The sequence below is a fragment of the Chlorocebus sabaeus genome, chromosome 22 (assembly GCF_047675955.1).
Source record: "Chlorocebus sabaeus isolate Y175 chromosome 22, mChlSab1.0.hap1, whole genome shotgun sequence".
Taxonomy (NCBI): domain Eukaryota; kingdom Metazoa; phylum Chordata; class Mammalia; order Primates; family Cercopithecidae; genus Chlorocebus; species Chlorocebus sabaeus.
The window spans coordinates 99,302,605-99,373,992 of NC_132925.1; the positions used below are offsets into that span (position 1 = coordinate 99,302,605).

The 71,388-nt window shown below is 42.8% G+C and overlaps 3 protein-coding genes and 1 non-coding gene across 22 annotated transcripts in view; 1 reads left to right on the forward strand and 3 right to left on the reverse strand.

Annotated features, from left to right (window-relative positions):
- Positions 1-12,878: 12,878 nt before the first annotated feature.
- Positions 12,879-30,974, reverse strand: ZNF621 (zinc finger protein 621). 10 transcript variants are annotated; one of them, XM_007983755.3, is made up of 5 exons: positions 30,814-30,974; positions 29,988-30,073; positions 22,927-23,053; positions 22,059-22,166; positions 12,879-20,357 (listed from the first exon to the last, which is right to left on the reverse strand). In XM_007983755.3, the coding sequence occupies exons 2-5, from the start codon at positions 30,009-30,011 to the stop codon at positions 19,297-19,299; spliced, it is 1,320 nt and encodes a 439-aa protein (XP_007981946.1). In that variant the 5' UTR covers positions 30,012-30,073; positions 30,814-30,974; the 3' UTR covers positions 12,879-19,296. The 10 variants fall into 10 exon arrangements, with proteins under 10 accessions (XP_007981946.1, XP_037858487.1, XP_007981945.1 ...); XM_038002559.2 differs by having other exon boundaries at positions 22,927-23,080; XM_007983754.3 differs by having other exon boundaries at positions 30,680-30,974.
- A 3,064-nt stretch (positions 30,975-34,038) lies between these two features.
- On the reverse strand, positions 34,039-50,358 carry ZNF620 (zinc finger protein 620). Of its 6 annotated transcripts, none has more exons than XM_038002564.2 (5): positions 50,198-50,358; positions 49,884-49,956; positions 44,296-44,422; positions 43,370-43,483; positions 34,039-40,004 (listed from the first exon to the last, which is right to left on the reverse strand). In XM_038002564.2, exons 2-5 carry the CDS (start codon positions 49,905-49,907, stop codon positions 39,001-39,003), a joined length of 1,269 nt encoding a protein of 422 aa, XP_037858492.2. In that variant the 5' UTR covers positions 49,908-49,956; positions 50,198-50,358; the 3' UTR covers positions 34,039-39,000. The 6 variants fall into 6 exon arrangements, with proteins under 6 accessions (XP_037858492.2, XP_037858496.2, XP_007981948.2 ...); XM_038002568.2 differs by lacking the exon at positions 50,198-50,358 and adding an exon at positions 50,129-50,193; XM_007983757.3 differs by lacking the exon at positions 50,198-50,358 and adding an exon at positions 50,064-50,191.
- A 3,510-nt stretch (positions 50,359-53,868) lies between these two features.
- On the forward strand, positions 53,869-53,980 carry LOC119625958 (U5 spliceosomal RNA). Its single transcript, XR_005242171.1, has one exon. It is a non-coding gene; the product is annotated as a U5 spliceosomal RNA (small nuclear RNA).
- Positions 53,981-66,791: 12,811 nt separating this feature from the next.
- Positions 66,792-71,388, reverse strand: part of ZNF619 (zinc finger protein 619) — a 16,450-nt gene continuing 11,853 nt past the window's right edge. For all 5 annotated transcript variants that reach the window (XM_007983749.3, XM_038002570.2, XM_007983746.3 and 2 more), the window contains one exon: positions 66,792-71,388. This exon is cut by the window's right edge and continues 1,974 nt beyond it. The gene's annotated coding sequence lies outside the window, so the exon portion shown is untranslated.

Below are 71,388 nucleotides of genomic sequence, written 5' to 3' on the forward strand. Positions count from 1 at the left end.
CCACCCAGGCTGGAGTGCAGTGGCATGATCTCGGCTCACTGCAAGCTCCACCTCCTGGGTTCACACCATTCTCCTGCCTCAGCCTCCCAAGTAGTTGGGACTACAGGTGCCCGCCACCACACCAGGCTAATTTTTGTATTTTTAGTAGAGACAGGGTTTCACCGTGTTAGTCAGGATGGTCTCCATCTCCTGACCTCGTGATCTGCCCACCTTAGCCTCCCAAAGTGCTGGGATTACAGGCATGAGCCACTGGCCAAATGTTAACATCTTATATAACCATATTACAATTATAGAAACAAGGAAATTACCATTAATATATACTATCTAACCTACAAACTTTATTCAGATTTTTACCAATTGTTATTTTTGTCATCTAGAATCTAAGTTTAGTATGTTCTTATGTCCTTTTTGTCATCTAGAATCCAAATTTAGGAATTTTGTTGTCATGTCTCCTCAATTTCCTTTAATCTGGAACAATTCCTTTGCTTTTCATGATGATGAAAGAATGTTGCTTTCTGACAGGCCCAGGAGCTCCAAGTTATTTTGGGATCTCAAGAAGAGAAGAACTCACTCAATTTGTACAGGTATCTGTAGGCACAGATAAATAGTTGGCTGGGCTCAAGAGGCTTTTTAAAAGATTTAATCTGAGCTTCCTTATGAAATGAATTCCAGGAAAGCCTTTTATTAAAAACAAAATAGCCTATATAGCAAATACTTACTCTTGCTGCTCAATATACAAATAATTGAACCAAGTATTATAACACTAAAACTTACTTTGCAAATAAATTGGTCCTAATATGATTTGTCTCAGGTAGAAATGGAAAATTGGAGAGAGAAAAATTATGTTTCAAAAAAACTATAGTTTGCCTGTTATTAGATTCCAACTTTGTCCATTGTTTTTTGAGTCACTGCTAATGATCCAATATCTGATTGGTTCTCAGGGTCATTCACCTGGATCTCTCAAGGCTTCAGGTCAGTTCTACAGGGATTCCCGAAGCTATGACCGTTCCTTAAGTTGGGCTCATTATTTATCTTACAGTCTGCTATTCACTTAAGTGCTGTGCTAAAGGTGTGGATAAGAGTACTAATGTTTTTGTTATGAAGACCTTGGTATCCCAACCAGGGACCTGTGACTACATGCAAACTGTCAGATGGTTTCAATCCTCCTACCCTATGGGCAACCCTACTCCAACTATGCCCTTGTCAACAGAAAGAAGTTAGAGCAGTCATTGCCCTTTTCCCATTCCCATCTCCATAGCTCACACCTCAGGACTGATATGTGCTAAAACCCAAGGGGGAGATTGAAACAACCTTTGCAAAATTATGACAGTAAGATAAATCTGACATAGTCAATTCCATCTTGTTTCTAACCTCCAAGCTATACTTGGTCACTCCTGTATGTAGACCAGCTTACTTTGGGAGAACTTTAGTTCATAGTTTAACCTTAAAGCAAGGATGAATAGCCTTTCCCAAAACTAAACTGCCTTTGTATAATTAGTGAAAATCCACAAGTTTAGGATTATGAGAGGTACCTGAATTCTGTTAAGATGTAGGCTTAGTTAAATGATAACCAGCCATTGTTCAAGAGGTCACAAGATTTGTGACTTCTCCAACTGCTTATAGATAACATCACTATTATAGAACCTAAGATTGGTTTTAGATATAACATCACTATTGTAGAACCTAACATTGGTTTTTTGAAATGTTGTTCAGACTGACCCCACCTGGACTCATGACCCATGACTCGAATGGTCCTGTGGCCCCACCCAGAGACAGACTCAGCACCTCAGCAAGGACCATTTCCCACACGCCTATGATTTCATCCCCAACCAATCAGCATTCCCCACTCCCTAGTCCCCAGTCTACTCAACTATCCTTGAAAACCCCTAATCTATGAACCTTCAGGGAGATTTATTTGAATAATAACTTTCTCTCCCACATGGCATGGCCCACCTCATGTCAATTAAACTTTTACTTTATTGCAATGCCATGGTCTCAGTGAATTGGTTTTGTCTGTGCAGCAGGCAGGAAGAACCTCCCTGGTGATTACAAATATGCCAAGTACTCTGCTAGTTCTTTGGAAATCAGATAGCTGTATAAATTAGACATGTCAGCCAATCATAAATTATTTACTTGTTTCTTTCTTTTTTTTTTTGAGATGGAATCTCACTCCCATTGCCCAGGTTGGAGTGCAGTGGTGCAAACTTGGCTCACTGCAACCTCCACCTCCTGGGTTCAAGTGATTCTTCTGCCTCAGCCTCCCCAGTAGCTGGGATTACAGGCTCCCACCACCATGCCTGGCTAATTTATTGTAGTTTTAGTAGAGACAGGGTTTCACTGTGTTGGCTAGACTGGTCAGGAACTCCTGACCTCAGGTGATTCAGCTGCCTCAGCCTCCCGAAGTGCTGGAATTACAGGTGTGAGCCACCGCGCCCAGCCTACTTATTTCTTATAATAAAAATCTCACAATGACTAAGGTTCAAATGAGAACCAGCAGTTGATATCTCTTGGTCATCATCCTTCGGCACCAAGATCATACCAATCTATCTTGTTACTCACTTTGGGTTTCCACATGAAACCCAACGGCAAAGTTGCAGATGTAAATCCTACCATATCAGTAATTACACTACATTTAAATGAAGTAGGCCTTATAAGGCATAGACTAGCAGAATAGATTTTTTAAATAAACTATATGCTGCCTTAAAAGACACAATTTAGAATCAAAGGCACAATTAAACTAAAACAAAAATCCTGACAAAAAGATATGTTATGCACTCAGTAGCCATCAGAGAGTTGAAGTAGCTGTACTATATCGAAAAAAGAGACTTCAAGACAAAAAAGTTACTTGAGACAGAAAGATGTAACAGTAAAAAGAAAAAAAAGGTCAATTTGACATGGAGAAATAACAATTATAAGCATAGATGTACCTAATAATAGAGCCCCAAAATACATGAAACTAAAATTAAGAGAATTGAATTGAAAAAGAGACATCTCAATAATAATAGTTGGAGACGTCAATACTCCATTCTCAGTAATTGATAGAGGCCAGGTGCAGTGGCTCAAACCTGTAATTCCAGTGCTTTGGAGGCCAAGGTAGGAGGATCAGTTGAGGCTAGAAGTTCAAGACCAGTTTGGGCAACAGAGTGAGACCCCATCCCTACAAAAAGAATTTTTTAAAAAACAATCTCTATTTAACAAGTAAACAAGTTGCACTAGTAAAATGATGCTATCTTGTACTTTTTATTTTCTCCATCCTTCACTCATTACTCCAGCCACAGCAGATTTCCTTCAGCATTTCAAATGAGCCCTGTACCTGACTACAGGACACATGCGTTTTTCCCTTAGCGCCTCCTCTTTACTCACAACACCCCATATGTTTCCTTCAAGTGCGTACCAAATTTATCATAACTTGCTCAATTATCTGTTGTACTGTCTCCCTCAAAAGATTATAAAGTACAAGAGGGGATGACTTGTTTATCACGATATCTTAGTCCTAGTGCAATGCCTAGCACATAGTGGGCACCCAATAAGTATTTTTAAGAGAATGAATTAATTTGTTCAGTGGGTTCACCAATGTATCATCAACTATCACATATCTCATTATTGTTAGAAAAACACACTTATTTTAGAATAAATTTGTCTCCAAAGAACAGTTATCATTTTTTCTGTTTTTTGTTTGTTTGTTTGTTTGTGACAGAGTCTCGCTCTGTCGCTCAGGCTGGAGTGCAGAGGCATGATCTCGGCTCAGTGCAACCTCTGCCTCCCAGGTTCAAGCAGTTCTCCTGCCTCAGCCTCCCGAGTAGCTGAGATTACAGGTGTGCACCACCATGTATCTAATTTTTGTATTTTTTAGTAGAGACCAGGTTTCACCATATTGGCCAGGCTGGTCAGAACTCCTGACCTCAAGTGATCCATCCGCCTCGGCCTCCCCAAGTGCTGAGATTACAGGCATGAGCCACCATGCCGGCCAACTATTATCATTTTTTTTTTTTTGTTTTGGTTTTTTGTTTGTTTGTGAGACAGAGTCTCGCCACGACACCCAGGCTAGAGTGCAATGGCGAGATCTTGGCTCACTGCAACCTCCGCTTCCTTTGTTCAAGTGATTCTCCTGCCTCAGCCTCCCGGGTAGATGGAATTACAGGTGCCCACCACTACGTCCGGCTAATTTTTGTAGTTTTAGTAGAGACGGGGTTTCACCATGTTGGTAAGGCTATTCTCAAACTCTTGACCTCAAGTGATCCGCCCACCTCGGCCTCCCAAAGTGCTGGGATTGCAGGCGTGAGCCATTGCGCCCCGCCCACAATCATTTTAGATTCAAGTCTGCTGATGTTCCCTGAAGGTTTCTGCCAGCCTGTTTCTCAGTATCTTCGTAATTAAGGTTTGCGGAGAGGTAGAAAATCAGACAGAATGAGCATGCACTCATTTGTGGGGGAAATATATTGTAAGGAGCAGAAAGAGTAAATCAGGCAGAAAGCATCTTGAAAAGGCTCATCTGATAGGTCTTACTGCAGCATCTAGCATACCGTGGATGTGGCAGGGCAATTAAGAAAGTGACTTATGGTTCGTTTGCTTGATTTTGCTGCTGCCAACCATCAAGGACTGAGTTATTTTTTTTTTCCTCTCCCAGGAGATACAGTAGCCAGTATCTCGGGTACTAAAAATCTGGATTTTTCTCTTTTAATGGGAGCAGTTAAAAAGTGTTTATGTTGGGCCGGGCACGGTGGCTCACGCCTGTAATCCCAGCACTTTGGGAGGCCGAGGAGGGCAGATCACAAGGTCAGAAGATTGAGACCATCCTGGCTAACATGGTAAAACCCCGTCTCTACTAAAAATACAAAAAAAAAAAAAAAAAAAAAAAAAAAAAAAAAATTCCACCGGGCATGGTGGCGGGCACCTGTAGTCCCATCTACTCGGGAGGCTGAGGCAGGAGAATGGCGTGAACCCGGGAGGCGGAGCTTGCAGTAAGCAGAGATCAGCCACTGCACTCCAACCTGGGTGACAGAACAAGACTCTGTCTCAAAAAAAAAAAGGTGTTTATGTTTCAAAAAAGGATGAGTTCATGTCCTTTGGGAAGCTGGAAACCTCATTCTGAGCAAAATATCGCAAGGACAGAAAATCAAACAGGGCATTTTCTCACCTGTAAGTGGGAATTGAACAATGAGAACACTTGGACATGGGATGGGGAACACCACACACTGGGGTCTGTCGGGGGGTGGCGGGAAGGGGGAGGGATAGCATTAGGAGATACACCTAATGTAAATGACGAGTTAATGGGTGCAGCACACCAACATGGCATGAGTATACATATGTAACAACAAACCTGCACGTTGTGCACATGTACCCTAGAACTTAAAGTATAATAATAAAAAAAAGTGTTTATGTTTCTTTAAAGAAAGAAGAAAGAAAAGAAAGAAAGAAAGAAAGAAAGAAAGAAAGAAAGAAAGAAAGAAAGAAAGAAAGAAAGAAAGAAAGAAAGAAAGAAAGAAAGAAGAGAAGAAAGAGAAAGAGAGAAAGAGAGAGAGGGAGGGAGGGAGGAAGGAAGGAAGGAAAGAAGGAAGGGGGGGGAGGGAGGGAAGAAACTGCACATTGGAATCTACTGACATGAAAATAATCCCTAAAAACAGGCATTTTTTGTTAAAAGCCTAAGTTTATTGAGGGAATTAACTCGCCTGGGGAGAGCATGCAGTGCAGGCCTTGTGTTTTTCTGTTTGAGAAGGGGAATCTAGAATGGGATTATTCCCTCAAGACTCCAGAGAGCAGTGGGAGGAGTGGAGACATGAGTCATGAATGTTCAGGTCTGAGACGACCAGGCCTCCAGATGAGTCTGCTCACTAATCCTTGGAAGGACTGAGCATGCCCTGCAGTGTGGCATTTCTGTGAACAGGATCTAGTAATCTGTGTTTAAGAAACCCTCCAGAGAATTCTTAAGCATTTGCAAGTTTGAGAATCATTGGCCTATAGTATGATCCCCACTGGGCTTTTTAAAACTTGTATGTGTTCATGCATGTAAGAACATATATACATATATTAAAAAATCACATATGCATATGGAAAATGACCTAAATAATGTACACCCTGTTCACAATAACATCTGGATGAAGGATTTCGATGGCAAAAAGTACTAGTTTTTTTTTTTTTTAACTTTATGTTGATTTTATCTTTTTAAAGATGTTTCCAAAAGAAAACAGAAGGAGTAGTGTGATCAGGGCTCCACTTCTCAGAGATTATCTGGGCTCCGTCTGCCCTCCGTCATTTTGGGGGGCTCACCTCAGGCTCACAAGATGAATGCCACAGCTCTGAATACCACAACCGACATGACAATACCGAAAGGCCACTTCCTCAGTGTCTCTTTTGTAAGAGTAAAAAATTTACTCCTTGAAGCTCCTAAGAAGCCCTCCCTTGTGTGTTATTGGCTAGAATTGCAGCACACTGCTATGCCCTAGCTGGTCAGGAAGGGGTACAGAAACAGCATAATTGACTTGGAGCAAGCAATGTTTACCCTCTGGAGATGCACCTTGCTGTGCATGGCTAATGGAGGGAGGGAATGATGAACAAAACCCAGACAGAAGGAAGAAAGAGACTGGATGTTTTGTAGACAACCAACTGTAGCTACCACATGTGTTTACACTGCTCTTCATGGAGGGAGTTTTCCTTTTTAGCTAGAATTACTTAAGTTCCTGTTGCAATTATTGAGGATTTAGCTCTTTTACACCTCACTATACTCTATCACTCTCCCAATATTATTATATCATAAATTTTGGTTATAACAAAAGGCAGCATGTACATTATCATGACTGCATAAATATCATTATTTTCCAAACTAAGTAGTGCTTTCTAATTACATTTTTTCTCACTCAACTTGTTGTTTTTCCTGTAGTTCACAGTTGCCTGAATTCTTTTTGTAACGTGCTTTGTTTTTTATGACCCTTTTCTCCTACAGACCTGTCAAACAGTATTTTCCCCAACACTCAAGGACCTCAAGCAATCTATCAATTCCCCCCACCTTTTTTTTTCCTCCAGAAGATCTCCCTCTCACAACCTCTTATTGTTCTATTACAATCATGATTGGTTGCTGCCTAACCCCAGTATACAATTGTACAAGAGAAGGAGAATCATTCTATCCTTCTTCTGTGCTGGATTCCCAATTTCCTGGATCCCCTACATTTTTTTATTATTTCCTCATTTTTCTGAAACACACATATTCTTATAACATGATGGCTAAATTATTTAGTCCCTGAATGCTTAAAATATCTTTATAATTTTTTTTGTTTTGGAAAAATTTCAAATTTATAGAAGAGCTGTAAGAATAAGAATATACATGAAATACTTGTTACCCTTTACCCAGACTCACTTATTAATATTTTACTCAATTTTCTTTAGCATTTTCTTTTTCTTCCTTTCTTTCTCTCTTGTGGATGGGTGAATGGATAGATGATAGAATAGATAGACAAATAATCATTTTTTTCTAAAATAATTAAGGATAAGGTACATAGGCCAGGCATGGTGGCTTATGCTTGTAGTCCCAGCACTTAGGTAGGCTGAGGCAGGCAAACAACCTGAGGTCAGGAGTTCAAGAGCAGCCTGACCAACATGGTGAAACCCCATCTCTGCTAAAAATACAAAATTAGCCAGGCGTGATGGCACGTGCCTGTAATCTCAGTTACTTGGGAGGCTGAGGCAGGAGAATCACTTGAACCCGGGAGGCGGAGGTTGCAGTGAGCCAAGATCACACCATTGCACTCCAGCCTGGGCAAAAAGAGCGAATCTACATCTAAAAATAAATAAATAAATAAATAAATAAGTTACATAATCATGGCCCTTTATCTATAAATACTTCAGTGTGTATGTAATATTTCCAAGGAATAAATATTCTCCAAATAACCATAACACAGTTATCAAGTTTAATAAATTTAACATTGATCCAATGTTTTTATAGACTGTCTAGATTCTAATGTTGTAAATTGGCCCAACAATGTCTGTTATAGCAGTTTATTTCTTCTCTACTAGAAGATTCAGTCAGATCAAGCATTGCATTTAGTTGACATGTCTCTTTAGTCACTCATAATCTGGAATCTTTTCTCAATCTTTGTCTTTTACACCAATTAACACTTTTTTAAGAATACAGAAAATTCTTTTGTAATATTACATACTCTATTTTGGGCTTATCTGGTGCATCCTTGTGGCTAGATCCAGATATTCGTCTCTGGTTAGAAAATTCATTCAAGTGATGTGCCTTTCTCAGATCATCACATATGGAGGTCACAATTTCTACATACTCCTCATTGGTGGTGTTAAGTTTTTGTGTCCAGTCAAGATGTTGTACAATCTCTAGACACTTACTGTGCTTTCTCTTGCAACTAATAAGCTGTCCATGGGTAAATATTTAAGACTATACAGATATTCTCCTCCTCATTAAATTCCCCCCCTAGATTCAGCAACCATTAATGATTCTTACCTGAACCAATCTTTACTATAGTGCTTGCAATATGATTTTTTTTTCTAACTCCAGCATTTTCAGTACATTTATCAGTCAGTCTGCTCACATTAATTTACTTTTGATGGATATTTGACTATGGGTGTAATTCTAGGTTGAAAATAATTTTCTTCAGGATTTTGAAGGCAATCCTTCACTGTCCTTCAGCATCCCATGTTGCTATTGAGAAGCCTGGTGCCATTCTGAATCCAGTTTCCTGATGTGTACTCTTTTCTTTATCCTTGGTGTTCTGACATCGTACTATAATGTATTGGGATTTTTAAAATTTTTGCCCTTTTTTCCTAGAGTCCTTCTTCCCAGTTTTTCATCCTCCTCCTCTTCCTCCAATTTGAACTGGTTGTTGCCTAAGACAGGCGCACAATTGTCTTCCTGTTCCTTCACTTTTCTATGAATATTTGATGCTCCGTTTCCTAAACACAAAGTTTTTTTCTTTCTTGGTTTATTCCCTAATTTTGCTAAACCACATGTTCTATAGTACTATATCTCAAGCAATTTGTTAATGGAAAAAAATTGCTAAATGATACACTGAAACTAATATAGAATCACTGTACATAGTTGTACATGGCATAACTATCTCCAGTGCCCCCGGAATAACAGCATCTATGTTACTTTTTAAAATGTACAAATTAGCAGAATATTGTGCACATGTCCCGATTAACAAGTAAGCTATAATATGTTTAATGGATGCAGGAGATGTGAGTCTCCTGGCTCACATCTGCAATCCCAGTGCTTTGGTAAGCCGAGGCTGGAGGATCACTTGAGGCCAGGAGTTCGAGACCAGGCTGGGCAACACAGTAAGAACTCATCTCACCAGCCGCGGTGGCTCCCACCTGTAATCCTAGCACTTTGGGAGGCTGAGGCAGGCGGATCATTTGAGGTCAGGAGTTTGAAACCAGTCTGGCCAACAGGGTGAAACCCTGTCTCTACTAAAAATACAAAAAAATTAGCTGGGCGTGATGGCAGGTGCTGTATTCCCAGCTATTTGGGAGTCTGAAGCAGGAGAATCGCTTGAACCCAGGAGGCGGAGGTTGCAGTGAGCTGAGATCACACCACTGCACTCCAGCCTGGGTGACAGAGGGAGACTCCGTCTCAAAAAAAAAGAAAAAGAAAAAGAAAAAAGAATCCATCTCTACAAAAATTAAAGATTAAAAAATTAGCCAGGTGTGGTAACAGACACCTGTAGTCCCAGCTACTAGGCAGGCTGAGGTAGGAGGATTGCTTGAGACCAAGGAAGCAGTAAGCCATGACTGGGCCACTGCACTCCAGCCTGGGTGACGGAGCAAGACCCTGTCTCAAAAATAAAGTAATATTATATATTACTTATGAACTCTGGAAAAATAACAGAGGGAAACAGGGAGAACAACAAAAGGGATCTCCACTTTAATTCAAGTATTTTCTTTCCTTCCTTCACTTTAATTTAAATATTTCTCTTCCTTCCTTCCTCCCTCCCTCCGTCCTTCTTTCTTCTTTTTTTTTTTTGAGACAGGGTCTCACTCTGTCACCCAGGCTGGAGTGCAGTGCTGCAATCACAAGTCACTGCAATCATTGCCTTCTGGGCTCAGGTGATAGTCCTGCCTCAGCCTCCCAAGTAGCTGGGATTACGGGCATGTGCCACCACAACTGGATAATTTTTTCATTTTTTGTAGATACGGGTTGTCACCATGTTTCCCAGGCTGGTCTCCAACTCCTGGGCTCAAGTGATCTACCTGCCTCAGCCTCTCAAAGTGCTGTGTTTACAGGCATGAGCCGCCAGACCTGGCCCTATTTCTTTCATTTAAAAAAAAAAAAAATTCTTGGAAATAAACTTTTAAAAATCATGACTGTATCATCATGTGTGTACAAGTTGTTTCTCAAAGTATTTAAAAGAGATTCAAAGGCTGGGCACAGTGTCTCATGCTTGGAATCCCAGCACTTTGGGAGGCCAAGGAAGGAGGAGCACTTGAGCCCAGGAGTTTGAGACCAGCCTGGGCAACATAGCAAGATCTCGTCTCCACTAAAAATAGTAAACTTAGCCAAGCATGGTGGCAGGCACCTGTAGTCCCAGCTACTCGGGAAGCTGAGGCAGAAGTGCTTTGAGTCTGGGAGGTCAAGGCTACAGTGTGCTATGATCACACCATGGCACTCCAGCCTGGGCAACAGAGCAAGATCCTGTCTCTAAATAAATAAATGAGATTCAAAATGGAAATATCCTAAACGTTCAATAATGAGACTGCTTACGTAAAGAGTTTAAGTCCAGGGAATGTAATATTATACATCCATGAAACATATTATAGCTTACTTGTTAATTGGGACATGTGCATGATATTCGGCTAACTGAAAAACAGAAATTTACAATAGGATATGCATAATATAATTTGTGTATGTGTACAGATGTGTGTTCACTAAATATTAAAAGTCATGGAATTCAGGCCTAGGTACTTTTCTAGGTAAGTTTTTTGCTCTAAGCACATATTTCTTTTATAGTCAGAAAATATTTATTTATTCATTGCGGTTAATTTAGAAAGTTTATTTTGCGAAGATTGAGGATGTGCCCATGACATAGCCTCAGGAAATCCAGATATGTGCCCAAGGTGGTCACGGCACAGCTTGGTTTTATACATTTAGGAAGAGACATGAGACATCAATGAATATATGTAAGAAGTACATTGGTTTGGTCTGGAGAGGCGGGACAACTTGAAGAAAAGGCAGGAAGACTCCAAGCAGGGAGGGAGCTTCCAGGTCAGCTAGGTGATACCCAAAGGCTTACATTCTTTAGAGTTTCCAATTAGACTTTCCAAAGGAGGCAGATCAGATATTCATCTATCTCAGTGAGCAGAGGAGTGACTTTGAATAGAAGGCAGGTTTGCCCTAAGCAGTTCCCTGCTTGAGTAGAAAACAATTCTTTAAATTTAAAAGGTACTTACATAGCCCGGGCGCGGTGGCTCACGCCTATAATCCCAGCACATCCCAGCACTTTGGGAGACCCAGGTGGGTGGATCACCCGAGGCTGGGAGTTCCAGACCAGCCTGACCAATATGGAGAAACCCCGTCTCTACTAAAAATACAAAATTAGCCAGGCATGGTGGCACATGCCTGTAATCCTAGCTACTCAGGAGGCTAAGGCAGGAGACTCGCTTGAACCCAGGAGGCACAGGTTGAGGTAAGCCAAGATTGTGCCATTGCACTCCAGCCTGGGCAACAAGGGCAAAAACTCCGTCTCAAAAAAAAAAAAAAGGCTGCTTATATAATCAAAAGATTAAAAATGGACAATCTGTACAAGTGATATAGACATCCCTTCTAGGTTGTTTATAAAACAATTAAGCACTTTGTTTATGGAAAATGAGAGATCTGAAAAGTACAAGAAAATTACTGTCCCCAGCTCACAGCGACTGTAAAGAGAACCTCCCTTCTCAGTAACAAGCATAATTTGTCTTCAGATTTCTGCTGCCTATACATTTGACACTCATTATTTACACCTCTACAATCTAATGGACATCACTCCTTCCATAATTAACCAATTTGATAGTCACTGAAGAACAAATTACAATTGAACTGCTAAGACTACCTGCAAAAACAGAAATAAAAACAAACAAAAAAGCCCTATTTCATGTAAGTACTTGATACACTGAAAACTGCTGCTATAACTTGAGACTGTTATTGTTAGAAAATTAGCATCAGGGCTGAGTATGTGCATCAATATACTTCAGCTTTGTCCCCAACCACTGCAACTGTTAGCAAGGTCATTTACTCTCTCTGGAGCCTCATTTCTTTTTATACAAACCTGAAATGTAAAAATCTAACCTTTCAATGCCCTGTGCTTAAATGTCAAATGGGGAGTAGTACCAGGAAAGTATATCTTTTTATCATTATTAAAATCCAAGGTGTCCTTGTGGACGCAGCAAAATGGAGTAGATTGAAACTTGTGGGTCAACTGCAATTTCCTATAACACCACAAATCCATTGAAACAAGAAAGTAGATCAGTAGAAATGAAATTGTAACAATGGTTGCTGACTCATTTAAGAGAAAGATATGAGCTAGCCTTACAATTGGGTTTCATGTAATACAATTGTCAAATGCCCTGTAGTCCCAGCTACCTGGGAGGCTCAGGGAGAAGGATCGCTGGACCCTAGGAGTTCAAATCGTTTGGGCAACACAGAAAACTGTGTCTCTTAAAAACAAATTGTCAAAAGTTTTCTTTATGAAATATATTAAATCATCAGGCTTTTAAAATGATTTTTAGATTAAGACAAGTTATGTACTTCTGGACAGCCACGAAATAAGATATTATTACTGATATACTTCATAGCAATGTTGAAAGGCTACATTTTGAAAAATACAGGCATACCTTGGAGACATTGCAGGTTTGCTTCCAGACAACTGTAATAAAATGTTTAACACAATAAAGGGAGTCACACAATTACTTTTATTTCCCAGTACCTATAAAAGTTATGTTTGATCTATAGTATAGTCTATTAAGTTTGCAATAGCATTATATCTGACAATGTACATACTTTAAAATATTTTATTGCTAAAAGATGCTAACGATAATCTAAGTCTTCAGTGAGTCTTTGTTGTTGGAAGAGAGTCTTGCCTCACTGTTGATGGCTGCTGAATGATCGGTGTGGTGGTTGCTGAAGGTTAGTGTGGCTCTAGCGATTTCTTTAAATGAGACAATAATGAAGGTTGCAGCATCAACTGACTCTTCCTTTCCCAAAGATGTATCTGTAGCATGTGATGCTGTTGGATAGCCTTTTACCCACAGTAGAACTTTCTTCCAAACTGGAGTTAATCCTCTCAAACTCTGCTGCTGTTTTATCAACTAAGTTTATGTAATATTCTAAGTCCTTTGTTGTCATTTCAACAATGGTCACAGGATCTTCAAAAGGAGTAGGTCCTATCTCAAGAAACCACTTTCGTGGCTCTTCCGTTAGAAGCAACTCATCTTTTTATCACATTTTATCATGAGATTGCAGCAATTCAGTCACATATTCAGGTTCTATTTCTAATTCTAGTTATCTTGCTATTTCCACCTGCAGTTACTTTGTCCACTGAAGTCTTGAACCCCTCAAAGTCATCCATCAGGGCTGAAGTCAGTCTTCCAAACTCCTGTTGATATTCTGACCTTCTCCCACGAATTGCAAATGTCCTTAATGGCATCTAGAATGATGAATCCTTTCCAGTTTTTCAAATTACTTTGTACAGAAGAATCAGTATGGCAGCCACAGCCTTACAAAATGTATTCCTTAAATAATACTTGAAAGTCAAAATTACTCCTTGAACCATGGAGTAATGGATCCTGCAGAATGGGTGTTGTTTAGCAGACATGAAAACATTAATCTCTTCTGCATCTCCATCAGAACTCTTGGGTGACAGATGCATTATCAATGTGCAGTAAAATTTTGAATGAAATTTTTTTTTTAGACAGTCTCACTCTGTCACCCAGGCTGAAGCGCAGTGGTACAACCTCAGGTCACCGCAACCTCTGCCTCGCGGGTTCAAGCAATTCTCCTGTCAGCCTCCCAAGTAGCTGGGATTACAGGCACGCACCACCACATCCAGCTAATTTTTGTATTTTTAGTAGAGACAGGGTTTCACCATGTTGGTCAGGCTGGTCTCGAACTCCTGACCTCAAGTGACCTGCCTGCCTTGTTCTCCCACAGCGCTGGGATTACAGGCGTGAGTCACTGCACCTGACAGAAATTTTTTTTCCTAATATTTAATAGGTCTCAACAGTTGGCTTAAAATATTCAGTAAACCATGCTGTAAACAGATGTGCTGTCATCCAGGCTTTGTTCTTCCATTTCTAGAGCACACGCAGAGTGGATTTAGCGTAATTCTCATGGGCCCCAGGATTTTCTGAATGGTAAATGAGCGTTGGCTTCAACTTAAAGTTACCAGCTGCACGAACCCCTAACAAGAGAGTCAAGCAGTCCTTCGACACTTTTAAGCCAGGAATTAACTTCTCCTCTCCATGAAAGTCCTAGATGGTTTCTTCTTCCAAAAGAAGGCTGTTTGATCTATACTGAAAATCTCGTTTGATGTAGCAACTTCATCAATTAACTTAGCTAGATCTGGATAAATTGCTACAGCTTCTACACCAGCACTTGCTGCTTTGCCTTGCACTTTTATGATGACTTCTTAAACCTCATGAACCAACCTCTGCTAGCTTCAAACTTTTCTTCTGCAGCTTCCTCACTTCTCTCAGCCTTCATACAATGGAAGTTACAGCCTTGCTCTGGATTAGGCTTTGGCTTAGGGGAATTTGTGGTTGGTTTGATCTACTATGCAGACCACTAAAACTTTCTCCATATCAGTAATAATGCTGTTTCACTTTTTTCGGTTTCATTCTGTCACACAGGCTAGAGTGTGGTGGCACAATCATAGCTCACTGCAGCCTCGAACTCCTTGGCTAAAGGGATCCTCTCACTTCAGCCTCCCAAGTACATCAGACTACAGGCATGCACGATGACACCCAGCTAAATTTTTAATTTTTTGTAGAGACAGGGGTCTCACTATGTGGCCCAAGCTGGTCTCAGACTCCTGGCTTCAGGGGATCCTCCCACTTTGGCTCTCCAAAGTGCTGGGATTCTAGGTGTCAGCCACTGCCTGCACCCGGCCACTTTATTATCGTTCATGTGTTCCCTGGAGTAGTACTTTTCATTTCCTTCAAGAACTTTTCCTTTGCATTCACAACTTGACTGTTTGGCAGAAGCAGTCTAGCTTTTGGCCTATCTCAGCATTTGACATTAGCCTTCCTCACTAAGCTGACTTTTTCACTTAAACACTTAGAGGCATTTCTAGGGTTATCAATTGGTCTAATTTCAATACTGTTGTGTCTGAGAGAATAGTGAGGTCTGAGGAGAGGGAGAGACATGGGGAACCATCAGTTAGTGGAGTAATCAGAACACACACACACACACACATCAACTAAGCTGACTGTCTTACATGGATACAGTTTGTGGCACCCCAAAACAATTACAATAGAAACATAAAAGATCACTAATCATCAAGACGCATATAATGAAAAGTTTGAAATACTGTAAGTTACCAAAACATGACACAGAAAAATGAAGTGAGCACACGCTGTCGAAAAAAAAATTGCCCTGATAGTCTTGCTCAACACAGGCTTGCCACAAAACTTCAGTTTGTAAAAAATGCAATATCCACAAAACACAATAAAGTGCAATAAAATGAGGTATGCCTGTACTTTGATAATCACTAATTCATTATATTTTAGAAACAAACATCTGTTTTACACAAGAAATAGGTGGCAAAGGTGGAGGGTGTTGGACAATTGGCAGGTAGCACTTGGGACTGGATTCCTGAGATGAGACAGAATGAGAGCAGTAGCAGAATAAAGGAGACAGGATAGAGACGGAACTACCTTTTATATTTTCTCAGCTGTGCCACTAATGCTTACCTCTCTGTGCTTTCTTTATAATTTTGTATAAAATATGTATATTTCTAAACAGTACCTTTATTTTAGATTTTTTAAAATTTCAGCAAATCATGTTACAGGCCAGGCGCAGTGGCTCATGCCTGTAATCCCAACACTTTGGGAGGCCAAGGCGGGTGGATCACTTGAGGCCAGGAGCTCAAGACCAGCCTGGCCAACATGGTGAAACCCCGTCTCTACTAAAAATTTAAAAATAAGCTGGGCGTGGTGGCACACACCTGTAATCTGAGCTAATTGGGAGGCTGAGGCAAGAGAGTCACTTGAACCCGAGAGGTGGAGGTTGCAGTGAGCCAAGATTGCACCACTGCACTCCATGCTGGGCAACAGAGCAAGATTCCATCTTAAAAAATAATAATAATACTATTATAGTGTAGGGTGTTTTTGTTTTTTTTTTTTCAACTTGGGTTTGGGGAGTTTGTTTTTGGCTTTGCTCTGTTTGATGATCATTGTATATAATATCTGGTAGTATAAAACCCCCTTGTTCTTCAAAATTGGGTTAGCTACTCTGTGTCCTTTGCCTCTCTATACACAGGCCCCTCTGGAATTTTGATATTGTTTTTATGAATTCATTTGATAAAAATTGAAATCTTGATGAAACTAATATTTCCTACCCATGAATATAGTGCATCCTTCTGTCATTTAGGTCACCTTCAATGCCTATAATGGGTATCTGATATTTTACAGCTACCCAACGTATTTTGAAAACCCCTTCCCCATTTTCAGACTTCTCCATATTATGACTGTCTTCCCAGGCAGAATCCAAAAACTGTATTTCCCAGAAGCCCCTGCAACTTAGACATACATATATAACCAACTCCCACTGAGCAGGTACACCCTAGCTGAAGACAGAAGACCCTACCAAAATGATTGTAGGGATATTTTTACTACAGAATGTGAAACAACCTTCCTGGTAGTCCAGTCTCTGTCTTCAGTGGGGGTGGCAGTCCAGTAGCAGGCACCAGCAGTTGCTGAGTTTCCACTGGAATCACTTGGTTCTGTGGTTGGTCATTTTTCCTGGCTTCTGCCTATGTGGCATCCCAGCTTAGTTCCTCTTAGACATTTTGTAAGCTAATTAATAGTGTGCAGCAAATCTAAGGTGGATTCTTCAGTCTACTACTGATCACTGACACAGCATGAGGAACCAGAAGTGGGTTACTGAGTGTGACAGAACCTTAAAACAGTAGCACTATTTAGTGGAAGTGACTGAGAATACAGTGGTGAAGAATCAGATACTGCAAGCCGAAAAGTAGATGGGCAAAACGAGGTAGCCACAGCTCTTCCGGACTCAAGTTGGCTCCATATGTTCTCATTCTGGCACGGGGCTGAAGGCACAGCCACTTTCTGGAGCTTGCGGTTCTCTCGCAGAAGGCAGAAACAACCATCAGCTGAGCATGAGAACTGAGAGGGATGTTTTGGAAGTTAAAGAAGAGAGGGAGTATAAAGTAGTGGCCTAGGAAAGCAGGGGAGTTAAGTGGACTCCAAAAAGTGTAGTATGACCGTCAGGAAACATTAAGGGCCTCCATGAATTAAGGGTCATGAATTTAAAGTGACAATTCAGCATGGTAGTAGGCTTTCTCTTGATCACTTCTTGTGCAGGAACAGAGAAGGCAAAGAACTGTATTTAGTCAGAGATGAGGTTTTGCCAAGTGAGCATGACAAAGCAAGAGAAGGGCAAGAGTGTTAAGGGAGACTGTAAAGGAATTATTTTAAGAATTGACCATAGAGTTTAAGCTGGGTAAAGGAGGAGGGGTGAGCGTTTTCTGTTTGAAGCATATCTCTCAAAGTATGGTCCATGCTAAAGATCTGGCCACCACCACAGATATCCAAAATCAGAATTTCTGCAAGACAGAAAACTCTTCTTTTTACAAGCACATCACACAATTCAGGCACATGGTAAAGTTTAAAAACCAAGAATGTAAAGGTTTTGCTATTAACTGTTATAGAGAAACATCTAGATAGCAACAGCAGCACAAAAGAAAAAAATATATGGACCCTTCCATCAATGCTTAGGACTTATGTTTACATTAATGCCAATAAATGCAGAATTCAAGTTCTTTTCCCAGTAACAACTTCACACAGTCCTCTGAATGGTTGTAAAGGATCCTCATCAAAGCCACTTCCAAGAGCAATCCCAAATTCCACTTCACTAACCTACCACATAAGCCTAGCCACTGACCCACTAAACAGCTCCCTTTATTTCTAAAAAACAATTTTGGAGGCTTATTCAGATTCCCCTCGAGTTGGCTTTACACCATTACTTTTATTTCTTTAGTAATTCATCAAATTCGTATTTACAGTTCATAAATATGAAATAAAATATAGAAGCCAGTGCTCACAAAGAAAAAAAAAAACAATGCTCATCAAGAAAAATCTACAAAACACATGCAACAAAGATGAATGACTTTGTGTACATTTACTTAGGAAATAAAAGTTAAACATCTAGCTATCAAGAGCAAAACTAAAGGAAAAAAACTTCATGTTTGAAGACATGATTGCTCTCACTGCCATCAACACATACTTTTTTTTTTACTGTTTATTTCACACTATCTTTTGCATAGATGTACGAGATTCTCAAAGATGTGTGCCAAGGGCAATATAACTTCAACTGTATTAATACCCCACCTAGCCATAGGCCCACTAAACAATCTCCATTAATCTCTACGGTCCATTGTTGGAAGCTTATCCCAATTCTCTACCAGTAGCCATGAGTCTTGTACATTTCTCCCAGGCTGCTTATCTCTAATCATAATAGCCTAACACAGGGATATCCTCTTTTCCAAACTTTCCTAACACCAAAGTGTTCTACCACCAGCAACCCCACGAAGCAGATACAGCCACTGTTGTTCAAGACTGAAAGGGACTAAAGCAAAGGTTCAGTATTTCCATTTTCTACCCAGAAGAGATTATATAAACATAGTCTTTAAATGTATATAGATGATAATGGAATTTATGTTGAAACAGCTGTAACACATTTAAGGTGAGGAAAAAAATATGAATGAAACTCAAATTAGGTTGGAGGCCGGGCACAGTGGCTCACTTCTGTAATCCCAGCACTTTGGGGGACCAAGGCAGGCAGATCACTTGAGGTCAGGTGTTTGAGACCAGCCTGGCCAACATGGCGAAACCCTGTCTCTTCTAAAAATACAAAAATTGGCTGGGGGTGGTGATGTGTGCCTGTAAACCCAGCTATTCAGGAGTCTGAAGGAAGAGAATCACTTGAACCCAGGAGGTGGAGGTTGCAGTGAGCCAAGATCACACTGCTGCACTCCAGCCTGGGTGACAGAGCAAGACCCTGTCTCAAAAAAAAAAAAAAATTAGGTTGGAGATTTACTGGGCATAAGAACCATAAGACTGCCAAGATAAAGCTCATGAGGAGTGAGAAGAAGGGGTGAGAATAACTGGGGAAGGTTTCACAGTGGGAGTAAGATCCTGGAAGACACGCACTATTTGGGCAGATGAAGAAGGTATTCCAGATGTAGGCAGCAGCATGAACAAATTCCCAGAGGTAGGAATGAGCACAGCATGTGGAAAGGTCAGTGAAGGCACAGCCACAGCTGGAGCAGAACAGGATCCCTGGAGAAGAACAGGAGGTAAGGCTGGAGAGGGGCACTGGGGACTGACTAGGGATGGCCCAAGAACCTTGACCGGCTTCTTCTCCACAGGGTGCAATTTCTGATGCTGAACAAAACTTCCATACCATTTGAAGGCTTTCCCACACACCTTACATTCATAAGGCTTCTCCCCAGTGTGAACTCTCTGATGCTGAATGGAGGCTATTTTCTGAGTGAAGGCTTTGCCACACTCCTTACACTGGTAAGGTTTCTCCCCAGTATGAATTCTCTGATGGACAATAAAAAGTGACCTACAACCGAAAGCTTTCCAACATTCCTTACATTTATAGAGTTTCTCTCCCGTGTGTAATCTCTGATGCTGCAGGTAGGCCGCACTCCTACGGAAAGCCTTCCCACACTCTTTACATTCATAGGGTTTCTCTCCAGTGTGGATCCTCTGATGCTGAGTCAAGGCTGTGTTGGAACTCAAACCTTTGCCACACTCCTTACATTCATAGGGCCCTTCTCCAATGTGGTTTTTCTCATGTACAATACAGTCATAGCTGGACTTGAAAGCTTTGCCACACTCCTTACACTTAAAGGGCTTTTCCCCAGTGTGACTCATCTGATGCCGAATGAGCTTTGAGTTATATCGGAAGATTTTCCCACATTCTTTACATTCATAGAACTTCATTCCACCTCGAAGTATCAGGTTTGGATTTAGATTGAAAGTCTGCTGCATTGCCTTGCTTTTAAAATCAAAGTGCTGAGAAACGTTCCTGAGAAGTCCTCCTACCGGAATTCTGTGCAACTCTGTTTCTTCAGAGGCTTCCTGCTTTATAACTGGCCCTTCATTTTTGATCCAGGACTCACCACCTGACCAAAGAAACCACAAGGGTTCCTAGTTACAAAACTGGGAGAAAAGTAGGATCCAGTGTTCCTAATTTTCTCTTGCAGAATGTAATTTTTAAAAACATACCTGTGAAATGGTTATATACAAGCATCTATAAAGGAGGATGAGAGAGACAAAGAAAAATAATGACAGGCCAGGTGTGGTGGCTCATGCCTGTAATATCGGCACTTTGGGAGGCTGAGGCAGGCGGATGGCTTGAGCTCAGGAATTCGAGACCAGCCTGGGCAACTTGGCGAAACCCAGTCTCCACAAAAAAATACAAAAATTAGCCGGGTGTAGTGGTGCACATCTGTGGTCCTAGCTACTAGGGAGGCTGAGGTGGGAGGATCACTTGAGCCCAGGAGGTAGAGGTTGCAGTGAATGGAGATTGTGCTACTGCACTTCAGCCTGGGTAGCAGAGCTAGACCCTGTCTCAAAAAAAAAATAGAAAAATAATGACATAGAATTGGAGAAGTAAAGACACAGAAACGGAACAGGAAAGACAGCCAAGTGCTCCCCATGAGGAAGGCTGGAAAACTGAACTAAGGTAGGTGAAATGGGAAGAAGGAGAATCAAGAATGAGAAGGAAAGAAGGCAGGAGGGACAAGAAAGAAAAAAGAAGGAGAGAATAAGAAAGAACAGCAAGAAATGGGAAAATTTTTTAAAGAGAGACAGAAACCCAGAAGAGGAGAAAGGAATGAGAGACTGGGAAGAATAGAGAAGCAGCTCCAACACTACAAGAGGTCCTGCAGACTGAGAAACACAAACCAGGAAAAAAATGGATCCCAATGTCCTACCTGTAACCCAGGCAATCACCCCAAATTCTAAACAATGTCCTAGTTATCCTATATTTAAATATTCCACACAATATTCTGGGATAGAAGATGATTAGTTTCAGAAAGTCAGCTGGAACAGAAGTTGGATCAGAGAGCTGTAAGCCACTGTGGTACCACTGCTAAAGGAACCACTATATACAAAAGCATGTATGCGTGAGAAGGCTTGAAATTTTCTTCCAAAAAAACGGAAACGCAAGTAACCAAAACCTTCCAGGACTGGTAAGTCATCTCAGGGAAATTTTAGGTGGTGTGTGTGTGCATATGTGCATGTGTGCATGTGTGTCTGTGTGTAGGGGGCTATGATGGGAGAATATTCCTAGCCCTTTCGTCTATAGTCCCATCTATGGTAAATATAATGTAGATCTAAAGATTATGGCAAATGAAACTCTTAAGTGATTTAGATACTAAAAAGGCCAATTAAAGCCATTCTTTTCAGGGCTGAAGGCCTAAAGCAAAATGTATAGCTATAGCACAAATAAGTCAGTTTGGCCCAAAAAAATCATATTTTCCTTAAATTTGGCTGAAACCCCACTTCTTTGCAATGAAAAATGGCATACAATTAAAACTTCTCCACCGGTAAGTAAGAAAAAAGTGGTTTAGGAGCTACTGGGTTACAGCTTTTCTGCCTCGGAGGACAGCCACATGAATGTGCAGACAGCGCGAGGCCATGTACTCCTAGAGGCGGTCTTTCGAAGCTCAGGGTCAGAACTCAGTGTGAGTTCTGAGAATGCAGTGAGTATGACTTATAAATAACTGGGAGCTTTGTTCCCTGAAGCATAAGAAACACTTCTTACCTAGTAAACCAGGAAGGCAAAACAAGAAACTTAACCACTGGATTCTCATACTCACCTTGACTGATGCCTCTCGGAATCTCGGTGTCCCAGGGATCTGGGCCCCATGGTGCTTCCCCTCTCTCCAGGTGGGAGATCAGAGCAGGTTTGGGGAATGGAAATGCTACTTTATGAAGAAAAGAGAAAGACAAATCGTGGGGAGATGTCCAGAGCTATTCCTGAGATCTTTCTCAGCCCACCCTCCATCAGGCTACCTGGGAGAGAAATGGAACATCAGCAGACCAAGTAAGAGTTCCGACAAGGAGGTCCAAACTGTGCTCCACGATAAAGCCAAGGAGGTATGGTTCTCCTCAGAAAGAAGCTGCAATCTGGCCCTGACTCAGAAGAAGGGAAACTCCCTCAGGAAAAATGTACCTACTGCTCCCCTGGGAGACCCTTCCACAAAGGGAGGGCCAACATCCCCAGAAAACTGGATAGACAAAGGAACAAAGGGCTCACCTAGGGTGCCAGAAAGAATGCTTTCCCTCAGGGCCCGGGACCACACTGTTCCTGGAGTATAAGGAAGTCTAATTTCAAAACCAAAGGGAAGCCAGGCACAGTGGCACACATCTATAGTCCCAGCTACTTGGGAGGCTGAAGCAGGAGAACTGCTTGAGCCCAGGAGTTTGAGGCTGCAGTGAGCCATGGCCATGCCACTGCCCTCCAGCCTAGATGACAGAGCAAGACCCTGTCTCAAAACAAACAAAAAAGCAAAAAACAAACAAAAACAAAGAAACCCAGGGATTTCCCTACCCAGTATTTCTGGAGGCTGATGATTGCAAAACTCTCCTCTGAAGTCATCAAACCCAAGGGCTACTAGAATCCCCAAAACATCTGAGGAAGATAGCAAACTGTTACAAAGGGCCACAGAGGGAGGGAGGCCTTACCCAGGGAAGCCACATTTGCATAATTCTCCAGCATCACCTCCCCATATAGGGCCCTCTGCGCAGGGTCGAGGCTGGCCCATTGATTCTGGGTGAAGTAAACAGCCACATCCTCAAAGGTCACTGACTCCTGAAACAACAGGTTCCTGCTCAATCTCTGAGTGAGGAGTAGAAGGAAGAAGGGAGCAGCTTGAGCTTCAGGGAAGGGATAAACCTGCCTGCACCCACAACTCTGAGCCCCACGGAAGATCTGCTCAAACAAGAGCATCCACCACCACAGCTGGGGCGAGCCCTCAGCCAGTAGTTCCACTTTCAAATGGGGAGCCCCAACACTCTCCCATCTACTCAGCTCTGGAGCCCCTAGCTGCTACTGATTCTTATAGCCTGGCATCCAGCTGCTTTCTCCCTGGTAACAGCATCAACTCCTAGGTTCCTAGCTTCACAGATCTGTCCCCCTGGCACCTCCTACCCTCAGGTACTCCATAATCCTCTCTCCTTATTTTCTATACACCAACCACTACAGACAGCGGCTACTCACCCTGTGATATGGTATGGCTGTGTCCCCACCCAAATCTCACTTTGAATTACCACATGTTGTGGGAGGGACCTGGTGAGAGATAATTGAATCATGGGGGCAAGTCTTTCCCATGCTGTTCTCGTGACAGTAAGTCTCACGAGATCTGATAGTTTTAAAAAGAGGAGTTCCCCTGCCCAAACTCTCTCATTTTTCTCTTGCCGCCACAATGTAAGAAGGGTCTATCACCTCCCACCATGACTCTGAGGCCTCCCCTGCCATGTGGAACTGTAAGTCCAATTAAACCTGTTTTTCTTCCCAGTCTCAGGTATGTCTTTATCAGCAGCGTGAAAATGAACTAATACACCCTGTATCCACCCATCCAAGGGGCACATGCACAGCCCCATCTGCTCCCTGTACCTAGCTTCTCTTTGGTTCTCCCCAACACTGTCTACCATGTACAGAGGAGCATGTTAGAAATATCACCAGTATTTTGCAAATTTCTCTTTTCCACCTTTCTGCCTTATCAGAAAGCTGGCTCTCTTGAAAGAAACCTTTAGCCTGCCCGTTCTGATCCTCTTCTCTGAACCACCAGTCTTGAAAGACAAGCTGGCAGTGCCAGGTCCCTGGGCACAGATCTGTCCCCCAGTTTTCTGAGCTCCATCACATCCACCAAGGCTGTCGCTTTACTAGGTGTTCCCCTCTCTGACTCCCTCCCCTGGGGCTATCTCCATCTTCCCAAGAATGAAGACAACTATACTTGTTGATTAGCCCTGTGCACTAGGCCCCTAGATTGGTTATTTTATTTATTTATTTATTTATTTATTTATTTATTTATTTAAATTATTTTTTTGAGACGGAGTCTTGCTCTGTCACCTAGGCAGGCTGGAGTGCAGTGGTGCGATCTCGGCCCACTGGAATCTCTGCCTCCCAAATTCAAGTGATTCTCTAGCCTCAGTCTCCCAAGTAGCTGGGATTATAGGCACACACCACCATGCCAGGCTAATTTTTGTATTTTTAGTAGAGACGGGATTTCAACATGTTGGCCAGGCTAGTCTCAAACTCCTGACCTCTGGTGATTCGTCCGCCTCAGCTCCCCAAAGTGCTGGGATTACAGGCATGAGCTACCAAGCCCGGCCTTTTTTTTTTTTTTTTTTTTTTTTTTTTAGAGACAGGGTTTTTCACCATATTGCGCAGGCTGATCTCAAACTCCTAGGTTCAAGCAATCCACTTGCCTCGGTCTCTCAAAGTGCTAGGATTACAGGTGTGAGCCACCACGCCCAGCTAAGGTTGGTAATTTTACATCTTGTTTTTCATTTAATCATTACAAAACATATGTGAAATAAGAATTACTATTCCCATTTTTCAAATGATGAAGCTTAGATTCAAAAGTTCAATTACTTTGCTGAAGATCACATAGCCAGGAAGCGGTAGAACGGGAACTTCAATACAGATCTGCCAGACAACAAACGTGGGCACTGCTAACACACCAAGCTGTCTCCCACACTGGACTCACAAACTTCTCCAAAAACATGGCTACCCCCTGAACCTGGTGCTGCCCTATCTTTGGAGAATAGCTTCTCAAACTCCTCAACTCCAAAAATCACCATTCAAACCATCTTTAGGGTACTCCCTCCAGGCCATATGGGCCCCCTCCTCCAATTTAAATTGGGGGTCATCTATTTCAAAACTACACACACCACCCTGGAAGCCCGAGCCTCTGACCCTTCCATGAGGCCCCAGAGCAGTTCCAGATGGTGCCCACTGGCTACTTTCTCTGGTTCTTTTTTTTTTTTTTTTTTTAGCAGAATCTCGCTCTGTTGCCCAGGCTGGAGTGAGGTGTTGTGATCTCGGCTCACTGCAACCTCTGCCCCCTGGGTTCAAGCGATTCTCCTGCCTCAGCTTCCTAGGTAGCTGGGATAATAGGCACCAACCACCACACCTAGCTAATTTTTCTATTTTTAGTAGAGACAGGGTTTCACCATTTTGGCCAGGCTGGTCTTGAACTCCTGACCTTAGGTGATCCACCTGAAAGTGGACCCCAAAGTGCTAGGATTACAGGCGTGAGCCACTGCACCCGGCCTTTCTCTTCTTCTAGAGTTCAGCATACTGCAAACCACAGAGACTAGACTCTCAGCTTGGAGGAGGTTTCATGACCTGTACGCTTTCTCACCTTGATGCTCCCACAGATGATTCCACCTCCCAGAAGAGTCTCATTACGCTATGCAGTCAGCCTTGTTCTTTTCAGATGCTGAAAATAAAATACCTACCAACAGAGGCACAGTCAAGCTCCTAACTCTTGCATGCACATTCTACATTCTGTCTCCTGGGAGCCCCTAAAGCAGCATATGGACTGGAGTGGGCACAGGGGAATAGAGAAAAAGGAATATGACTGTAACTGGTCTTGAAGGAAGGAGGGAAGAACTGTACATCAAGGATAAATTCTGGCAACTCAAACTGCTTAGAGCAGCTCTGCTGGCTCTGCACGCAGGTCCTTATGAGAGGGTGTCTTTTCAAACAAGAGCAAGTAGAGAACTCAGCTCTAAAAGAGACGCTGAAAGGAAAAAATAAAATAAACGCAGACACTCCTCAAAGGGAGAGCCAGTCTTTAAACTGAGCAATGACGAGGTCCAAAGGGCCCCCAAAATAATGTGAGCCAAAAGCCCAAACAGCAGACTGGATCATGTTGTCCTGTATACAATTACTGTACTGCTTCAACAAGCCATTAAGGGCTTCTGAGGACAGTAACCACAGGCTCACAGATAAAACCAAATTTCACCTCCACTTACAGCAAGTCAAACCTCACACCCTGACATCTCCAGAGCTTCTCTCACAACTTTCGCCTCCCAGCCTACATCCATCATCTCTTCTTCCACAAACTGTCTGCCTCTCCTGCCATCTACTATCCTCAAGTTTCATGAGCCCTAGAAAATGCCTAATATTAAGGAAAAAACATTGTTTTAAGGCAGTTGGGTTTGGGATATCTTTTTGTTCTTCCTATGGATGGTCCCTATGTACCTCACCTTATTTCATTTTTCTCCACGGTATTATTCATCTTGTCATATGATATGGTTTACCTTATCTCCGCCCACCAGAATGTAACTCCACGAGGCAAGAATTGTTTGTTCATGATTGGTTTACTAGCCCACAGTAGAGTGCCTAACATGTACCAGATGCTTAATATATATTTCCTAAGAGTTTATTTCAAAAACGGTTCAACCATTAAAAAAATTGTTTTAACTTATGAAGAGAGTAAGAAACCAACAGCAAACACCATCTAGACAGTAAAATGCTACAGCAAATCCATTAAAGTTGATAGTTGACAATTTACCATAAGCTGAGGTTTTACTTTCTGCAAAAGATGGGAAAGGAGCATATATAGAGGAAAGGAATGAACATAAATATCTCTGCTTGCAGATGAAATAACTATCTGCCTAAAGACATCTATGAACCAAGAAAACAAACTGAACACATTTAGAGCTGATAAAACAATTCACTAAGTTATCTAGATATAGAATAAGTAAATCAAAATTATTAGCTTTCCTAAGTACCATCATAAACAACTGGAAGATACACTGAAAGAAACTAAGATGCCATTCGCACAAAAAATTGCTAAGAATGGACCTAAGAGAAATCAGTGAGAACAAGATGGAAGAACACTAAATGTTTACTAAGATACATTTAAAAAGAACTGAATAAATTGGAACTTATAGTGTTTCTGAACGGGAAGAATCAAACTTGTAAAGATGTCAATTATCTCCAAATTTACTCATGAATTCAATAAAATCCACTCTCCTACCAAAAAAATCCATGAAATTTGTGCAGGGGTGGGAGATCATTTAAAGTCATCTAGAAAAGTATGCGTGAAAAACTAGCAAACAATGTTTTGGAGAAAACAATTGAAAGAAAAAAATGAGGGGGAATTAAACTTTATTTTAAAAGGATAACACATTAAGAACATGAGAAGACATACTAAAGTGTGGGAGAAAATATTTGCAGAAGACATATCTGATAAAGCACTATTATCCAAAATATACAAAGAACTCTTTATGAACAAGCCAATTAAGAAATAGGCAAAAAACCTCAACAGACACCTCAACAAAGCAAATATACAGATAGCAAATAGGCATATGAAACTATGCACAAGATTATATGTCATTAGGGAACCGCAATGAAAACAATGAGATACCACTATATACCTATTAGAAAGGCCAAAATCCAAAACACTGACACCACCAAATGCTGGCCAGGATGTGAAACGACAGAACGCTCATTCATTGCTGGTGGGAATGAATGCAAAATGGGACAGCCACTTTGGAAGAGAGTTTGTCAATTTCTTACAAACTAAACACACTCTTACCATACAACCCAGCAGTCACGCTCCTTGTTACTTAACTAGAGGAGTCGAAAACTTCCGTCCACACAAAAACCTGTAGGTGGACATTTATAGGGGCTTTTTTCATTATCGCCAAAACTTGGAACCAACCAAGTTCAGTAGGTGAATGGATAAGCTGTAGTATATACAGACAATGGAATATTATTCAGCACTAAAACAAAATGATCTATCAAGTCATGAAAACACATAGAGGAAATGAAATGCATTATCACTAAGTGAAAGAAGCCAATCTGAAAATGCTACATACTGTATGATTCTGGCATATGACATTTTGGAACTAGCAAAACTATGAAGAGAATACAAAAATCAATTGATGGTTGTCAACTGGGACGGGACTAAGGGGAAAGTAAGGATGGATGAGAGAAGCATAAGGTATTTTTAGGGCAGTGAAACTATTCTGCATAATACTATAATAGTGGATACATGTCATCATCAAGAGTGAACCCTAATGTAAACTATCGACTTTGAATGACACTGATGTGTCAGTATATGTTCACTCCCTATAACAAAAGTGTTACTCTGATGTGGAATATTAATACTGAAGAAGGTTGTGCGTTTTGTGATGGCAGGAGATAAATGGGAACTCTTGCTTTCTGCCCAATTTTGTTATCAACTAAAACTGCTCTAAAAACTATTTTAAGTACCAGTGTTAAATGGTTTCGCGGTAAGTTATTTCTCAATCAAACCTCATATGCTGTTTAGGACATATCAGAGAATAAGGAAAGAAAAAAAGGATTTCCATTCTTCTAAAGACACTGACATTGTACTGTGCTGATACCAGACTTGTATTTGAACTTCTATCAGAACTTGTATATACATGTGTAGGGGCAGGGAATACATGGGAAATCTCTGTACCTTCCATTTAATTTTGCTGTGAACCGAAAACTGCTCCAGAAAATAAAAACTATAAATAAATCAATTAAATTAAAAAGTAAAATGCAGCCTGGCCAACATGGTGAAACCCCATCTCTACTAAAAATACAAAATTAGCCAGGCATGGTGGCACATGCCTGTAATCCCAGCTACTTGGGAGGCTGAGGCAGGAGAATCGCCTGAACCCGGGAGGCGGAGGTTGTGGTGCCAAGATGACACCATTGCACTAGAGCCTAGGTGACAAGAGCGAAACTCCGTCTCCAAAAAAAAAAAAGGACAACACTTAATATCTTACCTGACCGCAATATCTTCTTAATTGACCAACATCTTTCTACAGAATTTGCCACTAAGGGCTGGGAAGATCCTTTGAATATATAAATCCAACTCTGTCACTCTGTCATCTCCCTGCCTAAAATTCTTCAGTGCCTTCCCAATGAACCAGTACAGAAACCACTGTCCTCACCATGACCTATAATACAGGTATCTATTTCTTCCATCTCATACTGAACCACTTTCTCTGACCCCTTCCAGTCTTTAGAGTACATCCAGCTTTCCCTTCAACTTCACAGTCCTTGCATCTAGCATTTAGAAAATGTATATTTAAGTAACAATACTAGTCTCTCTGGGATACATGCAATACAATTCGTGGGCAATCTCTCCAATAAAGAATTTCTGATCTCAGGCTGGCGTGTTGGCTCATGCCTATAATCCCAGCACTTTGGGAAGCCGAAGTGGGCGGATCACCTGAACTCAGGAGTTGACCAGCCTGGCCAATGTGGTGTAAACCCCGTCTCTACTAAAAAGACAAAAATTAGCCGCACATGGCGGCGCACACCTGTAATCTCAGCTACTCAGGAGGCTGAGGTATGAGAATCACTTGAACCCGGGAGGCAGAGGCTGCAGTGAGCCGAGATCATAGCACCACTACACTCCAGCCTGGGCGACAGGCCGAGACTCGGTCTCAAAAAAAAAAAAAAAAAAGTCTGATTTCAGCAGGTAACTTTCATTTCTAGAACATGATCAGGATTTCCACATTCAGAAAGAATTCATTGGCATAGGTCCCCTGTCTTCCATTTAAATCTATACATCCACTCTCTATACACAAAACTTTTATTTCCCCAGTACATATTTACATCCGCCATAGCCCTAGAGATAGATACAAAGGGGAAAACACAGCTTGGCCAAGTTAGGCCTTCCTGATCCTTTCCTAATTATGTGATAGCTAAAGTGAGTTAAAAAAAAAAAAAAAAAAAAAAAAAAAAAGACTTAAGCTCAGCTCACCTGAGGCCAAGTTGCTTGGAGCATGGCGGATGTCCCCCGGCTTCATGCACTGTCTTCTGGGTTTGGACAAGCAAGATCCTCAGGAACTAAGAGAAAAACAGCCATGAGTGCTAAGGACCCTGTCCTCCACCACCTACAGCAACCTATGTCCATCCTAGTTTCCACATTTCCAGCACTGGATGCACGGGGATTCTACTAGGACTCCCTCTAATTGTTCTCACGCTGATAGCCCCAACCTTCTTATGAGCTGTTCTGCCTGGTCTTCAGAACAATCTTCCACCTGCCTGCTCAGTCCGAAGAGCTTTTTTTGAGCCCATTCCCACGGGCAGACTGAGGGACCCAAGAGCCCTGTCCCTATTGTATTGGGTCTCCACAAACGTAAAGAGTCTTTACAGAATGCTTATAGGCAAGATGACGCTGACCCAAAAGAAAGAACCTCAGGAGAAGAGGGACTGGAGTGGCTAAATGCGAATTAAGGGTAAAATACTCAGCGTCCCAGTGGGTGATGCTGACCGGAGACCCCACCCAACCGGGATCTTAACACTCCACCCAAGAAAGCAGGCGACCCCAAACATCAGAAACGTCAGTACCGGCAGCGAGAGGCTGTCAGGGCAAGTTCTTTAGGGCAGAAAAGAGTATCAGGCCTCGGTGGCAAAGGGCTGGACCCGGGCTGTAGAAGCCAGAGTAACCACCTTGGCGGCTTCGGCGAGGCCCAGATGCCCATGGTCCGGGTGAAGGAGGGGCGGGCCGCCATTGGGACCAAGTTCAGGGGAAGTGGGAGGTGACGAGCCGCCAGGGGCAGCGAGGAAGCCGGCACCGGGCGGACCTGGCACGTAGAACTCGCTGAAACCCACGCTCTGCCGAACACCGAGGGGCTGGTCACTAACTAAAGGCCAAGCCGGAAGGGCGAGTGCGCGCCCAGGGCCCCTCTAGGCCCCCGGAGGCCGCCATCTCGGTCGCCCCGCGGCCAGACCTGCCCCGCCTCTCATGGCTGGCCCCGCCCTGCGGAAGAGGAGAGGTCGCGGCGACCGGCTGGGCAGAGAGGCTGGTGGCGGACTGGCAGTGTGGCGCTTTCAGCCCGGGTTTCTCCGGCAGCCGTCGGCATTGCCTTGGGAGTGTCACCGACTGATGCAGCCTGGCGCTACCCATACCTCACCCTCTAGGCACAAGTGGGGCCCAGTTCACTGGCAGCGCCTCAGCTGTTGGCCGCCTTCACCCCGTGGCTCACCTGAAGCCTGGGCCGTGCAGGTGAGGGGAGAATGGCGCCTGCTTTGTCATCTCTTAAGAGGCCCAAGCCTAGGATCTTGCTTAGGTCCTCAGCGGGGCAGTCCTCAGGGAAACCATGGTTTCCACTCGCCCTTTTAGCCCTCTGCCTTCCAAGGACCTAGATGTGCATGGAACCTTTTAGGACAGATTCATTTAACAACCAAAACACCCTGGCGACGGTTGCCAGGCATCCTGTATATACAGGACATGTCCTATATTAAATGATCTTGTCCAGTGTTGACTTTGGCAGGACACCCTAAATGCTTTACATTTAGCTTTTTACAATAAATTACAAAAACTCGTAGTTAGAGCTATTTTTCTGCTCAGTAACTGGCACTTAAATAACTTAAATGTTAACACCGGCTGAAATATAAATATCTCAATACTTCCACAAATAATGATCTGGACAGTTCTTTATGGTCTGTTCTGTAAGTTGGACTGCAGGAAGAAAAAACAGTGAAGAGGGGAGTCTGCTAATTAAAAGAACTTATTTTTCATATTCAGGGAAGGAAAAGACTGTTTTTTGACCAAAGTCCCAAGTCACTAACAAATACTTGCCATTAATTTACATAATTTTAGATCAGTGCACGTAACTCTGAAAATCAACCAATACACAACAGCGTCACTCCAAGCTTCTGAACATGAGCCCGTCAGTGATAAACACTTCCTGAAGCCAGCCAGTCAGTGGCAGCCCTCCCCAACTCATTGGCAAGTACTTCTCTACTGTGCCCTTCCTTCTGGACAGGAGCCTTTCTCCAGTATCAAAGTGGTGCCAAGATGGACAGACTTTGTTTTACCTTGATCACACTGATACTTCTCCTGAACACAGTTCCAGATACCAGGCTCCTCCTCACCAGGCATTTCCATGCTATAAAGGGGAATTGGTCTCCCACCACTAAAAGATAAAAAATGATCCTGGGTATCTAGATATATTGCTTTATTACAGGGGTCCCACTTCTTGAATTTGTTATTCCTTTCTTAAGAATTAGACTGACTTATGAAGTCCTATTATGGAGAGTATACTAGGTATCTACTGCTGCATAACAAATCACCCTAAAGCCTTATGGCTGAAAACAAAACACACTATCTCTTAAAGTTTCTATGAATCAGTGAACATAGGTCAGTCAGTCCTAAAAAGAGAAAAAGGGAAAAAAAAATGGGTTCTGTGGATGAGGAATTCGGGAGTGGCTTGGCTGGATGGTACTGGCTTGGGATCTCTCATGAGGGTCTAGTCAGGTGTCACTTGGGACTGCAGTCACTTGAAAGTTGGACTGAGGCTGGGGATTTGCCTCAAAGGTAACTCACTCACATGGTTGGCACATAGGTGCCGGCTATTAGTGTGAAACTTCCCTTCTTGTGCCGGGTACAGTGGCTCAGACCTGTAATCCCAGGACTTTGGGAGGCCAAGGCAGGCAGATCACCTGAGGTCAGGAGTTTGAGGCCACCCTGGCCAACATGGCGAAACCCCGTCTCTTCTAAAAATACAAAAATTAGCTGGGCGTGGTGGCACACACCTGTAATCCCTCCTACTTGGGAGCCTGAGGCAGGAGAATCACTTGAACCTCGGAGGCAGAGGTTGTAATGAGCCAAGATCCCGCCACTGCACTCCAGCCCAGGGGATAAAGCGAGACTCCATCTCAAAAAAAAAAAAACCTCCCTTCCCACACCAGGTATCTGTATATGGCTGAGTATCCTCACAACACAGCATCAGACTTCCACTTCCACCTCAGGTGAGCAGCCCAAGAGGTCAAGGCAGAAGTGGCAATATCATTTATGTCCTAGCTTTGGAAGTCACCTGCTGTCATTTCCTCAGTATACTGTCATCACAGGCCAGTCATGATTCAGTGTTGGATGAGATACACAAGGGTGTGAATGCCAGAATGAGACTCACTGGGGACCATTTCGGGAGCTGGCTAAACACATTTTTTTACCTACCACAGAAACGGTCCTTTTTATAGTACTTTTATTGTAACATTTATGAAGAGCAATTGTTTTAAATAGATGAATTAGATTTCCAAGAATAACAGCATTAGAATATATTTGCATACTGCCCCTTCTCTAAACCTATCAAAAAGAGTATCTACCGTGAATCTAGAGAAATGGACACACACATATGGGTGTACGTACATGTACACATTTATACACCACAAACTCTAAAGAGTATCAGACAGTTATTCCAATTAGTTCTAACTTGAACTAACTAGAAGGAACAAGATTGGACATGTAACTCCTCCATTTGGTATTATGGTGCAGGGAGAAGAGATGAGAGTTTTGGTAGGCAAGACAAAGTGCCTAAAATCCCCAGGTTGGAACCATGACAGGAATCATGAGCAGTCTGAGGAGAAAATTGGGTCCATGCTACAAGAGGCCCATTCTTTTCCAGAACAGGTTCGACAGAAACAATCTATAGGCCGTGCTGCTTAGAGGAAGCTAAAGAGCAAAGTGAACCAAAAGATACGGGAAACTTTAGACTTTGCAACTGTGAGTCAGTTCACATAACAGCAAAATTAAAGTCTCTGAAGCTGAATGTCTCTCTCCTGATCAATGCCAGAGAGATGAGCTCTCCCTAAAAACACACCATCCCCACCCACTGCCACTACAATAAGGCAAAAAACAAAAAAGCATCCAGAATTAGAAAGGAAGAAGTAAAACTGTTATTTGCAAACATGATTCTCAATGTTAGAAAATCCTATGGAATCTATAAAATGTTACTAGACCTAATAAGGGAGTTGTGCCAGGTTGCAGGATATGCGGTTAATATATAAAAACCAATTATATTCCTATATGTCAGCAAAAACTAGAAATTCACTGTTTATTATTACAAGTATCATAAGTTATTCAGTACTTAAGCATGAAAAAGATGAAATTTTTAGATGCACCCGGGGAAAAGTGTGAAAGATCTGCACAGTAAAAATTACAAAACATTGCTGAAGGAAATTAATATCTAAATAAATGGGGAGATCTACCATGTCCATGGGTCAAAAGACTCTACATAGTTGTCAATTCTCCATAAATTGATCATTATATTCAATGCAATCCCAATCAAACTCCCAGGAGGTGTTTTATAGAAACTGAAAAACTGATTCTAAAATTCATATGCAAATGCAAAAGACCTCTAATGGCCAAAACACCCTGACAAAGAACAAAGGTAGGGAACTAACACTATATGACTTCAACGCTTACTAGATTTCAACACTTATTAGATAACTACAATAATAAAGGCAGTGCCTTAATGGCATCAAGACAGACAGATCAATGGAACAGCATCTAGAAATAGACCCACACATATATGGACTTCTGATTCACAATGGTACAGAGGCAATTCAGTGGGGGAACCTTTTTTCAAAAAATGGTGTTACAGACCAGGCAACAGTGGCATAGACTTGCAGTCCCAGCTTCTCAGGAGACTGAGGCAGGAGGATCACTTGAGACCAGGAATTCAAGGGTACAGTACACTATAATCATGCCTGTGAATAGCACTGCACTTCAGCTTGTGCAACATAGTGACACCCATCTCTTAAAAAAAAAAAAAAAAAAAAAAAAAGTGGTGCTACAATAGGATACTTATATGAAGTTAAAAAAAAAAAAAAAATACTTAGATCCATGCCTCAGACAAAAATTAACTCAATAGATGATATAATTAAATGTAAAACCTAAAACTATAAAACTTCTGGCCAGGCACGGTGGCTCACACCTGTAATCCCAGCACTTTGGGAGACCGAGGCGGGCAGATCACTTAAGGTCAGGATTTCGAGACCAGCCTGGCCAACATGGCAAAACCCCATCTCTACTAAACACACAAAAATTAGCTGGGCATGGTGGCACAGGCCTGTAATCCCAGCTACTCAGGAGGTTAAAGCAGAATAATTGCTTGAACCTAGGAGGTGGAAGTTGCAGTGAGCAACCTCCGAAGTTGCAGATTGAGATCCTGCCACTCTGCCACTGCACTCAAGCCTGGGCAACAGAGTGAGACTCTGTAAAACAAACAAACAAACAAACAACTATAGAACTTCTAAAAGGAAAACAGGAAAAAAATCTTTGCAAATGTATGTAAAGCAAAGATGTCTTAGATTTGACACTGAAACCATGATCCATTAAAAAAAAACACCAGGCTAGGCACAGTGGCTCACGCCTGTAATTCCAGCACTTTGCGAGGTCAAGGCAAGAGGCTCACTTGGGCCCAGAAGTTCAAGACCAGCCTGTGCAACATACTGAGACCCCACCTCTATTTAAAAATAAATAAAATAAACTGATAAATCGGATTTAATGCATACTAATGTCTTCTGCTCTTTAAAAGACACTGTCATCATGTGCACCTGTAATTCCAGCTACTTGGGAGGCTGAGGTGGGAGGATCACTTGAACCTGGGAGGCAGAGGTTGCAGTAAGCCAAGATGGTGCCACTGCACTCCAGCCTGGGCAACAGAGTGAAACCCCATCTCAAAAAAGAAAAAAAACAACAAAAAAAAACACTGTTAGGAGAATGAAAAGACAAACCATAGGCTAGAAGAAAATATTTAAAAATCACATATCTGGCTGGGCACGGTGGCTCACGCCTGTAATCCCAGCACTTTGGGAGGCCGAGGCGTGCAGATCACAAGGTCAGGAGATCAAGACCATCCTGGCTAACACGGTGAAACCCCGTCTCTGCTAAAAATACAAAAAACTAGCCAGGCATATGGTGGGCGCCTGTAGTCCCAGCTGCTAGGGAGGCTGAGGTGGGAGAATGGCGTGAACCCAGGAGGCAGAGCTTGCAGTGAGCCGAGATCGCGCCACTGCACTCCAGCCCGGGCGACAGAGCGAGACTCCGTCTCAAAAAAAAAAAAAAATAAAAATATAAATAAATAAATAAATAAATAAATATCACATATCTGAAAAAGACTTGTATCCACAATAAATAATGACCTCTCAAAGACTGATAAAACAAAACCCAATAAAAACATGGGCAAAAGATATGAGCAGACACTTCATCAAATAAGATATATGGAACACAAGCACAATAGTCATTAGAGAAATGCAAATTAAAACCACAGTGGGATAGCATTAAACAACTAGAATAGCTAAAATTTAAAAAACTGACATCAAGTGTAGGCATAGCTGTGTTGGAAGTACAACTGTCATACAAGTGGAAATGTACAATGGCACAACCTCTTTCGTAAAACAGTTTTGAAGATTCTCAAAAAGTTAAATAGGGTATGCTGGTGCACACCTGTAGTCCCAGCTACTAAGAGTAGGACAGGAGGACTGAGGCAGGAGGATACGCTGAGCCCAGGGGTTTGAGTCCAGCCTGAACAACAAAGCAAGAACCGCCCCCTCCCGACGTCTAAAAAATAAAAATGTAATAAAAATTTAAAACGTTTAATATACACAACCTACCTAATGACCTAGCTATTCCACTCCTGGTATCAAGATAAATGAAAGCATACATTCTTACAAAGATGTGGACACAAATGTTCATAGCAGCTTTATTCGTAACAGCCAAAAACTGGAAACAACCCAAATGGTCATCAACAGGTCAATGAATCAACAAATTATGGCATATCCATACAGTGGAATACTACTCAGCAATAAAAAGGAATGAACTATTGATATATATGCAACAACACGGGTGAATCTCAAAGTAATTATGCTGAGTGAAAGACACCAGACCAAAAAATAAAGGAAAATTAATGCAAGTGACAGAAAGCAAGCCAGTGGTTGCCTGCGAAGGGCCAAGAGGAAGGGATTATGGAGGGGTACAAGCAAAGTTTTGGGGTGGTGGCTGATTATTATCTTGAACTGTGATAATTGTTTCACTGGTATATTGATAAGTCAAAACTTATCAATAGGATTATAATAATAGGTAATTTTTTTTTTTTTTTGAGGCGGAGTCTCACTCTGTCACCTAGGCTGAAGTGCAGTGTCATGATCTTGGCTCATTGCCACTTCTGCCTCCCCAGTCTCCTGCCTCAGCCTCCCAAGTAGCCGGGACTACATGTGCGTGCCACCACGCCCAGCTAATTTTTTGTATTTTTAGTAGAGACAGGGTTTCAGCGTGTTAGCCAGGATGGTCTTAATCTCCTGACCTCGTGATCTGCCCACCTCAGCCTCCCAAAGTGCTGGGATTACAGGCCTGAGCCACTGCACCCGGCCAATAATAGGTAATACTTTTATTATATGCAGTCACTGTTTGAAACACTTCTACACGTATTAATGCATTTAATCCCCAATACAAACCTATGAGGTAGATTAACTGTCATCCCCATTTTACAGATAAGAAACTAGTGCAGTTTTTGTAACTTAACCAAGGACAAACACCTGGGCTCAAACCAAAGTCTGCCTGGCTCTGTATTATTAATCACTACTCTCTGCTTCCTGCAACAGGCAAAATCAAGCTGGTTGCCAGAGGGGATGCTAAAACCTAACACATTTACATCTTCCCTCATTTCCACAGATAACAGCAATAATGGTAGGTTCTTCCATGATCATAAAAAATAACTAGATGGAGTTGTAAGAAAATGCTTCCAGCTTTGAGATCACTTGAAACAGCAATGAGAAGAATAAATTTAAAACAAATGGTGCCTTGCACCTGACTCAAAGAGTATATACATCCTGACTTTTGCAAAGGCACAGATTACAACTGTCTAGTGAAGACAAACTGAAGAGTAAGTAGGGTGGGTGGACACTGAACCTGAGATAGGTCTCTGAAGTTTGCACCCTACTAGGAATGTCTTCTAAGATGCATTTGGCTCCACATGGACAGGGCCTGTTTTTGAATTTAGGAGACTTCTGACATACGGACTGTAATAGGGTATCCATGTATCTGTCTTTTTATTTACTGGTTTACTTCTTGTGTAGTGTTGCATATATAAGAAAGGATGCATGGGAAATAAAGGTTTCAGATTTAAAGGGCCTGAATTGCCTTATACTTTATAAGTATAAGGGCCTTATACTTATACTTTGGAGTATAGAATTGCAGGGGAAAACATTAAGTCTGAAGGCATACACATTGTCATCTGACTTTGAAGGCTGCTGCTGAAAAATCTAATGCCATTTTCATTTTTTTTTTTTTTTGAGAGAGTGTTACTCTGTTGCCCAGGCTGGAGTGCAGTGGTGTGATCTTGGATCACTGCAACCTCTGCCTCAGGGGTTCAAGTGATTCTCCTGCCTCAGCCTTTCGAGTAGCTGGGATTACAGGCATGCACCACCACGCCTGGCTAATTTTTGTATTTTTTTTTTTTCAGGAGAGACAGGGTTTCACCATATTGGTCAGGCTGGTCTTGAACTCCTGACCTCGTGATCCGCCCGCCTCGGCCTCCCACAGTGCTGGGATCATAGGCATGAGCCACCGCGCCCAGCCCCACTTTAATTTCTGATCTTTTGTTTTCTCTCTCTAGAAACTTTTTAGGGTCTCATTTTTTTCTCCATGATCCTCTTATTCAAACTTGGTGTTTTCATAATTGACAACAATTTTCCTTAATGTAGGTTTCCCTTGAATCCATCCTGCTGGGCACCCAGCATATCCTTTAAATCTGGAAACTTACATTTCCTTTCATGTTTCTAAGTTTGGTGTTTTTTTTTTTTTTTTTTTTGGTCTTCTCTAACCATAAAGAGACTTCATGTTGGGGAAACAGGGGTTCAAAAACCTTAAGGAAGATTTCATGATGAAAGCCAGGTGTCTACCCAGGAAGGACAGCGAGGACACTGAAAAAGAGCATGAAAATAAAGAGAAAAAATGACAGGCACCGTGAGCCTAACTATGGATAGCCCTATGCTTGAACAGGTGTCTTCTGAGTGTGTAGTTTCTGATGCAGAATGAATCTTCCACACCAGCTGAAGGTTTTACCACATACTTTACACTCATAAGGTTTCTCGCCAGTGTGAACTCGCTGGTGCTGAATCAGGGTTATTTTCTGATTGAATGCCTTCCCACACTCCTTACATTCAAAGGGCTTCTCCCCAGTGTGAATTCGCTGGTGCTGAGTCAAGGCTGTGTTGGAGCTTAGTCGTTTTCCACACTCTTTACATTCATAAGGTTTCTCCCCAGTGTGCATTCGCTGATGGACAGTGAAACTTGAGCTACAACTGAAAGTTTTCCAACATTCGTTACATTCATAGAGCTTCTCCCCAGTGTGGAACCTCTGGTGCTGGAGGAAGACAGAGCTGCTACTGAAGGCCTTGCCACACTCCTTACATTCATAGGGCTTTTCTCCAGTGTGGATTCTCTGATGCTGAATCAAGGCTGTGTCTGAACTTAAACCTTTTCCACATTCTTTACATTTAAATGGTTTCTTTCCAGTGTGAATTAGCTGATGCCGAATAAGTAATGAGTTATATCTGAAGTCTTTTCCACATTCTTTGCATTCAAAAGACTTTTCACCAGTGTGACACTTCTGATGTTGGTGGAAGTCTGCCATTTGAATGAAATATCTGCCACATTGTCCACATTCATAAGGTATCTGACCACTAGGAATTGTCTGATTTGTAGTGAGCTGTGTGCTGACACTAATATTTTTTCCTAATTTCTCAAACTTCTCTCCATTCTTGACCTCATAGGCCTCATGGTGCCTGGCTGAGATATCTGTGAAATGTCTCCTCTTTGACTTTTTCTTAATTATCCAATGACCTTGGGGCTGCTCTAGGCTGCTCCCAAAGTCAAGGTGCTGGGAAACATTCCCCGGCAGCACCCCCACCATCAGTCTGAAGGACACTGTTTCTTTGGACACATGCTCTTTTGGAGTTAATCTTTCCTCCTCAGTTCTGGCCTCATCCCCTATCACAAAAAGAAAATACAAGTGTCAATCCCTGATCTCACACACACACACACACACACACACACACACACACACACATACACAATCTGTGCTGAAGAAACAGAATTAAGTGGTTCTAATTTGCCCTGAGTATATGGATATTTTCTAATATGCTCACAAGATGGCTGCCTAAGATCACCACACAACAGAGCCCCACAGGGACATGAAAACTCTATGAAGGGGAGGCAAGCAAGGCCAGGAGACATTCCCATAAACAGTGTGAAAACCAGAAAACTGCAAAGACTGTTAATTAGGGCAGAAAGACTGAGAGAAAAGTGAATGAGGTGGATAAAGACACAAACACAGAAAAGTAACAAATGGAAATCCGTGAGAGAAAGACCCTCGAGATTAGAGAAGGGGCAGGTTGAGCAGCTCAGGCACTACAACAGGTCCCACAGGCTGAGACTCCTTAAGAGATGCTTGTTAGAAGACATCATCCATGTCATAATCTTGAAAAGAGAGCTGATCTCTACCATCAAGCTGGCTCTAGTAAAGCAGCCGGCTCCCATGCAGTGGTTGAGGATGCCATGCATGGCAACCACCACAGCATGCTGAAGGAGAAAGGAGGGTTTGGAGGCTTGCCTTTAAAACCAAAGAGCAGTGGAAATGTGAAGAACTCGTCCAAGAGTGAACGTAAGTCCCAAAGAGGGCCTGGTAACGATGCTTGCTATTTTTCCTAAAAGGTCTCATAGTTTGTGCATTTGTTTAATACAACAGTTTGAAAAGTGAACTACTAAACTCACATGATAATAAGGGAAAACCAAAGAGAAATATTCCCTCCACTATCAAAACCTTTTGTGGATTAAATAAAATCTTCAGCCTGCATGCATTCACAAAAAATTGTTCAGAAAATATTTTTACTCAGATGACGTAGGGTCCTGAGGTCACATCCAGAAAGGTACAACTTAAACTCAAGGCTTGGGAGTGGATCGGTAATGGGCATTCTCTGCAGAAGAGCACAGAAAATTTTCACAGGCAGAGAAGGGGTGAAGCAGAATAAGAAAGAAAAAAAAATATACTATGTTTTATTTATTTATTTACTTTTGAGATAGAGTCTCACTGTGTCACCCAGGTTGGAGTGCGGCGGCGCAATCTTGGCTCACTGCAACCTCTACCTCCTGGGTTCAAGCGATTCTCATGCCTCAGCCTCCCCAGTAGCTGGTACTACAGGTGCACACCACCACACCCAGCTAATTTTTGATGGTTTTTTTTTTTTTTGAGACAGAGTCTCATTCTGTCACTCAGGCTGGTGTAGGGTCCAGCCCTACTGGGCCTGTGGGTTTTTCTCCTCATGTGCGGAGACAAGAGATTGTAGAAATAAAGGCACAAGACAAAGAAAAAGAAGAAAAGACAGCTGGGCCCGGGAGACCACTACCACCAAGATGCAGAGACCGGCCCTAAATGCCTGGCCGTGCTATTTATTGTGTACAAGGCAAAGGGGCAGGGTATGGAGTGAGAGTCATCTCCAATGATAGGTAACGTCACGCGAGTCATGCGTCCACCGGACAGGGGGCCCTTCCCTATTTGGTAGTCGAGGTGGAGAGAGAGAGGGAACAGCTTACGTCATTATTTCTTCTGTGCATTTCAAAGGCTTTAGTACTGTCACTAATTCTGCTACTGCTATCTACAAGGCGAGCCAGGTATACAGGGCGGAACATGACAGTGGACCAGGAGCGTGACCACTGAAGCACAGCATCACAGAGAGAAGATTAGGCCTCCGGATGGCTGCAGGCGGGCCTGATTGATGTCAGGCCTTCCACAAGAGGTGGTGAAGCAGAGTCTTCTCTAACTCCCCCAGGGAAAGGGACACTCCCTTTCCCAGTCTGCTAAGTAACGGGTGCCTTCCCAGGCACTGGTGCTACCGCTAGACCAAGAAGCCCTCTAGTTGCCCTGTCTGGGCGTGACAGAGGGCTCATACTCTTGTCTTCTGGTCACTTCGCACCGTGTCCCTTCAGCTCCTATCTCTGTATGGCCTGGTTTTTCCTAGGTTATAATCATAGAACAAAGATTATTATAATATCGGAATAAAGAGTAATGCTACAAACTAACGATGGATAATATTAATATACAATCATATATATAATCTATTTGTAGTATAACTATTCTTACTCTTTTCTTTATTATATATTTTCTTTATTATACTGGAACAGCTTGTGCCCTCGGTCTCTTGCCTTGGCACCTGGGTGGCTTGCCACCCACAGGCTGGAGTGCAGTGGTGCGATCTCAGCTCACTGCAACCTCCACCCCCCAAGTTCAACCGATTCTCCTGCCTCAGCCTCCTAAGTAGCTAGGATTACAGGCACGTGCTACCACATCGATGCTAACATTTTGTATTTTTAGTAGAGATGGAGTTTCACCATGTTGGCCAGGCTGGTCTTGAACTCCTGACCTCAGGGGATCCACCCACCTCAGCCTCCCAAAGTGCTGGGATTACAGGCATAAGCCACCAGGCCTGGCTATATATACATACATATACACACACACACACACACACACATATATATATATATATTTTTTTTTTTTTTAAATTAGAGACGGGGTTTCGCCATGTTGATCAAGCAGGTCTTGAACTCCTGGCCCTCAAGTGATCCACCTGCCTCGACCTCCCAAAGTGCTGAGATTACAGGTATGAGCCATCATGCCCAGCCTATTATTAATTCTTATATCAACAGCCATCAAAGTGAGGAAGTTATTCACCTTTAATTTACAATAAATTTTGCTTCAGAAATTTTTTTAGGTATCTGTGGGGGAAAGATGAAATAAGAATAAAAGGATATTGGTGACTGTTGAGGCTGGATGAAGGATACATGGAGTGCATTATGCTGGTGTTTGCATATATTTGAAAATTTCCGTTATAAAAATAAACTTTTTATTATTTAAGTCAGTGCTTAAACAATGTAGCCTGTGATATGCCAATGGCCAGCAATGTTGCCAGAAGCCTATTTTCCTCCAAAGGTGGCTGACATTCTCATCTATGCAAAAACAAACTGGCAGAAAAATAAAATGGTTTCATATGACAGAGAAGAAACGAGCTGGTTTAAGTGCTGCCCAATCAGACAGTCTCCCTTGGCAGGTTGTGAGGAGAAGAGGCAAAGATGAATACGCAGAGAAATCTTACAGTCATTCCTGTCTTAAAAGAGACTGGCCCTTCCCCAGTTGAGGTAGGTTACCACCACAAACTTATTTTACATAAGAAAATCACATGTAATCATTCCACAGGAACAAAAACAGTCTCCCAAGAGAAGGAACACTTCTTGCGCAATGAAATGTGAAAACAAGAGAGCAAGCCAAGCCAAAAAGACATCTAGTGGGTTCTCATGCTCACCTGGACAGATACCTCTGAGAGCCTCCCTGCCCATAGGTTCCCAGGGATCGAGGCCCCATGGCAGTTCCCCTTGCTCCAGCTGGGAGACCAGAACAGGCGTGGTGAATGGAAATGCTGCCCAGGGAGAAAGAAACAGGAAAAGGTAAGGGGAATCAGGAACCAGGGTCCTCTTGCAGCCCCCCCCTTTATCTTTATCTGCTGAGCCAGGTAGTGAGAGACGAGGTGAGTCAGGGAGAAACTTAATCTATGCTGCTGGAGGACAGCAATTTCCCACAAAGCGGCACAGAGTACCAGAATAATCCCACACTCACATAAGGGAATCTCAAGTTTTCTTCAGAGAACTTGGAAGACACAAGGGACTTTGCCATGCTCCCAAGAGCTCCTTTCCCTCTCATGTTTTGGGTACAGTCCCTCCTAGGGTTGGAGAGACAGCTGATTTCAAAACCTGGGAACACAGGGCTCTCTCCACCCAGAAACCTCCAGGCAGCTCAGCCTTCAGGGCAACAGGGAGTTATTAGAAACCCCACAAAGTTCTCAGGCCAGAAGTGGTGGCTCACACATGTAATCCCAGCACTTTGGGAGGCTAAGGCAGGAGGATCGCTTGAGGCCAGGAGTTCGAGGCCAGCCTGGCCAACATGGAGAAACCCCATCTCTACTAAAAATACAATAATTAGCCTGGTGTGGTGGCGCCCACCTGTAATCGCAGCTACTTGGGAGGCTGAGGCAGGAGAACCACTTGAACCTGGGAGGTGGAGGTCGCAGTGAGCTGAGATCGTACCACTGCACTCCAGCCTGGGTGACAGAGACTGTTGTCTCAAAAAAAAGAAAAGAAAAGAAAAAAAAGAAACGCTACAAAATTCTAAGGAATAAAGAAGCCAGGATGCTCAAAGGGCAGAGGCCAAAAACAAGAAGAAGAGATGTCTTACCCAGGGAAGCCACATTTGCATAATTCTCCAGCATCACCTCCCTGTACAGGGCCCTCTGCACAGAGTCCAGGCTGGCCCATTCATTCTGGGTGAAGTACACAGCCACATCCTCAAAGGTCACTGGTTCCTAAAACAACAGGTTCCTGCTCAAACCCTGCATGAGGGCAGAGGACCAGGCTAAGTAGTGGGGCAGAGACCTACTGGGTCTAGTGGTATTGCCAAGGACAGTTATCCAGCACTCCACCAGAGGCCAGCCCTCAGCCATCTTTGCCCACACCAACAGGGGAGTCCAAGGGTCACTGCACCCCTTTGTGGTCATCCCCAGCAAACAGTTCTATTTTCATCTGCTGATCTCTCCTTGCCTCCACTGTGCCCTGCTCTGTGTGCCCATCTGTTCCTCTGGGCTCCTTTCCCCAGTGTGGGTTGTGTGTGCACATGCACAGGGGACATTTGTATAAACACAGTGAATAACACTTTTGTACTGATCTCCACTCTCTCCCTAACCCCACTAAAGTGACAGTAACATAATAGCCCAAGAGAAGTCAAAGCAGGCCGGGCACAGTGGCTCATGCCTGTAATCCTAGCACTTTGGGAGGCCAAGGCGGGTGGATGGCTTGAGACCAGCCTGGCCATGTGGCCAATAGGGTGAAACCCTGTCTCTAGAAAAGATACAAAACTTTGCCAGGTGTGGTGGTGCATGCCTGTAGTCCCAGCTACCTGGGAGGCTGAGATGGAAGGATCACCTGAGCTTGGGGAGGTCGAGGCTGCAGTGAGCTGTGTTTGCACCACTGTATGCCAGCCTGGGTGACACAGTGAGACCGTGTCTCAAAAAAAAAAAAAAAAAAAAAAAAAAGAGAGAAGAGTCAAAGCCAGCTAGAGGCATAAACAGAATTTTAGAAGGCAGAGAAAGAATGAATGATAACTAGACTAGTAAAGCAGACAAAGATGAAACTCAACTTCTGGCAGAAGCAAACAAAAAGGGGCCCAGTTCAAACCACAGAACTAAGGATGAGCTAAAGATTTTGTAAATGTGCACTGTTGTTTATAACTTGGTAAAATATTCTATCTCCTTAAAAGCAACATAGAGAAGGAAGGACCAACAAAGTATTTAGGACAATGAATGAAAAATACCTACACATAGGCATGTAACTGAGAAGTCTCAGAAAAATGAGAATACACAACAGATCCTACAGGCTTTCAGAGAAGGAAAAACAATACACACATGAAGACTGGGAAGTTGAGATGGCAACAGACTAAACAGCAAAAGTAAAAGGGTAACGTTTTTGAAAATGCAGGCCAGGTGCAGTGGCTCACACCTGTAATCCCAGCCCCTTGGGAGGCCAAGGTGGGAAGACTGCTTCAGCTCAGAAGTTTGAGACCAGCCTGGGCAACATGGTGAAACCCTGTCTCTACAAAATATACAAAAATTAGCCAGGCAAGGTGATGCTCCCAGCTACTCGGGAGACTGAGGTGGGAGGATCACCTGAGCCTAGGGGAGGTCGAGGCTGCAGTGAGCCGTGATTGTGCTACTGTACTCTGGCCTGGGTGACAGTGGGACTGTCTCAAAAAAAAAAAAAAATGCTAAGGGAAAACTTGCAGTTCTTATCTAGGTGGAATTATGGGGGCTGGATTTTCCCTCCTGCCTGAAACAAAATAACCAGACAAATTATATAAAAATAATTTTCAAGATATCATGCAAAAAACAACAATAGTCCCTGAGAAACAGGAAAAAAAAAAAAAAAAAAGGTGAGCCCTGTAATTCCCTAAGCTACTACCCTGAGGAGTTTCCAGGCTGCAACACAGGAAGAGGGAACTGAGGCAGAACCTGGCATATTTCCTTATAGAGTCTGAAGAGACCAAGGCAGCTCGAGTTTATAGGACAGAATGATAGCGAGGAGAGGGCTGCATAGAGATGGAATCTCAATTATCAGAGTATTCAACAAAATACAGATCAGTACATGGATGTGGGAAAACTAACCAAGGCCAGAGAAAGGATCATTTGGAAAGACTGAAAAGAACAATGCCTGATATTTACACACCATTAATCCTATGGAAAATGGAAAAAAAAAAAAAAAGAGCCAGGCACGGTGGCTCATGCATGCAATCCCAGCACTTTGAGAAGCTGAGGTGGGCAGATCACTTGAGGTCAGGAGTTTGAAACCAGCCTGGCCCACGTGATGAAACCCCATCTCTACTAAAAATACAAAAAATTTGCCGGGCATGGTGGTGTGTGCCTATAATCCCAGCTACGTGGGAGGCTGGGGCACAAGAATTGCTTGAACCCAGGAAGCAGAAATTGCAATAAGCCGAGATCGCACCATTGCACTCCAGCCTGGGTGACAGAGTGACTCTGTCTCAAACAAAAGAAAAAAAAGGAAAATAGAAAAAGAGGATAAAGGGAAACGAAGAACAGTTGGGACCATTAGAAAACAAGTAGAAAGATGACAGGCCCAACTCTGGCCATATCAATAATGGTATCAAATGTAAATAATCTAAACATCCCAAAAGGCAAACATTGTCATACTGGATTTTTAAAAAAATAAGAACCTACTATCTGCCACCTTCAATAAATGTACATTAAATATAAAGACAGGCATAAATTAAAATCAAAATAATAGGCATACCAATAACAGATATACCAAAATAATAGATATATCAAAATAATAGATACACCAAAATAAAAGCTATACCATGACAACATTAGTCAAAGAAAACTGTAAGGCCAGGCATGGTGGCTCATGCCTGTAATCCCAGCACTTTGGGAGGTGGAGGCGGGAGGATGGCTTGCATCTAGGAGTTTGAGACAAGCCTGGGCAACCTTGTCTCTAGGAAAAAGAAGTTAGCTAAGCACAGTGGTCCGTACCTGTAGTCTCAACTCCTTGGGAGGATCACTTAAGCCTGGGAGGTCGAGGCTGCAGTGAGCTGTGATTGCACCACTGCACTCAGCCTGGGAGACAGAGTAAGACTGTCTCAAAAGGAAAAAAAAAAACAAAACAAAACAAAAAGCTGTAGTGGCCAAATTCATATAAGACAATGTAGATAGGTAGACAGTCCATAGTCTGTGCCATAAAAGAGAGCTCAATAAAAATCAAAATGATTCAAGTCATACAAAGTATGTTTTCTGACTGTAATGCAATTAAATCTGAAATAACAGAAAGACTCCTGGAAAATTCCCAAATATTTGGAAAGTCAGTAACACACTTCCATAAGAGAATGTACAAAGTACTCTGAACTGAATAAAAATGAAAACACCATGTACTAGAATTTGCAGGATAATGCCAAAGCAGTACTTGGGAGGAAATTTATAGCACTAAATGCCTATTTTACAAAACAAAAAAGAAGAAAGATCTCAAATCTGTGACTTCAGCTTCCCCGTTAAAACTAAAAAAAGAATAGCAAATTTAACACAAAATAAGTGTAAAAAATACATTAAAGATCAAAGTGAAAACTAATGACATAAAACAGAAAAGTAATGAAACCAGAAGCTAGTTCTTAAAGAAAAATTAATAAAATGTATAAACCTCTAGCCAGAGTGCCCAGAAAAAAAGAGAGAATACACAAATCACTAATATTAGTAATAAAAGAAGTGACCTCACTGCAGATAATAAAAGATACGGACATATTATGAACAACTTTATGTGAGTAATTTCTACAACTTAGATAAAATGGATAAGTTCCTTGAAAGGCACAAGTTACCAAAACTCATTTAAGCTGTGCATAGTGATGCATGCCTGTAGTCCCAGGTACCTGGGAGGCTGAGTGGGGAGGATCACTTGAGCCTAATTTGAGGTCAGCCTGGGCAACATAGAGAAAAACGTGTCAAAAAATAAAAATAAATAAATAAATAAAAAGGGACAGATAATCAGAGTAGTCCCTATATCTACCAAAGGACTCAAAAATCTTACCAGAAAGAAAATTCCATGCCTATATACCTTCACTGGTGAATTCTACCAAACATTTAAGGAAGAAATGCAATCAACTCTACATAAATTATTCCAAAATATTAAAGAGGAGGGAGTATTTCTCATTCTATGGAACAAAGATATCACAAGAAAACTGCAAATCAAGGCCGGGCGCGGTGGCTCAAGCCTGTAATCCCAGCACTTTGGGAGGCCGAGACGGGTGGATCACGAGGTCAGGAGATCGAGACCATCCTGGCTGACACGGTGAAACCCCGTCTCTACTAAAAAATACAAAAAACTAGCCGGGCGAGGTGGCGGGCGCCTGTAGTCCCAGCTACTCGGGAGGCTGAGGCAGGAGAATGGCGTAAACCCGATTGGCGGACCTTGCAGTGAGCTGAGATCTGGCCACTGCACTCCAGCCTGGGCCTCAGAGCGAGACTCCGTCTCAAAAAAAAAAAAAAAAAAAAAAAAAAGAAAAGAAAACTGCAAATCAATACCTCATAAACACAGACACAGAAATTTTAACACATTAAATTCAATATATAGTACTAATAAAAGAATAATACATCATGACGAAGTCGGTTTTATCCCAATGCAGAGTTGGTTTAATATTTGAAAGAAAAATAATGTAATGTAATTCACCACATTAACGAACTAAGAGAGGCTGGGCACGGTGGCTCACACCTGTAATCCCAGCACTTTGGGAAGCCGAGGCGGGGGAATCAGGAGGTCAAGCGATTGAGACCATCCTGGCCAACATGGTGAAACCTGGTCTCTACCAAAAATACAAAAATCAGCTGGGTGTGGTGGCGCGTGCCTGTAGTCCCTGCTACTCAGGAGGCTGAGGCAGGAGAATCGCTTGAACCCCGGAGGTGGAGGTTGCAGTGAGCCAAGATAGCGCTACTGCACTCCAGCCTATCAATAGAGCGAGACTCCGTCTCTAAATTAATTAATTAATTAATTAATTAAGAGAAAAACCATATGATCATCTAAATAGACACAGAAAAAGCATTTGTCAAAATCCAACATCCATTCCTATAAAAACTCTCACCAAAGTAGGAAAAGAAGAGAATGCCTGATAAAGGGCATTTACAAAACAAAACAAAAAAGCAAGAAACCTACAGTGAACATCAGTCTTCAGTGTGAAAGACTGAATGCTTTCACCTTAAAAGCATAAATAAGACAAAGATATCTGCTCTCACCACTTCTGTTCAATATTGAAATAATGTTTCTAGCCAGTACAGTGAGGCAAGACAAAATGAAATAAAAGGCATCCAGACTGGAAAGAAAGGAGTAAAACTATCTTTACTTATAGATGACCTATGTAGAAAATACAATGGAATCTACAAAACAGTTACTAGAATTGCTATACTGGAGAAGGAAATACTTCTCCAAGCCTGCGGATTGGGGTGAAAGGGGTCTTTATTGGATGTAATAAATGCAGATTTCCACATTTCAGAATTTTCAGTTTTAAGCTGGCTTCAACTGCCAAATCCCAACCAATCCCCCCACACTCAATAGTTTTCTAGTCTTAAATTGGACATTCTTACCTCTCCATCCCTCTCATAGTGACAGATGTACAATGGAAGCCACTAGCCTACACAACTCAAGATCTGAATGCAGAGGTGACACCTGTTCTCTCTTGACATCAAAAGGGTGAGAGGGAGGGAGAGGATGCTCACTCACCTGGCGCCAAGCGGTCTGGAGCATGGCTGGCGTCCCAGCTTCACACACCGCCTCGGGGTTCGGAGAAGTGAAACTGAAGAGAAAATAAAGAAGCACGGGTGAGACTGATGCTGCCTCGCGCCCCGCAAATGCCCTCTGTGCGACTTGGGCTCCTCTCCGTTCCGCTACCCCCTCCCTCACCCCGAACAGCAAACGGGTTGGAAAACCAGACAGAACAAGCCCCAGGGAAACCAATCAGTCAGGACCGCGAACAACTTCTGCTCGGACAGCGAACCACCCGCGGCGCAGGCGCAGATAAAGCGTGGAAATACCACCTGCAGCCGACACCGAGAGAAGCGTGGGACCCTCCGCCGGAAGTGCGTTTTCCATGTCCCTCCTCTCTAGGAACCTGGGAAGTTGCCAGTCTCTGTGGTTCCCTGCCCCAGCCGCCATCGCCAGTGTCCCTACCGCCTGAGACAACACGGGCCCGAGCGGGCGGCCCCAGGCGGGGGTCCTGCAGCGCCCACACCTGGTAGCTCCTTCGGGGCATGACGTCCGGCCAGCTCAGGCCACAGAATGGTTACTATCCTGGGTATTATTCATGATTAGCTGGCATTTGCCCCTGTGGGTGTCCTTCCAGATAATGAAGGGACCATCGCTCCCTCCACATGCGCCAAAGCTGTCTGGATTGTGTGGGTGCGCTGCAGTGGGAAGAGTGGGCGTGGGGAAAGTCGGGTCCATCACTCAGAAGGCCGAATGTGTATGGACTACGTCGGTCCAGAAACCCAGCTGCACCGCTCACTAATTGTATGACCTGCAGCAAGTTTTCTTGCCCCGGTTTCCTTGTCTGTTAAATGCGTATTATGATGGTGGTACCAACCTCTTGAGGCTGTTCAAGGTTGATTCATTAAATTAGTTAATTGATAGGCAAATTATTTACAGCTGTGCCTGGCACACAGCAAGTGCTGGTGAGTTTGTATTGTTCTGTTTTCCAGTCGTGTCTTTTGAAGACACAAAATAGGTGCTGCTGGGACTCCAATATGTGGCGTGCTTTAGGGAAATAGATTTTTTTTTTTTTTAAGACAATTTGAGAAGTTTAGCGAAAGAGCTATTAACATTTGGCCTTAGAGCCCTTCCCTGCCCTGTACTGGGATGTGTGTCCTGGCCCACCTGGAGACAGATTTTAGTTATTCCTTCCACGGGAATTAGATGTATCCACCACCTCCAAAACAAGTCCTGCCATGGAGAGTACATTATGTATTTACTGCTGCATAATAAACCACTGTAATACTTTGTGGCTGAAAACAATAAACATTGTTATCTTTCACAGTTTCTGTGGACCCAGAATTCAAAAGCAGCTTGACTGGGTGGTCCTGGCTGAGGGTCTCTGCTGAGGTTGCAGTCAGGTGTCATGTGGGGCTGAAGTTATCTGAAGCTTGACTGAGTTAGGAGGATCCACCTCCAAGGTAGTTTATTCACATGGCTGGCAAGTGGGTGCTGGTTGTTGGCAGGAAGCCTCAGTTCCTTCCCATGTGAGGGTTTTCACAACATGGCATGTAGCTTTCTCCCAAAGTGAGGAATCCAAGAGGCCAAGGCCAAAGCTTTTATGACCTAGTTTTGGAAATCATGCACTATGATTTCCTCAATACATTCTCCTCAGAGATTAGTCATGATTCAATGTGGGATGAGATACACAAGGGTTTGAATGCCAGGATATGAGAATCATTGGGAGCCACTGTGGGGCCACCTAGCACAGAGATTTTAACTGTCACAGAAACAGTTCATTTTATAAAATCTATAGTATTTTCACTGTAAAGTTTATGTACAGCAATTGTTTTAAATAGATTTCCAGAAACAATGGCATGACAAGGACATATATTTTAATACTGCCCCTTTGCTAAACCTATTAAAATGAACATTTACCATGAATGAACATGCATATGTGGGTGCACATAAACATACATACATATACACCACAAATTCTAAACAGTATTAGCCAGTGGAAAAAAAGCTGATAAATTGGACTTAATCAAAGTTAAATCTTCTGCTTTTCAGAAGATACTTTTAAGAGAATGAAAAGACAAGCCACAGACTGGGAGAAAATAATGAAAATATTTGATAAAAGACTTGTTTCCAAAATATATAAAGGACTCTCAAAAGTAACTCATAAGAAAATAAACCAATTTTTAAAAATAGGCAAAAGATTTGAAAGATCCTTCACCAAAGAAGATATATGGAAAGCAATTAAATATTTGAAAAGATGCTCAACATTGTTAGTCATTCGAGAAATGCAAATTAAAACCACAATGAAACAGTATTACACACTTATTAGAACAGCTAAAAGTAGGGAAGACATCAAGTGTAGGCAAAGATGTATCAGAAGTGGAACCCATACAATACTGATGGAAATGTACAATGGCATGGTCTCTTTGGAAAAACTTTGTAGGTTCTTTAAAAATTAAATATACACTTACCTTATTATCTAGCCATTTCACTCTTGTTATTTACCCAAGAGAAATTAAAATGTATGTCCTTACATTACAAAGACTTGCATACAAATTTTCATAACAGCTTTATTTATAATAGCCAAAAACTGGAAACAATTCAAATGGCCATCATTTGAGTTAAATTGTGGCATATCCATACAGTGGAATACTACTCAGTAATAACAAGGAATGAACTACTGATATATATGCAACAACATGGGTGAATCTCAAAATAATTCTGTTGTGTGAAAGATATCACACCAAAAAAAACAAAACAAAACAAAAAAAAAACTTTAAAAACAGTACATGCTGTGTGATAGCATTTATATAAAATTCTAGAAAAGGAAAACTGTAGTAAAAGAAAACAGATTGGTGGTTTCTTGGGGCTGGGGGCAGGAGAGGAGCAGGCTGGAATAGAGAGATTATAAAAGGGCATAAGGAAACTATTTGGGGTATGATTATGTTATCTTGATTGTGTTATTTTTTTGAGAGGCATATACATATGGCAAAACTTATCAAATTATACACTTGATGCATGGCTTATTGTATGTCAGTGATACCTCAATTTAAAAAAAATACATACTAGAAAGACAACATAATCTTAAAATGGGTTGTGTCCTTAAATCTAACCCTAGTTCTAATCCTGGTAGGACAAACCTGAAGGAAAAAGCCATTCATCAGGGAGGAGAATCTGCAGGCTGAAAGTGCAGGCCAATCACTTGAGGCCAGGAGTTTGAGACCGGCCTGGCCAACATGGCAAAACCCCGTTTCTACTAAAAATACAAAAATTAGCCGGGTGTGGTGGCATGTGCCTGTAATCCCAGCTACTCGGGAAGCTGAGGCAGGAGAATTGCTTGAACCCGGGAAGCAGAGGCTGCAGTGAGCCGAGATTGCACCACTGCACTTCAGCCTGGCGACAGCCCAAGTCTGCATCTCAAAAAAAAGAAGGTGGGTGTTCTGATTAAAAGTTTGTCCACTTCCTACATGAGTTCGGTTTCTCCCCATTTGGATTTTCTGGTGCTGTGAAAGTTCTGACCTATATTTAAAGACTTTTCCACATTCTTTACAATTGTATGATATCTTCCCAGTGTAAATTATCTGATATTGGTGAAAGACTGACCTTAGTTTGAAACATCGGCTTCACTCACCACATTCATTAAATCTGTTCTATATGAACTCTCAGATTTGTAACAAGATGCATGCTGTTACTAATGATTTTACCTAATTTTTTACACTTCTCTTCTTAACAGGCTGAAAATAAAAAAAGCCAAAATATATGTTTCTGGATTTTTTTTATCTTGTTCAGTTAATTTATTTCAAATGAAGAAAGCCAGTTTCCATCCAGTTACAATCATGAATTCCTCAGAGTTTATTTTTAGGTCAATATTTAGAAACATTACATTTTCTCACGGAAACAATGAACAATAATGATTATGTTTGCTTCCAGGCTAGCTCACAGAAGCCTATATTCCTCTAATTGTAATGAAAACACATCTTTGTATTGAAAACAGTAGAAAATTATACTCTGGTTTCTCTGCAGATCGTATAAATCTTTCGCCTTTTACTAAAGATTTCCATGGAGAGGAACAGCTCTGAATCTTAAGATACCATCTCATGCCAGTTAGAATGGCGATCATTAAAAAGTCAGGAAACAACAGATGCTGGAGAGGTCGTGGAAAAATAGGAATGCTTTACACTGTTGGTGGCAGTGTAAATTACTTCAACCATTGTGGAAGACAGTGTGGCGATTCTTCAAGTATCTAGAAGTAGAAATACCATTTGACCCAGCCATCCCATTACTGGGCATATACCCAAAGGATTATAAATCATTCTATGATAAAAACACCTGCACATGTATGTTTATTGCAGCACTATTCACAACAGCAAAGACTTGGAACCAACCCAAATGCCCATCAATGATAGACAGGATTAAGAAAATGTGGCACATATACACAATGGAATACTGTGCAGCCATAAAAAAGGATGATTTCACGTCCTTTACAGGGACATGGATGAAGCTGGAAACCATCATTCTCAGTAAACTATCACAAGATCAGAAAACCAAACACTGCATGTTCTCATTCATAAGTGGGAGCTGAACAATGAGAACACATGGACACAGGGAGAGGAACATCACACACGGGGGCCTGAGGGGGGTAGGGGGCTGGGGAGGGATAACATTAGGAGAAATACCTAACGTAGGCGACGGGTTGATGGGTGCAGCAAACCACCATGGCACGCATATACCCATGTAGCAAAACTGTACATTCTGCACATGTAGCCCAGAACTTAAAAAAAAAAAAGTAGAAAGTTTAATTCTCCCATTAAGTAAAAAAAGGTGTGTAAGGGGTGCTCTGTAATATTTGTCTGTGTAAGAGTAACCACTTTCATCCTTCACAGCAGTCATATAAAAGAAGAAAAACCTTTTGCATGACAAATTATTAAAACAAAGGACTGGGCATGGTGGTTCATGCCTATCATCCCAGTGCTTTGCAAGGCAGAGGCTGGAGGATCACTTGAGGCAAGGAGTTCGAGACCAGCCTGGCCAACATCGTAAGTCTATTTTATTTCATTTATTTTATTTATTTTATTTTATTATTTTATTTTATTTTATTTTGAGACAGAGTCTCACTGTCGTCCAGGCTGGAGTGCAGTGGCACGATCTCAGCTAACTGCAACCTCCGCCTCCTGGGTTCAAGCAATTCTTCTGCCTCAGCACCCCCTAGTAGCTGGGATTACAGGCACCTGCCACCACGCCCAGATAATTTTTGTACTTTTAGTAGAGTCAGGGTTTCACCATGTTGGCCAGGCTGGTCTCAAACTCCTGACCTCAAGTGGTGTGCCCGCCTCAGCCTCCCGAGTGCTGGGATTACAGGTGTGAGCCACTGCGCCTGCAACCCTATCTCTTAAAACAAGCAAACAGACAAAAACAACAACAAACGAAGCGGAAAAGCAGGAAGTGAAGCTCACAGTTTCTCTCACTCACCAGAACAGACACCTCTCAGGGCCTCTCTGCCGAGCAGCACCCAGGGATCTGGGCCCCATGGTATTCCCCCTTGCTCCAGCAGAGATATCAGAACTTGTTTAGGGAATAAAATGTTTCTCAAGGAGGAAAAAAAAGGAATAGGAAAATGTGGGGAGTCAACCATTGTTGATTCTGGAACTCTTTTCAGCCCATCTTTTGCCTTTAGCAAGTGGAGGAAGAATTGGAACACCCAGGAGAACAAGCGAGGCGGGATCTCAGGGAAAGTGGAGCACACGACAGAAGGAGCCCAACTCTCTTACTCAGGAAGGAGCGTAACACATCTGGCCCTGTGAGAGGGTGGGCTGAAATAGTGGTAGTATCCCACCCACATGGTAGGAGGCTAAGATCTCAGGAAAACAGGGATGGTGTAGGGACAGAGGGCTCAATTAGGGCATCAAAAAAAATTTTCATTTCACATTTTGTCCAAAGCAGAGCCTCTACTAGGGAACTGGGGACATCTGTTTCAATACTACAGAGAACCTAGGGTTCTCCCTGGCCAGCAGTCCCTGAGGCGGGTGAGTTGGGAAACTCAGTTGATGGGATTCTGAAAATGAGCTTATGAGAGATACCTCAGCCTATAAGAGGAAAGAAGCCAGGAAGCTCCAAAGTACAAAGGCTGAGTCCTAGAGAGGGCCTCACCCAGAGAAGCTACAGCCCTATATCTCCAATACCATCTCTGTACAGGGTCTTTTGAGCAGGCATCAGGCTGGCCCATTGCTTGTAAGTGAAATGGAAGATCTTATTCTTGATGGTCACTGGTTCCTGAAACAAAAGATTCCTACTCAAGCCCTGGGGAACAGGGGAAGGGGGCAGATGCGCTGTAGATAATTAGATGGCCAGATGAAGACCAACATAGAAAATCAATAGTATACCCCAGAATTCAGTTGGAAAATGGACAAGACCTATAGCACACACACACATGTGTGCACACATGCACACGTGCCCCTTCATGAAAGAACTGAATAAATGATAAGAGAGAACATGTTCCTAAGTGGAAAGCATTATTTTTCTAAAACTGTCATTTCTCATTTAATCTATAAGTCATTGCAATCCCAAAGGAAATCATTTTTTATTCTAAAGTTCTAAAGAATCTGGATTGTGAAGCTTATATGGAGGGACAGATGGAAAGACTAGTAAGAATATTTTGGGGGGAAAAAGGAAATTTGCTCTACCCAGGTATCAATCCATACTATAACATTACAGTAATCATTTCCTGGCTGTACTCCTGTAATAACCTCCTAACTCAAATCTCATTCATTTTTCTCTCTTACATACCCAATAATGTGTGGGTGTGTAATAAAGTAGATTTTGTAAACATTAGTCTGAATGATCTGATAAAAAGTTCATGAAACAGTCAAAAACTCTTTAATGGCTATCATTCTTCTTAGGGTGAAATCAAACTCTTTCCCATGACCTCTAAGATCCTACTGATCTGGCCCCTACATCCCTCTACAACTTCAGCCAGTGTAACTCTCTCCCTGGGCTCTGTCTAGTCCACCACTCTGGCTTCCTTTTTTTTCTTCAAACAAGTCAAACTCTTTCCTACCTCAAGGCCTTTGTATTTGTTCTTCCATCAGCCTAAAATTCTCTCCCCTTGTTCTTCCCTTTCTTTAGATCTTACTGAGGACATCGCCTGTTCAGTGAGTCGTAAAAACTCTGAGTGAAGAAGGCCTTGCCCAGTTGTACAATATCAAAGCCACACAAAAAGTGGCCCACCTCTTTCTCTCTCTGACCTCATCTCTAACTACCAGGTCTGGCTCCTTTTCCTTCTGAAATACTTGCCTTCTTTCTGTTGCTTAAAAACTCAAACACTTTAAGATAGTTCACACTTTAGGACCTTGCTGTTCCCTCTGCCTGGTTTGGTCCCTCAATTCATTCTGTTCAAATATCACCTCCTTCAAGAGGTCCTCTCTGACCATCTTCCACTCCAGGCACTATAGTCACTTTCCATCCCCTCACTTACCCTTCCATTTCGGCACGTATCATTCCCTGACAATGCAGTATACATTCAGGGGTGTGTTGTGTGTGTCTCCCATTAGAGTTTACAGCTCCATGAAGGTACTGTCTTGGTCACCATTGGCACAAAGCAGAAACCCCATAAATATCTGTTAAATGAATGAATCTACAAAGTAAGAGCTCAGTAAGTTATGTAACTATTATTTCCCATTGTATCTGCAAAGCTTATTCCATGGCCTGGCATACAGAGGCTGCTCAGTATATACTTGCAGAATAACCAGGCCCCCAGGCGTAAGCTATTCTACACACACTATTTGCAGAGCAAATGTATTCCTCCAAAAGACTTTTCCTACTTACGCTGGTGGACTCCATCTGTAGAACGTGTGAATTTCCAGTTTCCAGAAAATTTTACTGGCAGTTGCCTCCCTCCACTTTACCAATTAAATGGATCTTCTCAAAATCATGTGCTGTCTCTAACCAAGACACGTCTTAGTCTGGACAATCTCATTTAGCCTCAAATCACTTTCCCCCCAAAACACACAGTTTCTTGTGTATAGACACACATACACACTTGCTACAGCTGCCCTGCAATGGGTAAACCAGGTCAGGCCCCTGAGACCTGCACTGATTTCTCTGACAGCTGACTGAAGGCAGACTGTTAGGAAGCCCAACTCAGCTGGGACCGTATTCTCTGCAGAAAGGCTGCATTCCCCTGGTTTCCTGCACGGCTGTCTGATTTTGGAAAAGGAAGAGTCTCGGGAACTAAGTGAGGAGAAGAGAGCCACAAATAAGCCTGACCTTCTCTTGCAGCTCAATATGTGCACTACTCCCCCGTATCATCCTGCTTAAAAACCTTTAGAACTATGGCTTGTCCTCCCACTCCAGGGTTACCTGGCCCCACCTTCAGCTGCAGAGTTATAACTGCTCCTTCAGTTTATTGCTTCATCCAATTGCGGGCAAGACACAAGCTTTCTCAAAACATGCCACTACACTCCATAGTCCAGAACTGAATCTCAGCTACAGGAGAATCCTGGTGTCAGAGGAACTGCTTGGATTTGTAAAAGAAAATAAAATTTCAGGACCTTCTAAATTTATTATGTCAAGCGGAAAGTTAAGCCCTGGAGAGTCGCATATTATGCATGCTATTCTTCTTATTATTGTTTAACTCTCTTCCTCATTGTTCTTATTCTGTAAATGACTAGGAGAAACCAGAGACCAGATCTTCCCCCTTCCAATCACTGATCTTCGTTATAGATTAACTGTCTCCTTTATTATCCTGTACCTAACTCAGACCAGATGGTGCCCAAGACCCTATGACAGTTATATCTTCAGGGTGGAATGTTAAATACACCTTTCCTGGAAAAGAAAGACCACCCAACTAATCAAATAATCGTAACTATGAATTAAACCTTACATAGAAATATGTTGAAATTCTATTACACTTCCCTGAACTTTGTCTATATAAACGATCTTACACGTCTACCCTTCGGAAGACTGACTTCCATTCTTTGGAATCCGTGCTTCCTGGGCAACCCGTCCTTAACTTTGCACTTGAATAAAAACTATCTTTAAACCAGATTCTGACTTTTTGATTAGTTTAGGTTGACAGGTTGGAGTGGAAAATAGTTTTTACTAAATGTGTTCAAAGACCCTGACCATGACCAAGAGAGGCCGCCTCTGGAAAGAAATCGGGCAGAGGACTGCTGAACCAATAAGGGCTTACAGGACAAAATGAAAGTGCAGGCTTGCCTACAGGTCAAAGCTGGAAAGAGTGCCCAGAAACAAAAAGAAAAAGGCTCAAGTGCCCCGTGGGTAACGCTGGGCGCAGACCCGCTGGGATCACTGAGAAGACGGGCAGCCAATGTCATCAGCTACAGCTAGGAAGGACGCCACATAGGCCGGCGCAGAAAGCCCTCCAGGCAGGGAAGAACGAAATGGGCTCACGGGGTCTCCTCGCCCCGCCTGGGATCACCGAGGGCCACGTCTCGCTTCCAGGCTGCGGCTCTCTGGTCAGAGCGCCAGCTTGCAGGTACACTCTCCCACGGGACCGCAGGGGCTCCACCTGGCGGCAGCGAGCCGGAAGTACGGCGGGAGCCTGGTTCTCTCTAGGAAGCCACAGGGTTCGCTTCTCGGTGGTGCGTTGGTCCAGAATCCTCACGTGACAAGTCAGCACAGGCTGCTCTTCTTGCTGGTCAGTGTTGGAGATGCGCCCTGGTCCAGGCCCCTCCTTGCTCATTAGTGTTGATGATGCCCTGCTGCCTAGCGAATCTTGCTGAAACCCTGCCTCCCCAGGCCTCGTAGCTGGCTACAGATGGGACCACAGTGGGGCCCAGGAGGATGCACATATTTTGGGATTGTCCTGCAATCCTGGTTGTCCACATGCAACTGGGATAGAAAAGCCAGACTTGCGGCCAGACGTGGTGGCTTCTGCTTGTAATCCTAGCATTTTGGGAGGCCGAGGCGGGCGAATCCTTTGAGCTCAGGAGTTCGAGACCAGCCTGGGCAACATGGCGAAACCCCGTCTCTACGAAAATTACAAAAACTTGGGGGCCGGGCGCGGTGGCTCACGCCTGTAATCCCAGCACTTTGGGAGGCCGACGTGGGTGGATCACGAGGTCAGGAGATCGAGACCATCCTGGCTAACACGGTGAAACCCTGTCTCTACTAAAAAATACAAAAAATTAGCCGGAAGTGGTGGCGGGTGCCTGTAGTCCCAGCTACTCGGGAGGCTGAGACAGGAGAATGGTGTGAACCCAGGAGGCAGAGCTTGCACTCCAACCTGGACGACAGAGAGAGACTCCGTCTTAAAAAAAAAAAAAAAAAGGCCGGGCGCGGTGGCTCAAGCCTGTAATCCCAGCACTTTGGGAGGCCGAGACGGGCGGATCACGAGGTCAGGAGATCGAGACCAGCCTGGCTAACACGGTGAAACCCCGTCTCTACTAAAAATACAAAAAACTAGCCGGGCGAGGTGGCGGGCGCCTGTAGTCCCAGCTACTCCGGAGGCTGAGGCAGGAGAATGGCGTAAACCCGGGAGGCGGAGCTTGCAGTGAGCTGAGATCCGGCCACTGCACTCCAGCCTGGGTGACAGAGCGAGACTCCGTCTCAAAAAAAAAAAAAAAAAAATTAGCCAAGCGTGCTGGCGCTTGCCTATAGCCCCAGCTACTTGGGGGACTGAGACAGGAGGATCGCTTGATCCCAGGAGGTTGAGGTGGCTGCAGTGAGCCAAGATTTCCCCCACGCCACCCCAGCCTGGGGGACAAAGTGAGACCCTGTAAAGAAAAAAAAAAAGAAAAGAAAAAGGAGGAGAGGAGGATTTGACCTCCAGGGCATGGCATCATATAGGGAAATATTAATAGCTGTTTGTATCTCTTCATAAGCCTTCACCATTCCTAGGACCTTGTCCAAGGGGGCTGGACTGGTAAAGATGAATCTAACCATCTCCAGTCTGTTCTCTATCGCTATTCCCTCTAAAGGCCTTGTTAACACAGCAAGCTTTGACATACTGAGTGTTAACCTCCCCCGAGGGGAAGCCTATAAACTAGATAAGTAGCCCAATTTCATACTCTCAAGTGCAGAGGTGTATTGGCCAAGCTTATTATAATTTGGACTGAACTGTAAGAGGCAGAGTTCTTCCCCTACAGCTTGTTAATTGCTGTTAAGATACAGAGAACAGGCCAGGCGCGGTGGCTCACGCCTGTAATTCTAACACTTTGGGAGGCTGAGGTGGGGGTATCACGAGGTCAGGAGTTCGAGACCAGTCTGGCCAAATTGGCAAAACCCTGTCTCTACTAAAAAATAAAAAAATTAGTGGGGCATGGTGGCATATGCCTGTAATCCCAGCTACTCGGGAGGCTGAGGAAGGAGAATCGCTTGAACCTGGGAGGTGGAGGTTGCAGTGAGCTGAGATCACGCCACTGCACTCCAGCCAGTGATGGCAGCAAGGCTCCCTCTCAGGAAAAAAAAAAAAAAAGAGAGAGATATAGAGAATAGGAAGTTTATGGAATGAGATGTGTCTGAAGGTGGTTCTAAGAAATCTCAGCTTGGGAAGATGACAGCTAGGGGCAGGGGCATTCAAGGAGAGCCAGGGAATACCCTACCGGAGACCTATTCTGGTAGAATAGGATATTCCAGAGACCTATTAGGAGGAATGGCAGTAGTGAACGAATTAAAGGAGAAATCAATTAAAGTTTTAAATCAATTAAAGTCAATTAAAGGAGAGAGAGAGAGAGAAAGAAAGAAAGAAAGAAAGAAAGAAAGAAAGAAAGAAAGAAAGAAAGAAAGAAAGAAAGAAAGAAAGAAAAGAAAGAAAGAAAGAAAAGAAAGAAAAGAAAGAAAAGAAAGAAGGAAGGAAGGAAGGAAGGAAGGAAGGAAGGAAGGAAGGAAGGAAGGAAGGAAGGAGCGAGCCAGGCACGGTGGCTCACGCTTGTAATCCCAGTACTTTGGGAGGCCGAGGCGAGCGGATCATGAGGTCAGGAGATCAAGACTATCCTGGCTAATACAGTGAAACCCCGTCTCTACTAAAACTACAAAAAATTAGCCGGGCGTGGTGGCGGGTGCCTGTAGTCCCAGCTACTCGGGAGGCTGAGGCAGGAGAATGGCGTGAACCCGGGAGGCAGAGCTTGCAGTGAGCCGAGATCATGCCACTGCACTCCAGCCTGGGCAATAAAGCAAGACTCCATCTCAAAAAAAAAAAAGAAAGAAAGAAAGAAAAGAAAGAAGGAAGGAAGGAAGGAAGGAAGGAGGGAGGGAGGGAGGGAGGGAAGGAGGGAAGGAAGGAAGGAAGGAAGGAAACTATAACCATAACTGATTCAAATGGAGAGCTATAGCCAGAGAGCCAGCCTTGCTACTGTTAAGTTGGTTGCACACATATATCCCAAACAGAAAGACCCAACTCACTCAACTATTGGTCCCAAACAAAAAGACCCAACTCACTCAACTATTGGTCCCAAACAAAAAGACCCAGCTCACTCAACTATGGCCAGTTGGGTCAACTAAGACCCAAATCACTCAACTATGTGGCTGTTTACCCCAAAGACAGAGCCCCGAGGAAATCAGAGGAGACTATATCCCTATTTCCCTAACCCCACCAGCTATTCCACCCACTGACCAGTCACAAACCATCATCAGAGGAAGATGTGAATGCAGTCTGAGAGATCACCGAGAGCCAAAAAACGTTAATGGAGTATAACCAACACCAAGGCAGAATGAACTGTCAAAGACAAATTTATGAAAGCTTCCAGGCAGAAGAGAGAAAAAAAAAAACCCTGAAGCTTCTCAGTTATCTTAGTTGTCAGGAGACATAGAGCAATAGAAATGAGGGAAAAGGTTGTGACCTAATTAGTAGCAGGCACCTTTTGGGTGTCTGATCAGCCCAGTTAACCACCGCCTCCCACAGGATGGGGCCTTGGAAGCCTCATTTACATTACATGACCTAGCCCCTCTGGGCCATAGGAGTAAACCAGAAGTGAACATCTAACCCAAACTGAGCAAATCCTATTGTCTCTCCCAAGAATTAGGAATTAAGTCTGAGAGAGTCTTACTCAATTTGGGCTGGTTTCTGGAATGGAGTTATACACTTGGGACCTCTGGCAATTTCTGCCCTATGCCTAGGTTCAGAGAAAGCAGGAAAGCAAAGAGCAAAAAAGGGATCAGAAGTGAGGAAAGAGCTGACACTGAACCTGAGTGCGCTGCCTGTTGTTCCTGATTGCTTGGATTTTCCACGCTTCAGAACTTCCAGTTGCATTCTTGCCTTTAGGTGCCAGGGTACATGCAGAAATCCTCATAATAAATTAAGTGTATTTAAGTTAATTCAAGTAGATTTCTGCTATTTTTAAACAGAATCCTAAATAACATACTTAGCTAAGTCACTGTTAAAGGCCAAAGTCTGAAAACGACACAACTTAGTTAACAGACATCCGTCTTTCCTGAAGAAAGTGGACATTCCTTATGCAAATCTTGAACTAGTAAGTGGAGGGGAGTATGAGCTATTTTTGCTCAAATTCTCACATAAATAGTTGGATTTCTTCCCACACCAACAACCAATTCTTCAGCTCTCTGGACACCAGCTAGGTGTCTAACAATTCAGCTCTGGCACTAACTACCCAGAGTTAGCATCAAACCATACAGGTTAAAGGCTCAGTCCCACAAGACTGTCCTCACTTCAGATGCCAATCACAGGGCCACTGTACTTCTGTTCCCATAACCCTCTTCTCATGTTTGATAATGTGCTAGAATGGCTCACAGAAATCAGGAAAGCACTTTACTTCCTCTTACTGATTTATTATAAAGGAGACAACTCAGGAACAGCCAAATGGAAGAGATGCAAAGGGCAAGGTATGGAGGGAAGGGCATGGACCTTCCATGCACCACCCTCCAAGCACCTGCATGTGTTCACAAACCTGGAAGCTCTCTGAACTCCCTTGTTTAGGGTTCATATGGAGATTTCATTACATAGGGATGATTGATTACATTATTAGCCATTGATAATTAGCTCAGCCTTCAGCCCCTCTCCCCTTCCTAGAAGTTGGAGGTTGGGGTTGAATGTTCCAGCCCTAATTATTCCTTGATCTTTCTGCCATCAGACCCCATCCCTAAGCTATCTCAAGGACCTCAGCTACCAGTCATCTCATTAGCATACAAAAGACACATTACTCTGGAAGTTGTAAGGGTCTCAGAAGCTCACGTGCCAAGAACTAAGACTGCATATTATAAAAAAAAAAAAAAAAAAAAGATGCTCCTATCACTAGGAAATTACAAGGATTTTAGCAGCTTTATGCCAGAAACTGGGGAAAAGGACAAATATATCTTTCTTATTGTATTACAGTATCACAGGGGGAAAAGTCAGTATGTTTAGATATAACCATTTCAGTTTCCGAAGAAATAGAAGGCCAGGTGCAGTGGCTCATGCCTGTAATCCCAGCACTTTGGGAGGCCGAGGCAGACGGATCACCTGAGGTCAGGAGTTCAAGACCAGCCTGGCAAATGTGGTGAAACCCCGTCTCTAGTAAAAATACAAAAATTACCCAGACGTGGTGGCTCATGCCTGTAATCCCAGCTACTCAGGAGACTGAGGCAGGAGAATTGCTTGAACCCATGAGGCAGAGGTTGCAGTGAGCCAAGATTGCGCCATTGCACTCCAGCCTGGGTAACAGAGTGAAATTCCATCTCAAAAAGAAAAAAAAAAAAGGAGAAGAAATAGAAACTCCTTGGAAGAACACTATGTTGGAATCTAAGTGATAATGAGTTTATTTTTACACATCTATTCCCACTGTGAAACTCATGGCCCCTGTCAGAAAACACCTGAGTATCTATTAGGTACCAGAAAACTGGGCATCATTAATACCTGAATTTAAAAGAATGACACATTATTCATCTATTTTCAGCACCTACTATAAGTACTGTAGAAGCTGTGTAATAATGTTTGTGTAACAATGCAGTGGTCGGGGGGAACCCCTCTAAATATCTGTTCAATGAATAAAGAAAAAAATAAATGAGAAAATAAACTTCACCAGTCAAATCCATAAATCTCTTGGCTATGAAAACTAGGGCAGATCCATTTATTTTTCCCTACACTCCTTGCTTTCTTCTCCTCTTACAATTTCCTATCTTCCAAACCATACTTAGAAGCTCCTCTTTTCTGAAGCCTGGCTAGTTGAGAAGTCTGTCATTCCCTCTTCCTTGCTATCATCCTCCCAGAACCCCTAAGGCCCTTTCTGTTTAATGGTGCTTTGGAGAAGTAAATAGAACTAAAATTTTGTATATGTGTCTGTGTCCATTTTGACTGTTTTGCTTACCAGTAATTCTGGGTTCTTTGCATATTCTGCAAGATCTGACTATAGCTGGGAAATCAAATTTGGTTTTTGATTTTTCTTCTCCTAAACTCTTATGTATTGCACAAACCTTATCAAGGAACGAAAATAAAGTCCCTAACATCTCACCAACCATTTAATTTCTCCCTATGCCAAGGTAACTTTTTGGGGTGGTGGAAATTTTCTAACTCTTGCTTATACATTTGCATTCATTTATCAAAAGTCATCAAACGGTATACCTTAAAAAGGGTGAATTTTACTTTATGTAAAGCATATCTCAATAAACCTGACCAAAACCAAAAACAAAATCTCTCTATGCCCTCTCTTGCATACATAATTTTATGGTGTTAACATTTTTCTCTTTACTCAAACTCCTTAAGAGGCCTGGAGAGTCATGTCAGCAGGCCAGTCAAATATATATGTGTATATATATACACACACACACACATATATATCTATATATCTCTCTATATATACATATACACAGAGTATATCTATATATCTATATATAGATATAGATTTTTTTTTTCAGATGTCGCCCAGGCTGGAGTGCAGTGACGTCATCTTGGCTCACTGCAACCTCCACCTCCCGGGTTCAAGTGATTCTCCTGCCTCAGCCTCCCAAGTACCTGGGATTACAGGCACCCACCACCATGCCCGCCTAATTTTTGCATTTTTAGTAGAGATGGGGTTTTACCATATTGGACAGGCTAGTCTCAAACTGCTGAACCCAGGTGATCCACCCGCCTTGGCCTCCCAAAGTGCTGGGATTACAGGCGTGAGCCACTGCGCCCAGCCTATATATCTATATCTATATCTACTTATCTATCTATATATAGAGAGAGTGGCTTGGTCTCACAACTCAACTCTAGCATAGCATCACATGATGCTTAGCAGACTTACCTTCTTTTAAATTAAATTTTTAAAAATTATTTTTAGTAGAAACACGGTTTTGCTATGTTGCCCAGGCTGGTCTTGAATTCCTGATTTCAAGTAACACTCCTACCTTGGCCTCCCAAAGTATTAGGATTACAGGTGTGAGCCACCACACCTGGCCACAAACTTCCTTAAACATTCCTTTCTGGTAACTCCAAGTTCTTAGACCACACTTTGTTCTTCTAAACAATTACAAATTAAAGAATCTCTGGCCCTGCACGGTGGCTGACGTGTGTAATCTTAGCACATGCCTGTATTCCCAGCACTTTGGGAGGCTGGAGTGGGTGGATCACTTGAGGTCGGGAGTTCGAGACCAGCCCAGCCAACGTGGTAAAACCCCATCTCAATTCAGTTGCGCCACTGCATTCCAGCCTGGGCAACAAAGTGAGACTCTGTCTCAAAAAAAAAGAATCTCTGAACCCACCTATGACCTGTATTCCCCTGCTTCAAGATATCTTGCCTTTTGGGACCAAACCAACGTATAACCTGCATGTATTGATTGATGGTTTTTTGTGTAACTTCTGCTTCCCTGAAATGTATAAAACAGAATTACATTCTGACTGCCTCAGGACTACTTACTCAAGGTTTCCTGGGTTTGTGTTTTCTGCAGGCCATGGTCACTCACATTGGCTCAGGTTAAACGTCTCTGAAATATTTTTCATAGTTTTTTTTTTTTTTTACATTAACACAAAATAAAAGCCATTTTCTTAGTATCGTATTCCCACTTCATTTTTTTTTTTTTTTTTTTTTTTTTTGAGAGGGAGTCTCGCGCTTTCGCCCAGGCTGGAGTGCAGTGGCCGGATCGCAGCTCACTGCAAGCTCCGTCTCCCGGGTCCGTGCCATTCTCCTGCCTCAGCCTCCCTATAGCTGGGACCACAGGCGCCCGCCACCTCACCCGGCCATTTTTTTGTATTTTTTAGTAGAGACGGGGTTTCACTGTATTAGCCAGGATGGTCTCGATCTCCTGACCTCGTGATCCGCCCGTCTCGGCCTCCCAAAGTGCTGGGATTACAGGCTTGAGCCACCGCGCCCGGCCCCCACTTCATTTTTTTAAAAAAACCTTTGTGGCAGGGTGCAGTGGCTCATGCCTGTAATCCCAGCACTTTGGGAGGCTGAGGCAGGCAGTTCACCTGAAGTCAGGAGTTTGAGTCCAGCCTGACCAACATGGAGAAACCCTATCTCTACTAAAAATACAAAATTAGCTGGGCGTGGTGGCGTATGCCTGTAGTCCCAGCTACTTGGGAGGCTGAGGCAGGAGAATTGCTTGAACCTGGGAGGCAAAGGTTGTAGTGAGCTGAGATCACGTCATTGCACTCCAGCCTGGGCAACAAGAGTGAAACTTTGTCTCAAAAAATAATAAATCAATAAATAAACCTTTGCATGTCGTTATACTGTCCTGAAGCAGTGATTCTGAGAGGGGTTAATCTCTAGGCAGTAGGCCAAACCAGTGAGAGCATGTCTGGTAAGATCAGTGTCAGTCTGTTTTCTGTTGCTGTAACAGAATATCACAGATTGGGTAATTTATAAAGAAAAGAAGTTTATTTCGCTCATGGTTCCGAGGGCTGGGAACTGTGGAGGAGCCATATCTGGCCTTCTTACTGTGTCATAACATGACAGAAAGCAAGAGGGCAAGAGCATACATGTCAGCTCAGGTCTCCCTTCCTCTTCTTATAAAGCCATCAGTACCATCATGGGGGCCCCAAGCTGATGACTAAGTCTAGTTCTAATCATCTCTTAATACTGTTACAATAGGGATTAAGTTTCTTTCTTTCTTTCTTCGTTTTTTTTTGAGACACAGTCTTACTCTGTCACCCAGGTTGGAGTGCAGTGGCATGATCTCAGCTCACTGCAACCCCTGCCTCCTGGGTTTAAGCGATTCTCCTGCATCAGCCTCCTGAGTAGCTGGGATTACAGGTGCCTGCTAGCACACCCGGCTAATTTTTGTATTTTTAGTAGAGATGGAGTTTCACCACATTGGCCAGGCTGGTCTCAAACTCCTAACCTCCCAAAGTGTTGGGAATACAGGCATGAGCCACCGTGTTAGGCGGGGATTAAGTTTCAACTTGCGTTTTGGTGGGGACATTTAAACCCTAGCATTCTGCCCCTGCCAACTACCCCAAACTCATGACCTTCTCACAAATAAAATATATTCATTCCATCCTACTGGCCCCAAAAGTCTTAATTCACTTAGCTATCAACTCAAACAGTCCAGAGTGTCATCTGAATCAGATATGGGCATAACTCAAGGGATAATTCCTCCTCAAGTGACTTCTCTCCAGCTGTAAACCTGTGAAGTCAAAACAAGTTACCTACTTCCAAAATACAATGGTGAAATGGGCATAAGATAGATATTCCCATTCCAGTGGGGGAAACAGGCAAGAAAAAAGGGGTAACTGGTCCCAAGTAAGTCTAAAACCCAAACAAAAAACAAAACAAAACAAAACAAAAAACATTAAATCTTAAAACTTCAGAATGCTCTTTCAGTCCATGTGCAATCTTCTGGACACACGCAGAAGTTTGGGCCTCCAAAGCCTCAGGCAGCCCCACCCCTACGTCTTTGCTGGGCCAGGTCCACATTTCAACTCTCTGAGGTTGGAGTCTCATGACCACAGCTCTCCCAGGCTGGTATTGCACATGGGTAGCTCTATAGTTTGGGGGTGTGGGTGGCAGTCTTCTAGGCTGTCAGTTTTCCAAATCTTTCCACTCTACTTCCCTTTCAAGTATAAGTTGTCTTTAAATCATCTCTTCCCTCTTATTTTACTGTAAGTAGTTCAAACTAGCCATGCAATAGCCTATATGCTTTTGTTGCTTAGACATTTCTTCCATCAGATATTCTATTTCATCACTCTTAAATTCTGCCTTCCATAAAGCCTGACACAGACACAGCTCAGCCAAGTTCTTTGCTACTTTATAACAAGGATGGCCTTTGCTCCAGTTTCCAATACCATTTTATTCAGTTCCATCTGAGACCTCATCAGAATGGCCTTTACTGCCCATATTTATATCAACATTCTTGTCATGATCACCTGAGTACAGCTGACCCTGGAACAACTCAGGGGTTACGGGCACCAACTTCCACGCTACGTATAACTTTTAACTCCACAAAAATGTAACTATTAATATTCTACTGTTGACCAGAAGCCTTACTGAAATATAGTCGTTAACACATATTTTTTATGTTATACATGTTAGATACTATATTCTTATAATAAAGCTAGAGAAAATATTAAGAAAATCATAAGAGAAATTATATTTAGTAAATATAATCCACTATATTATATGGATCATCATAAAGTCTTTATCCTTGTCATTTCATGTTAAGCAGGCTGAGAAGGGGAGGGGAGGGGGACTGGTCTTGCCATCTCAGGGGTGGCAGAGGCAGAAGAAAGTCCATAAGTGGACCCACACAGTTGAAACCCAAGTTGTTCAAGGACCAACTGTAATCTCTAAGAAGTTTCAGACTTTCCCTAGTCTTCTCTTCTAAGCCTTGGCCAAAATCACCCTTAATGCTCCATTAGATAATACAGGCTTTGTCTGACCTGATCTTCCAAATTTTTCAAGCCTCCACCCATTACTCATTTCCAAAAATTACATTTTTATGTAAATGTCAGAGCAGCAAACCTACTTATGACTACCACTATTCTGTCTTGTTACATTTTGTGTGACTCTAACTGAATACCCTATACTGGGTAATTTATACAGAATAGAGGTTTATTTACACAGTTCTGAAGGCTGAGAAGTCCAATACAAAGGTGCAGGCATCTGGTGAGGGCTTACTTGCTGCATCATGACATGGCAGGAGGCATCAAAAGGCAAGACAGAGCAAGCATGTGTCCCAGTTGTCCCAGTTCACATTGCTCTTCCTCTCCTCATAAAGCCACCAGTCCCATCGTGGAGGCTCCACCCTGATGAACGTATCTAATTCTAATCACTCTTAAAGGCCCCCCACCCAGTACTGTTACAATGGGGATTAAGTTTCAATATGAATTTTGCTGGGGATATTCAAACCATAGCAATCTCTCTCCAGCTGTAAACCTGTGAAGTCAAAACAAGTCATCTACTTCCAAAATACAATGGTGAAATGCGCATAAGATAGACATTCCCATTCCAATGGGGGAAACAGGCAAGAAAAAAGGGGTAACTGGTCCCAAGTAAATCTAAAACCCAACCAAAAAACAAAACAAAACAAAAAACATTGAAACTTAAAACTTAAACCATAGAAAAAATTTCTTGGTGTCACCAAAACAGTTCTTTTTAAAATTAACTTAAAACTGCCAACAATAAAATTCAGATTTAATCATAGGGAAATCTGGAGTAGGTGTGAGAACATATCCAAGGGCCTGTATAGTAACTCATCAGGAATGGACTCACTTCTGAGAACTACAGCAAGTCATGGTCAGGTTTCTCTTCTCTTTGCCTCTGGTGCTCACCAGTGTGATGCCAACAAGTTCAGTCCATGTATAGCTTTAGAGATTACTATACTCAGGCATCTACTCTAAAGGATACAAGTCCAAGTCACTTTTCGTACCTACATATATGAGCGGGTACTGAAAGTCAACAGATATGAAAAAGAATAGAGGCTGGAACTGGTGGCTCAGGCCTGTAATCCCAGCACTTTGGGAGGCTAAAGTGGGAGGATCACTTGAGTCCAGGAGTTTGAGACCAGCCTGGGCAACATGGCAAAACCCTGTCTCAACAAAAAATACAAAAATAAGCTGGGTGTGGTGGTGTATGCCCCCGGGGCTCAAGCAATCCTCCCACATCAGCCCTCTGAGAAGCTGGGAGGCTGCACTACCTCCTAGATTGCTTGAGCCACAAAGGTCAACACTGCAGTGATCCATGATCACACCACTGCACTCCAGCCTGGTGACAGAGCAAGACCCTGTCTCTAAAAAAAAAGGAAAATGTAAAAAGAAAATAGAGAAGGAACCCAAACTGAAAAACCATGTCCTCTTCCAATAAAGCTCAAAGACATAATTTTACATTATTGCTATCAATGCCAACTCATCACTTCATTTTCTTCCTGCGTAAACAGGACCCTCATAATTTTTTATGCTATCAAGGTAATAAAAAATTTCCAAGTTTTAAATTCTTTCAGTGAGCCTTGCCACTGGTCCACCAAATAGCCTCCTTAAATCCTGAAAGCAGGCTGGATGCAGTGGCTCATGCCTGTAATCCTAGCACTTTGGGAGACTGAGGTGGGTGAATCACCTGAAGTCAGGATTTTGAGACCAGCCTGGCCAACATGGTGAAACCCTGTCTCTACTAAAAATACAAAATTAGCTGGGCATGGTGGTGCATGCCTGTGGTCCCAG

Bases quoted from the DNA above. Each gene is read 5' to 3' on its own strand.
- ZNF621 (XM_038002559.2), bottom strand. From the start codon at position 30,011: ATGCTCCAAGCAACTTGGCCTCAG. The intron at 23,081-29,987 runs GTGAGCTGAGCT...CTCCTCACTCAG, and splicing joins TCCAAGCAACTTGGCCTCAG to AGATTGAGCAGGAACCTGTT. The intron at 22,167-22,926 runs GTAAGGCCTCCC...TTCTTCATAAAG, and splicing joins TGCAAATGTGGCTTCCCTGG to TAGCATTTCCATTCCCCAAA.
- ZNF620 (XM_038002564.2), bottom strand. From the start codon at position 49,907: ATGCTCCAGACCGCTTGGCGCCAG. The intron at 44,423-49,883 runs GTGAGTGAGCAT...CTGTTGTTTTAG, and splicing joins TCCAGACCGCTTGGCGCCAG to GAACCAGTGACCTTTGAGGA. The intron at 40,005-43,369 runs GTGAGCATGAGA...TTTTTGTGATAG, and splicing joins TCTCAGAGGTATCTGTCCAG to GGGATGAGGCCAGAACTGAG.